This window comes from Thamnophis elegans, chromosome 9 (genome assembly GCF_009769535.1).
Source record: "Thamnophis elegans isolate rThaEle1 chromosome 9, rThaEle1.pri, whole genome shotgun sequence".
NCBI lineage: Eukaryota > Metazoa > Chordata > Lepidosauria > Squamata > Colubridae > Thamnophis > Thamnophis elegans.
This window is the reverse complement of record NC_045549.1, coordinates 17,985,854-18,057,942: the sequence shown is the minus strand read 5'-3', so window position 1 is coordinate 18,057,942 and position 72,089 is coordinate 17,985,854. Positions and strand designations below refer to the sequence as shown.

The following is a 72,089-nucleotide window of genomic DNA, read 5'->3' as shown; positions in this document are numbered from 1 at the left end:
TTTAACCTACATGATCTGGACAGATTTAAGACTCTTAAACTATTTTCAAGCTATTTTCAAAGCACCTGGAGGCCAATAATGGATGGAAACTGAAGAAGAAGAGATTCAACCGGGAAATAAGGAGAAATTTTCTGACAATGAGAATAGTCAACCAATAGAAGAGCTTTGCCTTCAGAAGTTGTGGGAGTTCATCACTCAAAGCTTTCAAAAAGAGACTGGACTGCCATCTGTCAGAAACCGTGTAGGATCTCCTGCTTGGGTGGGGGTTTGGACTAGATGACCTACAAGGTCCCTTCCAACTCTGTTAATCTGTTAATCTGAATTGCCTTTCTCCTAAAATATGGTTGGCCTGTCCAGATCCAATTGTTTCCCCAGGTCATTGGGTTGTGAGGTGTTGGAGCCCTGATTAATTGTGGTGTTATTGTTGTTAGGATTGCTTATATACAAAATAAATATGGGACTAAGAAATTCCAGATAGCCTATGATTAAGATCAGGAATGATATAAATTGTTTAAAGCTAGCTTAGCAAGGAGGAGCTAAGTTCAATGTAAAGATCTTATCAATTTTTTATTCTTTTTTCCAATATATTTTAGACTGTTTTTGTTAAAGACTTATACCATGTATGGGTTCTGGGAAGTCGGGAGGGGGGGAAGGTTGGGGGGGGTTAGGGTGGGAGGGTGGGAAAGAGGGATATATATTAGGTTTGACGAGAGGTGTTAGATTTTAATGTAAATTGACTCCACATGTATACTGTCTTCTCTTATTTTTTCTTTAAAACTAGGATATGTTAAGTATATTGATATGGAAGCGGAAATACACCAAGGAGGGGAGGAGTGGGAAATAGAAGGGAGAAGAAAGATGGGAAGAGAGGGATAGGAGAGAGGGTAAGGGGGGAAGATGAGGAGGATAAGGAGGAGTGGAATGTAGAGAGAGGAGGAGTAAGGAAGGAGAAGTAGAGTAGGAAAGGATGATGAAGGGAAGATAGGAGGTAGGAGAGAGGTAGAAGAAAGATGTGTATGGAGAGCAGAAGAGCTAACAATGGGTTTTTTATTTTGGGGGGGCGTTGATGAAAAGAAGAACTGTTGTGATTACTATTTAATACTATAGGATACTGGCTATGTATAGTATACATGTGATTGTATGTTATGAAAATGAAAAAAAAAAGGATTGCTATTTTATTGGGTGAGTCCAATAAATTCCAACCAGCCCAAAAGAGAACAAAAAATTTCCAGCACCTCTCCACCAGTAATCAGCATACATATCAGCACACTTTAACTCCAAGGTCGAGGTTTTGGTAATGAGTGAATGGACCCCAGACTAACATTGACCACATCGAGATACATTGGCCCAAAGCTTTACTGTTTTATGGGAACAGGAGATGGCAAAGGAAAAACACTACTTTCTCTTTGATCTACCTGTATCAATGATGGCAAAACTATTCGTCACCAAGTGCCCAAACCAGAATGCACGTGTATGGACATTGCGCCGAAGCACCGCAAACCTGAAGACCAGCTGACTGGTGAGCGCATGCCTGTTTTTTGGCCATTTTTGGAGCCTGGTTTTTTTGGCTTTTTTTCAGGACGTTTCCAGGATGTTTTTCAGGACATTGACAGGGCACATTGACTATATCTTGTATCCTGTTGTTAGTGAATGAGTAGTGATATAATGTGCCCATATTTCAAACAACAAGAGGTTCATAGTAAAATCCCAGAAAGCTTATGAAACAACATAATAAAAAAAAGAAATGTTCGGGGAAGAAAATCCAAATAACTACCTGGAAAAAATAATTTAATGAAATGTTGGAAGAAATATCCTTCTGGGTTCAGTTCCAAGTGTGGAAAAAGATACAATGGTGGTTGTTCGGAAAGATGGTTTTAATGATGGACAGGACCACATGGCTTGAAGTCCTGGGGGAAAAGGGATCACATGCCTTGAAGATCTTGAAGGAAAAAAAGGGAAGAAATGCTGAGAGAGCCTGAGTTTTGGGCTCTGCTTTGAAGCTTCCTGTTCCTGTGTAAGAAATGTATTCTGATTGGTGGTCAGACTCCCAGGGGGTGGGTGTCTTAGCTAATTGTAGATTGTCTGTCCCCCCAACCTTGCTAGATGATGTAATCTTCCCAGGTGCCAAGTGGTGAGATGGGCAATTCCTACTATGACTCTTGCCTGAAGGAGGTAGATCTTTGTTATGTACAATAGACTGGATCAGGCCTTAATGGTCCATTGACAAAGGTGGGGGAGGATGAGTTTCTCACTCCCCTTTAGGTGAAACATTCAGTCCTTTTAATATTTCCTAAAATATCTCATTTTTCTAAGAGTGGGGTGGCTACTGACTTCCTACAATATTAAACAGAACTCTTACCCGAATGAACAAAAGAACAAGGAATTTCATAACTGGGTCATTATTCTAGTTCACTCTTTGACAACAATTTGAAACATGTTGAAAATGCATGATTCACACACACACACCCTCCCCAGTCTTGCATTCCTTGCCTTGCAGATACTAGGAATTATAATTGGAGCTTGCAGGAACTTTCCTCTCTGTCAATTTAATGAAATCGGTTGGAGGTTCAGTCTACAATTGTAAGAATCCTTAAACCATACTTCAGGACTCATCTTTCTCAGATTAACTCTCCCAGAGAGCTCAGTGGTGCTATTCACACAGCACATTTAATTGGGTCTGATGGGGGAAATTAGCACATCATATGAACAGCAAATCAACTGACTGGAGGATTATTAACCCTCTTACCCAGCCGTCCAAAGCAAATCCAGAGTTATAGATTGTCCTCCCAAATAAAACAGCAAGGCTTCCCTAGATACTTCATTGGGTCTCGGTTGTCTTCTTGTTTCTCCTACATCCATAGAAAGGATATGAGAGACGGCGAAGGTGAGGTAGATGATTTTTCCAGTCTACAATGGCGCTAATCCCCATGGGGTGACTGCAGGTTTTTAACTTCCTTTTTAAAAATGAAAGTAAAGGACCTTGGAAGAGTTTCACAGGACTCTTTTACAGTGAATGAAAGAATAATGAAAATAATTCACCACAAGAATATTTGATTTAGAGAGACACGAGATCACCCATATTGTAACCAGGGGAATTACTGAGGTAATCAGTATTGGTTCCTGCAAATGGAGACCGGGTCTTACTTGAGTGCACAGGAGGAAGATTGACTCCGTGGGGGAGATGGGCCATTTCTAAATTTGATGTAAAAAAAAAAAATCAAACATGTTGTAGGATATTTTAGGAAACATTCAAAGGGCAGAATATTTCCACCTAAAAGGGAGGCAGAAATTCACCCTCTCCCCTCTTTGTCAATGGGACATTAAGGCCTGAGCCAGTCTATTCTATATAACAAAGATATATAGCCTATTATGGTTCTCCTTCAGGAAGAGCCATAATAGGAATCCCAAAGCCCTTTCACCCAGCAACAGCTCGACCAAACTTGGGACTCAAAAGACAACCTACAGAGTTGCCCTTGCAGGGCACCATGGGAGTCTGACAAGCAATCAGAATACAAGCTCAAATTCAATAGCCCAGAGAGGGCATAAAACCCAGAGACTCTCAGCATCTCTTTTTTCTTCAAGATCTTCAAGGTATGTAATCCCCCTTTTCTCCCAGGACCTCAAACCATGTCGTCCTGTCCACCGTTACAAACCACCTTTCCAATCAGCCTCCATGATCCCAGTGTCTTTTCCCCCACTTGAAACTGAACCCAGATGGACATTTCTTCCAACAGCCTTCTCTCAGATTCTGTGTATGAGACCACCATACCCTGTGCCTGACCTATATTTTTGTATTTATTTTTCCTCTCCCCCTCCCTCCTTCAAAAGGGGAGTGATTGCTTAAACCAGCTATTACTTCCAGCAAACAGCTTTCCTAAAAGGAGCTAATGCAGGTTAACAAGCTCAGAGGTAGCCTTGATTAAGTTAATTAACTCCTTACCTGAAATTGGCTAGTCTCTAATCAGTCTCTCCTTTAAGATTTTCATTTGCTTTTTAAGCAGCTGGGAGCCATGCTAACCAAACAGTGGGTGCAACATGTATTCCCATTATGTACTTGCTGACTCCTGTAATAAGATAACTGCCTTTCCCCAGTTTTCTTCTGAGTTGTGTTCCCCAAACACCTGCTCTGTTTGGGTTTACCTGGCTGTTTGGGGAATCCTATCTTTCTGATGCTGTAAGTATGTTCAGGGGTGATTTCTTTATAAACTCCCCCCCCCCAATATTTATGATTGTCCTGGCTTCTCTCTTGATGTTCTTGTTCATTGGTATCTGTCCTACAATTTTGAATTAAGCATCAAATTAAAGACAATTCAGAAGCATTTGGATTGCTTTGCCTGCCAACATTGGCGGAATGGCCCAAGTTAAAGAAACTTAAAACATGCGGACATTTTTAAGGGCCAAGGTTGGTGATCTCAGGAGACAGCAATCATTTGGGTACCATTGCTTTACTGCTACTGGATACTGTACAGAATCTTAAAAGTATACCAAACCAATTCTCCTGATCAACTTTTATGTAGTTTAATTAAGGAGTTACTCTAAGTCTCTTGTGCTCCATGGACTAAGGCATATTTTCTGTAATAAGAGAGTTCTCTTCTCTCCTGTAGTGGTCACATTTCCTGCTCTGTGTTTCCAGGTTTAGGAAGTCAGCACCCACCCTTCTCTTAGGAAAATGAGATATTTTAGGAAATATTAAAAGGGCAGAATATTTCCCCTAAAAGGGAGGCAGAAACTCATCCTCCCCCACCTTTGTCAATGGACCATTAAGGCCTAGGCCAGTCTATTCTACATAACAAAGATCTACCTCCTTCAGGCAGAGCCGTAGGAGGAATTGCCCAAAGCTTCTTCATTACATCATCACCCAGCAAGGCTCAACCAAGCCCAGGACACAGCACAACCTACAAAGTTACCCCTGCATGGCCCCATGGAAATCTGACAACCAATCAGAATACAAGCTCAAATTCAAAGCCCAACAGAGGGTCTATATCTCTCACCCATGTGCCTTTTTGCCCAGGACCGCAAACCATGTGATCCGGTCCATCATTATACCATCTTTCCAAGCAGCCTCCATGTTTCCAGTGTCCTTTTCCCCACTTGGAACTGAACCCAGATGGACATTTCTTCCAATGCAGGCTTTGCTAGATATTCTACCAGAGTGAGGTAGGTTAGCATTAGACAAATGACTAGACTGAAATCACCCAGACCAGTCTTCCATCGTTGAGACTGGATTAGAATCTGTCTTTCTAATACCTATCAAACACCATAACTACTGCATCACCTATTATAAGAGCAAATGGTCAATTACTTTGTTCACTTGAATCAAAGTATCAAGCAGATAGTTTATACTGCTCAATTTAAAGCCTTGGTGGAATCATTTCTACCTACAGCAGCTTAGAAAAAATATTAGTCAGTGATGGGATTCAAATAATTTAACAACCAGTTCTCTGCCCTAATGACCAGCTGGGTAGGTGGGGCTGGGTAATCATGTGATGGTGGGGGTGGGAGTGACTCAACGTCACTCATGTCGATGGATGTTAAACAACTATCGTCCTGTCTCCAACCTCCCCTTTATTGGGAAGGTTGTGGAGAAGGTGGTGGCCTTCCAGCTTCAACGGGCCTTGGAGGAAGCTAGTTATCTTGACCCCTTCCAGTCTGGCTTCAGACCTGGTTACAGCACAGAAACCGCTTTGGTCGCATTGACTGATGATCTCTGGAGGGCCAGAGATGGAGGCCATGCGTCCATCCTGGTTCTCCTTGACCTCTCAGCGGCTTTCGATACCATCGACCATGGTATCCTTCTGCGACGACTGCGGGAGGTGGGGGTGGGAGGCACTGTTTTGCAGTGGTTCTCCTCCTACCTCTCGGACAGGTCGCAGTCGGTGTTGGTCGGGGGGCAGAGATCGTCCCTGAGGCCCCTAACATGCGGGCTGCCGCAGGGTTCGGTCTTATACCCCCTACTATTTAACATATACATGAAACCGCTGGGCGAGATCATTCGGAGGCACGGGATAAAATACCACCAATATGCGGACGATACGCAACTGTATCTGTCCGCCCCGTGCCAACTCAATGAAGCGGTGGACGTGATGAACCAGGGTCTTGAGGCCGTTAAGAACTGGATGAGCGCTAACAAACTGGTACTCAACCCGGACAAGACCGAGTGGCTGTTGTGTTTCCCTCCCAACAATTTGGCCAATGTTCCAACACTTAGGCTGGGGGGTCAAATTTTATACCCCTCAGATAGGGTCCGCAACCTAGGAGTCCTCCTGGATCCACAGCTGACTTTTGACCACCAGTTGTCGGCTGTGACCAGGGGGGCATTTGCCCAGGTTCGCCTGGTCCGTCAGTTGCGGCCCTACCTAAACCGGGAGGCTCTCGCAACAGTCACTCGAGCCCTTGTGATCTCTAGGCTGGAATACTGCAATGGGCTCTACATGGGGTTGCCCTTGAAGTGCATCCGGCGACTGCAGTTAGTCCAGAATGCAGCGGCGCGAGTGATAGTGGGCGCACCGTGGTTCGCCCACGTTACACCCATCCTCCGCAAGCTGCACTGGCTACCTGTCGATCTCCGGGTGCACTTCAGGGTACTGATGACCACCTTTAAAGCACTCCATGGTAGTGGATCTGGGTACTTGAGAGACCGCCTTCTGCCGATCACCTCCCTCCGACCGATTAGATCGCACAGACTGGGCCTCCTCCGAATCCCATCCGCCAGTCAATGTCGACTGGCGACTACACGGAGGAGAGCCTTTTCTGTTGCAACTCCGACCCTGTGGAACGACCTCCCCGTTGAGATCCGTACCCTCACCACCATCCAGACCTTCCGCGCAGCCCTCAAGATCTGGCTCTCCCATCAGGCCTGGGGATAGGTTCCCAATTTACCCGCCCGAGTGTTGACTGTTGAATGAAAGTTGTGTTTTATTATTTTCTTTTGTTCACACATTGTTTGTCTTTTGATATTGCACCCCCTTCCCTGTGATTGTAAGCTGCCCTGAGTCCCCTCAGGGAAAAGGGCGGCCTATAAATCCTAATAAAATGTTAAAAAAATGTTAAAAAATGTCGCTTTACCTGTTACAATGTAATAAGGGTTAACTGGAGGGACAGTTTCTGTAAGCAGGGCAATAAAGATTAGGCTAGAAGCATCACCAGAATGTTTCCTTGCCTTCCTTACAGGATTAGCCCTGTAAAGTGGAAAAAAACAAAATGAGATTTCTTCCAACAACTGGTTCTCCAAACTGCTTAGAAAGTTAACAACCAGTTCTCCCGAATAGGTGCGAACTGGCTAAATCCCACCACTGGTATTAGTGCTTATTAAAAAGTATCACTTTCAAATATGGTATATTCATATAACACAAAGGAAAAAAACAATAAAGGGGAAAGTGTAAAGGAGTAAGGAAAACAAAATAGAGAAAGGCTAACTCTAACTTACTTTGACATAGTTAGATACATATCCATATATACATATTTGTAGAAACAAAGCTAGACAAAATCATCTACTATGAATTGATACCATCCTTAAAAATTACTTTTTAAAATATCATTCCGATATAATTATTCCTGATTTTAAATCTATTCATCCCATATCCCTTATATCTGCTTCTTCCTTTATGAATTATTTCACATCAGTTTACTTATTAATTTTTCAGTCATATGCAGCACTGTGAACAGATTTTGATGTTTCCATAATTTCTACCTGGTTAATTGTAATATGGAATTGCCAAGTAAAGTTATTAAAAAAAAATTCATCATAATCTTTCCTTCCCTTGCTAGCTAGCTGATTCCCCATCCTTCAGTTAGCAAAAATGCTTATATTTGGTGCCTCTCCTGTTCTCACATTCTGAAATCATCTTTTTCTTTCCTGAGGGCATCACTAAAATATGCTTTTTCATCTTACTAAATAGACTTCTGAAGTCTTGTCCCTATTCTTGTGCTTTCTCAACTTTTTTATTTAGCAAACTATCATCTTATTTGATTGTTTCTATTAGGACTCATAGGGGAAAAAACTACCATTAGATCTCAGCTGAGGATAGTAACCCAACTATACTATACTATTAGTAAAGTAAAACTTACAGACCTTGTATTGTTGCTTTGTGTTCTTTAATAAATTCTTCACAGTATTTAGAATAACGAACAGACATATTGTGTGTTTATGAAACATCTGTGGAAGAACCTTGCATTGTCTTATCAGCGATATGCATAGATATATGACTGTATACATTTGACTACAAAAACAGAGGCAATCAAAGAATGCCCAATTTACATAAGTCAAAAGAACTTAAGTTTCTACCTGGAATTTAATAACACAATCCACACCAGCCATTTCTACTTAGTGCCATGTTTCCCGGGGTCTGATTTTCCTTTTTTTAATTATAAAGTTGTTTATTAGATTAACATTAAAAACATTGGACATAGTGCGACATTTCTGGCATAAACATTTCCATACAGCAATTAGATCTTATGACTATTACATTTTGTATCCATTACATAGTTGTATGTAGTCAGTCAGATTATCTGTCTGTTGATCCTTTCTTTTATATAATTACTAATCATACAAATACATATCCAATTTATACATATCACGAAACAATATCACGAAATCTGAGACAAATGGTCCCGATGGTTAGAAAAGAGGGGAAAAGGCCGGGATAGAAAAAAGCAGACAAATTAAGAATTGGAAAATAAAGTATTAAGAATGTGTGATATGTAGAAATTAGGATTTATTTTTGTTTGACCCCCAAAATAAGCACTTGGCCTTATTTTTGGGGAGGTCTTATTATTTTTGAGGTGCAGGAGGCGGCGAGCGTGGTCACCTCATGGCTGCTGCTGTGTTGCAATATTTTCAGGGAGGGCTTATTTTTTGGGGAGGGCTTATTTTAGTGCATGCGCTCAAAAGCCCAATTGGGCTTATTATCTGGGGAGGGCTTAGTTTAGGGGAAACAGGGTATTTACACATTGTGGCTCCTAAAATAGCACAGTCCCAATGGCTCCTCGAGAAATATTTAAAAATGAAAGTAAGGAAACAGAGGCAATGTCTCTTGGAACCACGGTAGACTGTCTAGAGATAAGCCAACACAAAGGCAGTTATATATCAGGCAAGTGGATCCCTAGGGAAATGAAAAGGGTTATAACATATTTCTTGGTGAAAGCAATATGGGCCTCTCCTGAGGAAATGAAGGAGACCTGCATCCTCTGAGGTGAATGCTATTCATAGCTTTTGGTTTATCTGTCAGCAAGGCCATAAGAGAAAATAAGAACTTTCTGATCAAGCTGATTCCCAATCATTCTATTTTTTTTTAAAGGATCCAAGGCTTGTTTTGTTGAGAGGCTTGGGCTATAAATGCTTATCACAGGAGTCCTCAAACTATGGCCCGCGAAGCCATTAATCCGACCTGCATGGGACAATGAGGCTGCCCTGCCCACATCACCACACCTATCCGCCTTCTGGAGGCCGAAGAAGCTGAACATGGGATGCGTAGAAGTCTTGGGAGGCCAAAAACTGGCCTGGCTTTGGCCTCCCCGGCCTCCAGAGAGGGGGAGTAGGAAGAGAGAGAAAGACACACACACACACACACATGGGGAAGTCCCTCATCCCCCCCCAGCAGCCAAATTCCATCACTAACCTGCTTTCCACCCCCAGGAGCATAACAAATTAAAGTTTAATTTGTGTGTATTGTTTAATGGGCAGCTAAATTGGCCACCCCTACCCAGTCACATGACCACCTAGCCACTCCCACCCAGCTGGCCTGGCATCCCAACAGTCTGAGGGACTGTGAATTGGCCCCATTTAAAAAGGTTGAGGACCCCTGGCTTATTACAGGGCGCTTAGATCTGGCCCACGGGGCCACCCTGAAAACAGTTAAGGTCCAACCCATGGTGCCTCTGCCAGTGAAAATGGAGCTCACGTAGCCCTCCCAAGCTCCGTTTTCAGCTACGACAGCCTCCTGCAGCCCTCAGCCAGCAAAAACGGGGTTGGGAGAGGTTCTATTTTTACTGGCTGAGGGTTGCAGGAGGCCATTGGGGCTGAAAACAGAGCTCGTGAGGGCTGCATGTGGTCCTCCTGAGCTCCTTTTTTGCTGGCTGCAGGAGGCCATCACAGTCAAAAACAGAGCTCGTGGCTCTGTTTTCACTGGCAGAGGGCTGCAGGAGGCCATTATAGCTGAAAATGCAGCTCGGGAGCCCATTTTTGCTAGCAGAATGATTGGGCCACAGGCACCCTCCCCCCTGACATGAGTGACATCAAGCTGGCCACGCCCATGCCCCCTGAGATCAAACAATGCTGATGGGGCCCTCAATGAAATTTAGTTTGACACCCTTGGCTTATAGATATTTTCTGGAAATGCGGACAACCACAGGTATGCTAGACTGGAAACAAATTGTGGAGAACAAGAGTTTTGCTGGATTATTTTTCACATTTACAAAAAAAAAAGGGGTGGGTGGGAAGGAAAGATAAATAAGGATAGCATGGTTTCTTGAATTCTTTCTAAGCTCCATAATAATTCTGTTATGGTTTGCATGACCAGGAGAGGAGAAGCTTACAGCAGAGGGACCCTAACCCTAACATTTTTAGTCAAATATTTACTGCCTCTCCTATAGGCATTATTAGATCTACTTGCCCACGACTTAGAAACAAATGAAATTGGGACTGTCCCTGTTTCTGTTGCAGAAAATAGATGGCCCATTTTTCATTTATGCAATACGAAATATTATGACCATCTGAAGAAAATGTAGCAGAACCCAGAGATCAATAATTTAATATGGCTCTCCACAGGCTATTCCCCTTGTTATGTTCTCAAAGCGACCTCTCAACCATTACAGAACTTCTACCATAATGGCCTACTTTATGGTATACATTGAAGACAGGCATGGAATTGGTTGAAAAGACAGTGGCGTGGTGACAACACATCCTGAGCACACGAAAGATACCAAATTCACTCTGTGGCATCAGGAAAAAGGGATGAAAAAGAGCTATTGCTAATCAATGAAGATAATATCGTGATCTGCATGGCTTGATTCAGCATAAGTCTACTTCCTTTGATACACAACAAAAGGAACCATTGATTGATTACGTTTAGGAGTAAATTTTTACTAAAGGGCTAAATGTTGTATTATCTCCTTTTTTGAGGCAGGGAGGGGGAAGAGAATATGCATTTCTTTTGTGTACAAATGGCCAACCAGAAGAGAGAGCATAAGGAAGCCAAAACCCTGTATCTAGACTCATCTTCGATACTTGATATATTTCAAGATTGAAGATTGTAGAAAATGCTTCTGCTTAAAACTCTAGAATTATTTCCCCAATAGTGTATTAACTGTCCCCAACCTTTTGGGCACCAGTAACCAGTTCAATGGAAAAAGGTGTTCTGACCCAGGCTTCCTTAAAAAGCAAGAAGCAGAGTCTTGGCCCTGGCAAAACCCCTTTTATTTACACGACTGTGAATTCCTTTCATTCAAAGTCAGCAAGGCTTAGCAAACAGTCTTTCAATGGAATGTTTTTCAACAGGAACCTTATCTCGTTTGGAGAGCTGCCAAATAATTAGTTTCCAAACTCAGGGCAAGGCAAAACTTGGCACAGAGTCCCTTACAGTCACAAACAGAACTTTCCACTCTTGAAACAACCAAATGAACAAATTATTTCCTGCAAAAGCCCACTCCCCATTCATTCCTCTTTTGTTTCCTACGGGAGGGACCAATCATCTCCAAGGTGTGGCTTTACTCCTAAGTCGACCCTTCTTTCTTAGTTGTTCTTGTCTTCTGGTAGCTCTGCGCATGCGCACACTGGGAACAGCTATTCCAGCTGTTCCTCTGCCTCACTGCTGTCTAACTCCCTCTGCCTCCGACGCAGAGCCCTCGCCTGAGCTTTCCTCAGCCCCCAGGACTGGCCCAAGTTCCTCCCCAACCTCTTCACTGTCCGACTCTGCTGCCAGCTCTGCCACAACAAAAGGTTTTCCATCCCAAATGGGATGTGGATGGGGCTTTGCTTGTGTGCACGGACTGGTTGCTGGTATGCCAGAGACGGGTGCTGGTCCACGGATCGGGGGTTGAGGACCCCTGCATTTGTGGGATGTAAACAGTGCATTCTCCGTAAATGTAACAAAACCTACTTAAGAGCTTTGTAGAAATCCTTATTATAAAGGGTTACAATATTAGATATACATACAGGTTGTTTCTATTTATGGTAATGTCTTATTTTTCACTACTGAACACACAGCATCAAACAAACTAAAATTGGTACTCCTCGGTGACCTTTCAGCATACGTACACAGGGGAGTAATAATTGTTTAGAAACACAGTTTCTTTCCCGGGTTTTGGTCTGGTGGGATTGCAACATTGGTGACTAAGGCTCTGAGAGCTCAGCTGAGTGCTTTGTCACTGGCACAACCTTAGCTTCCTTATGTAGTTTAATTTTCACTTCCACTGTGGAGCAACTTTAATATGGATGTGACAAGCACAGCCATTCATGCCAGGAAGAAGGCAAGTCAGAATTATTCACTGAGATATCAAGGGTTCCCATAGGATAGAATGGAATGGAACAGTGATGGTGAACCTTTTCGGCACCAAGTGCCCAAACCAAAACATGTGTGCATGTTCATGCGCCAGAGCACTGGAAACACAAAGACCAGCTGACTGGTGCATGCATGCCTGTTTATGACCATTATGGGGGTTGTTTTCAGGCCATTTTCTGGCACTCCGGTGCCTGTGAAGACCAGTTGGCTGTGCTGGAAATCAGAAGAGCAGCTGGCGACAGCCCGTGTGCCCACAGAGGGCTCTGTGTGCCACTTCTGGCACGCGTGCCACCGGTTTGACATCATGGGAATAGAATAATAGAGTTGGAAGGGACCTTGGAGGTCTTCTAGTCCAACCCGCTGCTTAGGCAGGAAACCCTATAGCATTTCAGACAAATAGTTATCCAAGCTCCACCCTTTATACAATCTGGAAATTAAATTGGACTAAATGAAATTAAGTAGCCCAGGGTAATTCAGCAAACATTTTGTACAGGTAGTCCTTGTTTTGGGCCTACAATTGGTACCGGTAGCTCTGCCATTAAGTGATGCAGTTGTTAAGTGAGAAATCATGTGACTGCGTTTTCCTTCTCAGTACCTCCTAAAGCTGGCTAAAAACTGACAAAACTAATCAGTTTCACCCTTCCACTTTTGTTGTCCTCACAATCAGTCACCCAACTTTTGGAATATTTATTCAAGTGTTTGGCTATTTAGCAAGAAGCAAGTTTATGCTTGTATTTTCATGCACATTGAAAGCAATATGCTACACAAACAGGCTGGTGTCTTCCTGCCTTCTAATTTTTTTTCTCTCCAAGCTCTCTACTCTGCAGGGTTGGAGGTGGATGTATCAGGCACAGGTGATTGCTTACAGAATTTGCTTGCGTTTTTCCCTCACCTTCCCACAAGGCAAAGAGATTGGAGTTGAAGGGACTACAAGAGAGTAAGAAGGTATACCATGGAGAATACAACCAGCTGTTTGATTTGTGCGCTTGTGGCTGCTGATGCACTGCATTTAAAGCTATTCCCCAGTGTATGTCTGTTTACTGTCTTGTAATCCTTTCTCTGATCTCTCAGCTCTGCAGGGAGGTAGGAAATGTATCTCCTTTTATTGCTTTATATCTATTCATAATTGCCAGAAACTTAAGAGGATTAACTCTTTTGTCCAGCCAGCCCAATGTTGTGCTTGACCAAATGCAAAATGCACTGCAGGGCAAACAATACCTTGTCCTCAAAACTAGCCCATCCTTGCTTAATGAAGAACATTCCACATAAATTGTTTTAGCAAAAATACAGAAAGTTAGATCGAAGCATATTTTTTAAAAAATCAAACAACACATTTCCCCAACTTACCTTACTATTTCCTAAGCATCTGAGTTGTGAAGATTTTGTGCTCCTCTATTACACTATTGGATGAAGGCAACACATATCACTCCAGCATCGTGCTAAGATAGATATGAGTGGTGCGGTGGCCTAGAGGTGGAGCTCTCACCTCACAATCTGGAGGCTATGAGTTCGATCCTAGGTAGAGTTAGATATTTGTCTCTCTGGGCATGATGAGACTATATCTGCTGAATATAACTCCGCATTGGTGACAGGAAGGCATCCGGCCAGTAAACACTAAGCTCCATTCAGTTGCCCAGACTCCAACCCGCAAGGGATTATGTGGTCATTAAAAGATGATGATAATCATGATATCACTTTATTAGACTGATAACAGATTGCAATCCGACCAGACACTGCCTATGCCTTGCATGCGTTCTGAACAGCATTAAGAATCTTAAGCACTTCATAGTTACCATCCTGTCTATTCCCATAAATTTAAGAGAACCTTTATCCCCAAACACAGAAATATACCTTAACAGAGATTCATTAATTTAATGAACAATTTAATTAAATAAACATCTTTTAACTAATATGACAAAATGGAATCAAACAAATGCACAATGATATATGATTTAAAAAACAAACCTTAATGGTTTATTTCCGGAGGGGAAAAATAATAAAAGCTTTCTTAAAGGTCACTAAAGTTTGGAGAAAATGTCTAAATCATCACTATTGAGAAGCCTTAATGTAAAAGCTATCATAGATTTAAAAAAAAACAAATATGAGGGATTTTAATTTTTCTTTCCTTTTTTACAGTTAAAAGAATCATATAAAAACAGAATTAAGATTAATATTTTTATTATGTGAACAATCTTGATATAAAACATTACAGTACTTCAAATAAAAACAAACTAAGAGACAAGAAAAATGGGGCATTTCAAATAAGGCACATGTAAAAAAACACACATCCAGTGAAATAGACAAGTTTCTATTTATATATTTATATATATATATATTTATATTTAGAGGTAGAAATAATTACAAAAATATGCAACAACTTTAACCTTTAGCAGTTCTGTTTAAACTGGGGTCCCTATTAAAAACTGCCTTGGTAAGATAGGTACAGATGGCATTTTATGCACTACATTTTCATGGCATCTGTACATTTTAATTTGAGTACCAGTAGTGGGAAAATGCAATTCCATGGCCAATACAACAAGATTTCTTTAAAAAGCTATAAATGTTCATACAAATGTATTTAATAACAAAGATTTATTGAAGCACCACATTTTCCCCCCTCAAATTAAAAAAAAATCTACATCCCCTTTTTTAATATTAGCATTAGAGACCTAATGAGGTTTTTAATAGTGTTGCTATATCTGCTGGAATGGCTCCTTCTTCTCCTGTAGAATTAAAAGAAATACGTCAGATTTTCATGCACAATTTCAAACATTTAATTCAAGTTAATAGTTATGAGTAATGCAACCAAAATATTATTTTTGCAATCTTGCTAACTAAACATGAGTATACTACTGCAATGGAATACTTTTTAAAATAGTGGAACGCAAAATTTGTTTGTATATTTATTTGCAAATCACTGGTTCAATTTAATCTGTTTTACTCTCGGGATTTTGCATAATAGTTACTATTCTGGTTAATCTTCTTGACGTGTCTGAGTTAGCTGTAATCAATATGGTAGCTGGCATAAATTAAATTAAATCTGGAACCCAGGTTCAAATGTTTGAGCAAGCTAACAAGGCCAAAACTACTATTCCAAAAATTATTTTGGGCACATCAAGTACATATGTGTAGCCACTGGTAACTTTTACTTTTATATATACTTTTGTATCCTGTTGTACTAATTGCTTTTCAAAGTTTATTAAATAGTTCTCTAGACAGCATGACAAAGAAATCTATGTAAAAGAAATACTAACTTAGATTATTAAAACATTTACACCATTATTTATATGATAAATAAACAGGTAAAAGTAAAACTGGATTTTGATCAAACAACTGAGTCAAAACTTTCTGTACTTTTTTGGTCCAAAAAAAGAATGAAATTTGATGAAAAACTGTATAAAAGAGTGTCAAATTCAAGGCCTGTGGGCTGTACCCAGCCCACGGGCCCACCCTGGAAACAGTGAAGGACCGGCCTGCGTTGCCTCTGCCAGTACAGCCCCCCTGAGCTCCATTTTCGACCGTGACAGCCTCCTGCCAGCAAAACGGAGCTCAGGGAGGTTGCACGCGACCTCCCAGAGTTCCATTTTCTCTGGCAGAGGTGTGGAGAGCATTGCGGGTGAAAATGAAAACAGTGAGTGACATTGATCTGGCCACGCCCCTCCCCGGCCCCAAGGTCAAACACAACCCTGATATGGCCCTCAATGAAATCAATTTAGATACCCCTGGTATAAAACAAAAAAAAAAGTGAATTCTAGCTTTCCAGTCCATGTGGTCCCTAAATGTCTTTGTTTTTTTAAAAAATAATAATAATGTACATTTAAAAGAATTAATATACATACTTTTATCTATCCAATTTAGGACTCTAGATTCTGAATGTATAACACAACATAGATTGGGCTGACCTTAGATCACTTTCACAAGGTTGAACATTTATTCTAAATAATCATATGCTATGTTGTTTGATTCAGAGACATTTCTCAGACTACTTTTTTGAAAAGAACCTATGTAGGAGAAGCATATGGAGATTTCACCAGGTAAAAGACTTTAGTAGCTATTATATAGTGATTTGTACTGAAAAATAATTGTTTTTCTTGAACACATGAACTTGAACTTATGATTTAATTTTTTTAAAACAATAGATTTGATGACATGCTTATTCCCATATTCCTTCAGTTTTATAAATATTATTTTCTACAAAAGCAATAGTAGATTTGGTGACATGATTATTATTTCTGTATTTCTTTGGTTTTATAAATACTTTTTTTTTCTATCTCAAAAACTTGTGAGCCCTATCTTTTTAGCCTACTAAAAAGTATTCTGCAAGAACTCACCTGTTTCTGTTGCTGTCATATCTTGCTCTAATTTTAATTTCTGCTGACTGATTTTGAGCATGGATTCTTCTATCGTCCCTTTACTTATAAGCCTAATGACCTTCACTTCTCTAAATAAAGTAAAACCAAACAACATCAAACATTTATTCATATAATTATGTAAAACAGTATTTAAAGTTTATTACAAGTATTATTTCCCATCTGGCATAATTTTATAGAAAATTAATCTTATATTTTTTTAGCAATGTATTTGGTGACTAACCATGCAAAGACAAATATATAAAATGACAGCAACTGTGGATTAGAACTGTGATGCATACAAGTATCATACATGCAGTTATGTCATTGGCATATATCATACATGCATAGTATCAGACAAAAATCGCAAAAAAACTTTAATATTGAGAATTCCTATATTCATATATGAATTACTAAAAATATTTTACCAAAAAAGGAGTTATTTTAAGCAGTGACCTAAAGTCTGTCTTTGAATTTGTTCTCGTTTTGCACTAATTCCATAATTTCAATGAAGTGAATCTATGGTTTGGTCTCAAACAGTAAAGGAATAGCAACAAAAAACAAGAGAAATATAAAAACAATTTTAGCTTATATAAGTAAGATAAATGTTGCTAGGCAACAGTGTGAAGATGGATGTACGGAGAGTAATTCTTATCACTGTCTGAGATTCTAAACAGTCTTCTTTAGGCTTAAAAAAGAACAAATGAACCAAAGTTTAAAGTTTTGTCTCCAATCGAGGTATTTACGCCAACACAACAAACTAATCATAATAAAATCAGCACTTTGTAAAATTGGGATAGTTTTCTTATCAATCCATACCTAGTCTGTCCAACTCTGTGGCATCTGTCTTCAGCCTGTTTGTCGTTGTAAGGATTGCAGTCAATATCATGGAGAATGACCACGTTGGCTGAAGTCAAGTTAATCCCAAGGCCTCCAGCTTTAGTTGAAAGCAAGAAAACAAAGATACCCATATCTGAATTGAATTCATCTATCAAATGTATCCTATCCAAAAAGAAAGAAAAAGCAAAGAATTTATTAGCACGCCAAGTCTTTTAAAAAAAATGTCAAACTGGATTTCTTTGAGGGCCGGATCAGCACTGTAGTTCTCCTCCGCAGGCCAGTTTGACACCCCGGCCCTATTGGTTGGTCATATTATAAAAACTGGCATATGTTCCCGTTCATTTGTTGAGCACAGCATCAAAGCATATATATAGAAAAAATCTCATACAGCAGATATGTTCTTACCAGTGGTGGGTTCCGGATCCCATTGCAACCGGTACGGTTGCAACGGGGCCTAGCATCCTCCACATGAACGTGTGCAGCACGCGCATGCGTCTTACCATCCAACGATGCCTCCGTGAGACTCTGCAACACTCCAGCTGCTTGGCAAAGCATTGCGCAGGCACTGTACGTGCCACGGGCAGTAGCGCCGAAAGGTTTAAAGACAGGTAAGGAGCGCGGGCAGGCGGGCCCTCCGGAGCACTGTACCGGAACGGTACCCGGTGTTGCGGGCAGGCTCCGGTATGCCTGTACCGGGGCGTACTGCCTTCAACCCACCACTGGTTCTTACCTATCGGAGATCTGTGTCTTTCCATCCAGTCTCAGATAACGGTGTTGCTCATGTTTCAGGAGAACTTCCAAGATGTCCAGCATCATGGTAAATTGGCTAAACAAAACAACCCTGTCACCCTAATGGACAAAGGAATACAATTAATTTAAGAAAAAAGCTCCTACTTTCAGCAGGAAGTGAAGGATACAAATATTAAAGCTGCTTTAGGCTACAGAGGCTGAATTTAAAACTAAGCAATCCATTTGAAAGCCAATATTTAACATACCTATTAGGTTGAGAACCAAACTAGTCTATTGTTTTCAAGGGACAAAACAGCGAGTGTGATGGCTTCACTTGATCATGAAATGACCAGTGTTATAGCAATAGTGCTTAGACTTATATACTGCTTCATAGTGCTTTTACAGTTTACAGTCAACATATTGCTCCCAACAATCTGGGTCCTCATTTTACCCACCTCAGAAGGATGGAAGGCTAAGTCAACCTTGAATCTGTGAGATTTGAACTGCCGAACTGCAGCTAGCAGTCAGGTGAAGTAGTCTGCAGTATTTCACTCTAACCACTGTGCCACCTCGGCTTTCTATCTCTCTATCTGTCAGCTGTAATCTATGTAGAAGATATGTCTAATAAGAATTAATTATTAAAGAACTGTAACTTTGGACATAAGCAAAACTATGGGGTGCAACAATAATACAGTGCTAATAAGACACAGGAAGAGTTTAATACTTTATGATCAGATTACTTTATTCTAGTTTAAGTAGCAGAAAAATATGTTCTGAACATAAACTTCAGTACCTAGGTATTTTCTAAAGAAGATTTTATGTTTCAATCTCGGATCACTCAGTAGCAAATTACTACAAAAGATATTTCCACTTTTGTCACATATGCAGGCTTATTATTATTTCAAAAGAATACATCTACCTTGTCTTTAAAAAGTAGGAGTTTGGGCTAAAAAACTTCCCATCATGTTATCTTGAAAAATACTTCATACTTTCAATAGATTTCCCCCCACCCCCCACCCAGTAAAGCAGGCTAATTCTACCAACTGGCAGAAGTTTGATTCTGACCAGCTCAAGGGTCACTCAGCCTTCCATCCTTCCGAGGTTCAATAAAATGAGGACCAAGATTGTTGGGAGCAGTCTGCTGACTCTGTAAACCTGTTAAGCACTATGAAGCAGTATGTAAAGTCTAAGTGCTATTGTTATTGCTATTTTGTGAAAGTACAGTCTTCTTCTCTCCACGTTTGAAATAGCTTCAAAACAGCTTCAAAAATTATCCAGTTGGTTTAAGAGTTATTATCCCACCCCTAACGTCGGCCACTAAAAGCAATATTTATGTATTCTCCAAAAAGGTTCTTAGAAAACTAGATTTCCTAGCTCTGAACCTCACTCTTTTTGGCCATCAGTTCTTTTACCAACAATTAGCTGTTACCAAACAATCTCCCTCTCATCTCTCTTGTCTAGTTAAGGCCTATTTTGTTATATTATAAAGTGTTTAATAAAACTCATTTAGGTGTTAATTGCGTTTACACCCTCCCCCCCTCAATATACTATTTTTCACACAAACATTTGAGGAACCTACCTGACGAAGAGTCCCTATGCACATGTTACACTAGCCATGGGTAAATTGTGAGCAGGCAGGATTTTTAGCCATGGTTAATGACAAATCTAGATAAAGGGTATTGAGAGGGCAGATGAGTTCATAATCCTAGAAGCAACTGCTGACCGTTTAGCCCTGGCTAATGTTGTATCTATTTTGTTTTCAAAGACTCTTCAAAGGTGAGGAATTTGAAGAGAGCTGTCCACATTTTAACTAATGCAACTATCATTTTCTAAAATGTGTTCCTGTCTGTTTACAGCTGAAAACAGCTCATTTATTTGTAGTATATCAAAAGGGATAGGTATGAAGGGTGCACCTTTTCTTTAAAATCCGATAAAATGCGTACAAGTGTCCTAAATTTTCCAGAATCCATAATTAGTTCCATTTCAAGTTTGAAGTCATGAATATTTGCATACTGTTTACAAAGCAAATGCAGTTCATAATCAGTCATCACACACATATCTTCAAAAATAAGATCAGGGTTTGCTTCACAGTGTGTAGGCTCCTAAAACAACAACAAACCTTGTTATTTGCAAATGAATAGCATTAACATGCAAAACACACCTACTGTCCTGTAATTTATTTTATCCCATAGTCCTGTTTTTTTAGAGAAGACTCTTTGGTGCTCTCTGAGCTTGCTTGCTTTCTTGCAGACGTTTCATTACCCAAACTAGGTAATATCATCATTGCTAGTCATGGGGACAAAGTATTTGAGGGATCACCTTCTCCATCAGATTGGACATGCTTTGGTTCCACCTATTACAGATTGGTTTTCCCAGCTGCAATGTATGGCTGTGAACGTTGGACCATAAGAAAGGCTGGGCGCCAAATAAATGAGGCCTTTGAATTATGGGGCTGGAGAAGACTCCTGCGAGTCCCTTGGACTGCAAGGCAATGAAACCGGTCAGTCCTAGAGGGGATCAACCCTGACTGCGCTTTAGAAGGCCAGATCCTGAAGATGAAACTCCAATACTTTGGCAACCTGAGAAGGAAAGACTCATGGGAGAAAAGCCTAATGCTGGGAACGACTGAGGGCAAAAGAAGAAAGGGATGACAGAGAATGAGGTGGCTGGATGGAGTCACTGAAGCAGTAGTTGTGAATGTGAATGGACTCCAAAAGATGGTAGAGGACAGGAAGGCCTGGAGGAACATTGTCCATGGGGTCGCAATGGGTCAGACATGACTTCGCAACTAACAACAACTACAGATTGTCATCTAGTAGGTCTCAGGAAACATGCCTTTTCCTTACCTATGCCTATGTTCTAGAAGACTGAGGTTCAGTTGCTTTAACTCTGTTCTCCTTACACCTGACTTAGTTCATAAGTATGAAGGCCAGAAGAGCAATTGAGCCAATGCTATTGATGAATGCTTCATTTGGCTGTCACTTTATTTTAGTATGGTGGGAGCACTGTTTTCTTTTATTTTAAAAAAAATAAACTTTGTATTTATATTATAGTTTAATCTGTTATCTCCCAGACTTACATTGGGGAAATTGGTGACCATATAAAATGAAATAAATAAATGCAGAACCTTCTGAATTTGTCTTGATCGTGCAGGGAGAGGTGCATTACCTATTACCTACTGCACTAAAGCCAGATCTCAAATTGTGAGAAAACAGGACAAATGTACCTTGTGTGATCATTTTCCTGTTGTTGTTTTTTAATCCATTCATAACTTTGGGCAAATTACAAAATTAAAACACTTTTATTTATTTTGTCATATAAAACCATTTTTCATTCTAGAACTTATTCCCAATCTTTTTCAATTTTTAATGGTTGATTTTCAATTCTTAATGTTAGTTTCTCCCAAAATATAAAATTACTCTTGACAAGATAGTCAGATTGGTATAATGGATAATGTACCAGGATAGAAACAGGCAGATTGTAAGTTTTAGTCCTGCCTGAGGCACAAAGTCAGCTGGGGAATTTTGAGTCAGTCATTCCCTCCACCCTAAAAAAAATAGGCAATGGCAACCCACTTCTGAAAAACCTTGCCAAGAAAACTTCAAGGAATCATTAGGAGCCAAGGTGGCGCAGTGGTTAAATGCAGCACTGCAGGCTACTGCTAGATCAGCAGGTCAGCGGTTCAAATCTCACCGGCTCAGGGTTGACTCAGCCTTCCATCCTTCCGAGGTGGGTAAAATGAGGACCCAGATTGTTGGGGGCAATATGCTGACTCTCTGTAAACCGCTTAGAGAGGCCTGAAAGGCCTATGAAGCGGTATATAAGTCTACTGCTATCATTTACAGGTAGTCCTCCACTTATGACCACAATTGAGCCCCAAATATCTGTTGTTAAGTGAGATATTTGTTAAGTGAATTTTGCCCCAATTTACCTCAGTTGCCAAATGAATCACTGCAGTGGATAAGTTGGCAACCTGGTTGTGAACTGAACCTGAAGGTTGTGAAGTGAAGGTTGCATAAGGTGACCACGTGACCTTGGGACACAGCAATGGTCATATGTATGAACCCGTTGCCAAGCATCTGAATTGTGATCACATGGTCATGAGGATGTTGGAAATGTCGTAACTGTGAGAAACGGCCATACGTCACTTTTTTCAGTGCTGTTGTAACTTTGAATGGTCACTAAGGAAACTGTTGTTAAGTTGAGGACTAGCTTGTATTTATTTATTTAATATATCACCCATTTTGGGGGCAAATGCTTTTTATGACAAAACTAAAATGCATCTATTTCTTACCTTGAGCATGAGTTTGGACATGATTCTAAGTTTTTCAGAGGTATAATACTGGCGGTGGAGGAGAGGATGATTAGCCATTTTTCTTAGCTGCATCATGACATTACGCATTTCTGAATTTTTTTCTACAAACAGAAACAGGCATCAGGGAAATATATCCACATACTTCAAAAGCATGTTAATTAAAAATATTTTTTTTTTACTAAAAAAAAAAAACATCCCAGTAGAGCTCAGTGTTTTTGCTCCCTCGTGCAAAAGAAAAATCGCTGAGTATTAATATGCATTTATACCTTGACCATCAATAGATTTCTTTAGGCAGCTAAAAAGATCTTGGTATAGTTTTTCCTGTTTCTCAGACATCTCACACCACTCAACAATGTCTTTTTTGGGAGGTAGTTGCTGCAGCACCTGGCAGACCAAGACCGAAATTCTATGTATTAGGACAACAAACTTAGATCCACAGATACAAATCTGGAAGTTCCACTTATTTATGGCAACCTGATATCAAATAATTATTTATCACGGCAGAATAAAAGCATACCTCTTCTTTTACTCTTCTCAAAATGAATGGTTTTATTATCTGCTTTGCATGTGTAATTCTCTCCTTTTCATAAATGCTATGCTCCTCAGATGCTTTCTAATAAAAAAAAATATTTCATACTGTCAATGAAAGCATGAACAGAAATCACATGTATTTATCCTTAACATGAATATCTTGATTCTAAATAAAGCTTGGTTCAAATTCCACGCTAAGCAATAATGTACCCTGTTTTAGTTTAATACAATGTTTGAACCCAATCATTTTTGGTTATTAAACAAACCACTGTTAAATCACAGTATGTCCACGAGCAGGTACATTGTGGTTATGACAATGACTAAAACATTTCCTATTGTACAGAATAATATCCACAATTGCAAATTTGAAGATTGCATTATGATTTTTCTGAACTATGTTGTAAAATTATCTTTAAATTCACAATGCAAAATTAACAATAATCATATAACTTTTATCTCCATTGCAAAAGAAAAAAAAACACACAAAATACACTTACTGTTTTAGAAGAAAATATCCTCCGAATTTCACTGGTGCTACTGCTAAACATGTGTGGCATTACAAAATTCAGAAGGGACATAAGTTCTAAAAGATTATTTTGAACAGGAGTTCCAGTTAGCAGCAAACGGCTTTTTGCCTGTTTTGATAAAAATAAGCAGTGAATAGAAGATGAAACATTAAATCACCAACATTTTGCAAAAACATCGAATTATGAGGTTCACCTCACTCTTGAGAAGTGTAATACTATCATAGCTACATATTTTAAAAATGGCCTATTTAAAATGTTCAGGAACAGTCTTAAATGTCACCAAAGTGAAACAATTGTCAGGGTTCCAAGTAACACCCCTAACAAAAGAAGACTCTGAGGCTTGAGTTTTTTCATTTTCATTTTATTAGCGATGTCCTATTGGCACATCTGGAAAAACCTGAATCTGAAAGTTTCCAGGTTTTCCCACCCAGTTGAAAGTTCAAGTCCCTGCCCAGCACTCACATGTCCATCACATGATCCAATCAGGCACCATCCAAAACTGGAGATGCCTCCCCAGTCACCTCATCACAGCTGCAGGGCAAGGTGTCCTTGACTTTCTGAGAAATAATGTTATTTTGACTATATATCACCCACACTCTGAATAATCACCCTCCCATTTTCCACAGTAGAAAATGTGGCAGGCCTGAAGGCCCAACTGTAAAAGATGGCTTCCAGGTTTCACAACAATAGAGTAAAAATCTCAACCATTTTTGTAACCTGACAGATAATAGCTATTATGGTTGGCTATGCTGTTATTCACAACAGTATGCATGCGGGTTTATTTAAAAAATGGATAAAGCCACCTCACTCATAATTTGTAGCTTTGTAACACGCAAAAGAGAAAATAGTGCAAAATAAACAAACACCAAGAAAATAAAAAAATAATATTCAATACACAACAGCAGATGGTGGTAAAACATGGAGACACAATACTGGAAGGGCTTATTCCAAAGAGGAGGTACAGCAACAGAGAAGGCATGCCTCTTAGATGGCATTGTTAGGTGGCATTATTTCAAAAATGGGTTTGTCAACTCTACGCAACCTTGTGGGACCAGAAGAGATGATAAGAAGAGATGGTCATGCAAGAGATGTGACACCTATGGCTTTAAATAGCTTCTATATTTAGACCTAAGGCTTATTGTATATTTACAGAATTCAATTAGCTAACTCTTTACATGACTGCAATTTAATGTTGTAAAATGAGAAACAGATTATGTATTAAAATATTTTATTTATAATGTAACATTTAGTAATCCTTGAACATGTAAATCAAATACTGACAAAAAAAACTCCAAGAGTAAAGAAACAATCAGTGCCTTACATTGATTGTCATTAGATGTTGATAGCGTACAGAACCCATATTTTTAAGCATATGGCCTTCATCAAAAATTGCATAATTAAGTTTCATCTTGCGAAACAGGTTACGATCTTCTGGACTACTAATTGCACAGTTATACCTATCAAAAGAACAAACTATGAGTATATGTTGCTTTGCAAATATGCATACATTTATTGATTACATACACATACATACATACTAATTATAGCATTCATTTAGTCAGTTCTGATAGTATAATAATGCATGTTTCTTGTTTAAAAACTTGCATATTTAAATGAAAGACCAATTTAACTCCGGCAAGAGTTTAAAGAACCATTACCAGAAAAAATACAACTGCTGGAAGTATTTGAACTATAGCATTAGAATATTATATTATTATATTATAATAATATATTTGCCTTTGGTTGTACGTAACACTCTGGCACAATAGGCACAACTATTTTTCCATTACATATACTCCTTGTTTAGCAATTGCCTCGGACAGCAACTATTCTAGTTACAATGGTGATGAAATGCAACTTTGTGACCAATGCTTACATTTATGACCTTCTCGATGTCTCAATCATGTAACTTAGTCAGTTAGTATGCATTATCTTGTGTAAAATCATAAGCGCAACCATAGTCATGTGGTTTTTCACTCAGTGAACACATTGCTTAAGGACCGAGTTGCTAGTCCCACTTGGATCATTAAATAAGACTACCTGTAATATATTTAGAGAACAAAATCTCTAAATATAATCTTTTACTGGGAAAGTATAACTAGCAATTCATCTTGGATTATGCCACATCTATTACATTTGGTGTGTTTACAAGAATATTCATTTATATCTCCCTACAATCAACGGGAATAACACAATTTATTGAAAAATATATTTATTCCAATAAAAAGTCCTATACTGATAATTATTCAGCCCTACAAATAATCAATTGTTATGATTTATAGCTGACTGAATTATAGAGAAGACTTTTTTATTCTATACAAATCTTTTTCGGGGAGAAGGTTGGGAATAGCAATAGCACTAGCACTTAGATTTATATACTGCTTCATGGTGCTTTTACAGCCATTTTTAAGCGGTTTAGAGTCAGCCTATTGCCCCCAACAATCTGGGTCCTCATTTTACCCACCTCGGGGAGATGGAAGGCTGAGTCAAACTTGAGCCAGTGAGATTTGAACTCCCGAACTGCAGCTAGCAGTCAACTGAAGTAGCCTGCAGTACTGCATTCTAACCTCTGCGCCACCTCTAACAATTGTTTGCTCCAAATATGCTGACACACTAGAAGGCCACAAAATTATTGTAATATATTTATTCACTTCCTGTTACAAAAGCAGTTTCTTTCCACTGTAGGTATCGTCCCAAAAGTATTTTCTTTGTGCATATAATGAGTAATAATAATAATGGGAGAAAAGAAAGAACGTACTCTCTCTCCTCAGTCTAAGTACTGAGCATTAATATATTTTTATTTGTGCAAATCAACTCTGGATTTTACAAAATGTTTGAAATATTACTGTAGGTGAAATTGTACATCTCTTTTTGAAATTATTAAATAAAATTATTATACTAAATAAAAATGTCACGCTCAATTGAAACACTTGAAAAGAAGTACTTTGTTAGATTATATGTAACTACATTTTTAATGGATTTCTACTTACGTTGTCACTATCACATTGAAATCTGTTACTTTATTATGGATATCCATTCTGAGATGCCTCCTGTCTTCTTGAGATCCTAGGCAAAAATGCAAAGTGAGTTAGACTTTTCATTAATTCCAGATAATTTATTAAATCATTCTTATGAATTTAATTGCAATTCACATGTTCAGTTTGCTACATTATGGCATAAAAACATAGAACTATATTTTGGTTATAGTTATTTTATCTTGAAACACAATTTCTTACCGTAATAAAATAAAATCTGGAGTTCTGGGCACCACAAGTTAACTTCCCTTATCCAGTTATCTATTGTTAAAAAAAATACATGAAACTGTTAAAGAAGCATTTTATTAATCTACCCACAGGCAAATATTAGTCCTAACTTGGCTCACACTAACGTACACAACTATAACACAGCTGTGACTGGGATTCTTCTCACTATGAGGACATCTGGGATCCTTCGTCAGGTTTCCTTGGAGTGAATGTATGCAGGATTGCACGATTAGTGGAAAGAGCCCTACGCTCTTTGGAGGAAGGGTTCAACAGATACATACTTTTAAACATAGTGAAACTGGGGTTGAGAGTGGGCAGTTATTTGCACTGCAGTCTTAAAATGTTTTATGTAATCTCTTATTGTATTTTCCTCAAAACACAAAAGGATGTTTCCATAATAAATCTGTTGGAGACTCTCCTAATTAAAACGTTAGACCAGGGGTATCAAACTCACTTCGTCACATCGTCGTATTGCGACTTTCCCCAACTTTGAGTGTCTGCTGAATGACTGTGCCAGTTAGCAAGGACTACCTGAGGCAGTTTATTGACTCAAAGATAAATGAGCATAGGAATGAATCTAGATGCTCCTAAGCCATCTTGTAGTTTTTCCACTTTCAGAAATTTGCAATGTCTTTGGCCTTCTTTCTGAGCTAATTCCTGGGAAATGGCTGTTTCAGTACTTTTGAGGAATACTGTCAGCCTCTGCTTTGCTGCTGCTTCGGCTGCCATTGAAACGGGGAGGGGGGGGCATGGTATTTGGGAGGGGACTACTAATTGTGCTGGAGGAAGATTCTGGAGTTCTGCTGCCTGTCTTACTGCGCATGCGGAGGAGGTTTCCCACCAAGGCCAGCAGCACCGACATTCCATCTTGGTGATGCCTTTTGAAGTTATCTCGCACCTGACACTTGGGAGAATTATGATTAGACTATGACTGGGATGCCAAGGGGTGGGGAATGGGTTATTCTATATATCATTTGCTTTCGCGCCTAAATAATCAGTCTTCGCTTTGCTACGCTTTTGTTCATTTATAATTAGTAAAAGTACACTTGATTTCTATCAATGGAGTCTTGTGGTTTTCTTTCCTGATTATCCAATGAAGGAGTGCTGACAAATACAGGTAGTCCTCAACTTACAACAATTCATTTAATGACTGTTCAAAGATTATAACTGCACTAAAACAAGAAACTTTTTTTTCACAGTTACGACCTTTGCAACATCTGCATGATCATGTGAACAAAATTCAGATGCTTGGCAACTGGTTCATATTTGTGACTGTTGTTGTGTCCCAAGGTCATGTGATCAGTCCTTGTGACCTGACCAGCAAAGTCAATGGGGAAGACAGATTCACTTAACAACGAAGGGTTACTAACATATCAACTGCAGTGCTTCACTTAACAACTGTGGCAAGAAAAGTTGTAAAATGGGGCGAAGCTCACTTAACAAATCTCACTTAACAACAGAGATTTTGGGCTCAAAATAAGTCAAGGAGTGCCTGTACTTCAGTGACTTCTAGGATTATCATACGATGCTGTAAACATACCAGGTAGCTCTAAATATGTAGGGGCTCTAAGAGTATGCTAGATTTCATCCTGTAGAGGCATAAAGAATGGCGTTAAAGGACCTTGAAAGATATGTTACCAAGACAATGATTGGACAAGTACAACTAAAATCAATTCCACGGAATATGGAGAAAAATGTTTCAAACATGCCTCTTCCTAGGTGACGGAAGTACATTCTGACTTGCAAGATTCTGTTTAACAATATCTACCCTGTTTCTCTGAAAATAAGCCCTCCCCAGATAACAAGCCCAGTTGGGCTTTTGAGTGCATGCACTAAAATAAGTCCTCCCTGAAAATATTGCAATACAATAGCAGCCATGAGGTGACCATGCTCGCCGCCTCCTGTATCTCAAAAATAATAAGACCTTCCCGAAAATAAGGCCAAGCGCTTATTTTTTAAATAAGAAAATAAGACCCTGTCCTATTTTCGGGGAAACACGGTATCTAATAAAAGTACCATATTTTTCGTAGTATAAGATGCACCAGAGTATAAGAAGCACCAAGATTTTGAAGAGGCAATGTTTTTAAAAAAGTGTTTGCACTCTGCAGACCTCCCAAAAACGGGCCGTTTTTGGGAGGTCTGCAGAGCATGCATAGCCTTTAGGAGGCTTGTAGAGTGCTCCGGGGAGGTGGGGGAAACACACATAAAACGGCCCATTTTTCACTCATTTTTGCCCTCCCCAGCCCCCAGGAGCACTCTGGAAGCCTCCTAAAGGCTACGCATGGCCATTTTTGCAAAGGGGGCGGAGTTTCAGGAGGCAAAAAATGCTGTATTCAGCATACAAGACACACCCAGATTTTCACCCTTTTTTTTGAGAGAAAAAGGTGTGTCTTATACTCTGAAAAATACGGTAGTTTTTATGCATATAATATATGGTATTGGATTCTTAGGCTGGTCTGTTCTATAGGGCTGATAACATTCCTAGATTTAAACACAATTGAAAACAGATATTCAATGTTCAATTACCTACTCTGAAATCTGTTGTTGTCTGTGAGGCTTTTTCTTAGCTGTAATAAATCCATTTTTTCAAAATTTGTAAGGAAAAAAAATAAATATTTAAATTCCCTTGGTGTTTTTCCGAATCCAGGATCCAAGGGTTTACCTACCTAATGTTGATGCTGGCACAACGATCAAATGTGGACCTACATCATCCAGTTCATAAAGATATGCCAGAAAAGCAATTGCTTGAATGGTTTTTCCTAAACCCTAGGTAAAAAGTAATTTAAAATATAATTATTTTTATAGCATGGTGCTATTGTTAAATCTAAACTATAGAAACATATTGAGAAGTAAATGATAAACTTTTTTAAATGTCATAGATAATATTTCCTCCTTCAAATCATTGTAATATCTCTAATCTACACAGTACAACTGCTAAACTTTTTCTTCATTCTTCACTAATATAGTAAGTCTAGACTTATAAGAAAGAGCCAGGTCCTTCTTAGCGACTACTGCTTCTTCCATATATATAAAAACGGATGTGTGTTTGTATGTTCCAGCATAACTTTGGAACGCCTCGAGCAATTTCAACAAAACTTGGTACACAGATGATTTACTCTCTGGAAACAAATACTTTGGGGGTAAGACATCCCTAACACCACTCGGTGTGTGTGTTCTGTTAACATACAGCCTGTTGTGCCTTAAAATGGCTTCTACTGTACTGCCGTAAAATGACTTCTACCGTATAGCATGGTGGAGTTGCCCTAGCAATGGGTTCACAGTACTCCACAAGTGGGCTCCCTCTGGTAAGGGAGAATATCCAACTTTAGAAATTACGTTTGGTCCAGACATTTCCCCACTATAAATAAATACCTGGGCAATGCCGGGTTATTGGCTAGTTATCCATAAAACTCAGTCTCAAGGTTTTTTTTAGCTTTTGATATTTTGCACTCTCATAGTTGATTCTATTAGTGGCACCTTTCTGAAGTTGCAAAACAGCCAAATTACTTTTTTCCAGAACTTATCTGGAATGCCACAGTCAACACACTCACAGTATGATTTAGTCCCAGGTCTTTATGTTAACCCATTCAGATGTGTCACTTTCTCTCTTGCATAGAAGCATAAGATTGTATTAGCTAATGTGAGGCAATGGTTAAGGAGTTAGGTTAAGGCTGGAAAAGACCCATGTTTAAGTCCTTTCTCATTCATGGAAATTTATTGGTGACTTTGGGCCAGCTACATGTGTTATAAATTATTTCAGTGCAAATTAAAGCCACAGTGTTTTCAACTTACCATTTCATCAGCTAAAATACCATTCAGTGAGTGCTTATGCAAAAGTGCTAGCCAATTTAAACCAATCGTCTGATATGGCTTAAGTTCCATGCTGACAATAGAAAAAGAAAAGTAGAAGTTACTGTTGTGTGAATTTACATCCCCTGGCCTGTACAATTTTCCAAGCATGTAGCATAATAGCTAAAAGACACAAGTTCCTTAATCAAAACCTGCCCTTGTATTACAATCATTTGGCTCTCAACTATCCCACTATTATACGGGAAATAATACTAAATTATATTACAGTTTTGGGATGAATTAGGACATGTAAATATGTTAAATGCTTCAAAGCATTTACAATAATTATAACAAGTTTCAATGTACAAAGCTCACAGCTTGCTCTGTCAACAAATTAGTCCTTTTAATTTTAATGGAAGACATTTAAACATTGCTGCAATTATCTGTAAACAGTCTGTGCAAGTGAGTGAGCGCACAGGAACACAAAGCTCCATTTGTGCAAGCATGAAACCAGCACACACGCCCCCGCTGCCAATCCACAAAGCCAGAAGGGTTGGGGATCGCTACACTAGAATGTGAGTTTCTCTGCTCTTAATCTAGCATCTCAACCATCATACTATATCACAATCTTTCTTTTCTGTTTATGTTGTTGTGTTTATGAATAAGCAAACTTGCTTACCATGGATTTAGGATGGCTGGCTGGGCAATGTTCCATCCACCACCTCCCTCTCCAGTTATTTTTGTTACTTGTTTGGTCAGTTTATTTGAGATCTCTTCACATTTGTTCATAAGTCTTAGCACAACATCTCTCTCTCTTAGTAGAGTTTTGCAATTCCAAATAATATCTTCTGACAAGCCATTAGTCCTACACATTTTTGTGAACTGAGAGGGAGGGAGGGAGGGAGGGAGGGAGAGAGAGAGAGAGAGAAGAGGGGGGGAGTCACTAGGTTTAAATACAAAATCAAAATAAATTGAACATAGAGAATCCATCAGTTTTATTCCTCAGACTTTTTGGTTATCCTATTTTTTTCTCAATACGTTTTCATTTTTGATTGAAAACATTAAAATACAAACTATAAAAAGGAAAATAAAAGTTCAAAAACCAAGCAAAACTGGTCAAAACTTAATTAACTTAATTATTACAATAATTTAATGAATTGTTATCTTATTCATTAAATATTGGAGTAGCATACGATCACAGTTTTTTGGCTTGCCCATAGTAACACATATTAAGTAATTAATATTCTTGTGCTATTTTTAGAATGAATTCATGGACACCACGAACCCAAAATAGGATTTTTCAAACTGCTTCAGCACACAGTATAAAAACTGTAAAATCGTGTTGCAACAAGAGGGCACTATTAATATGGAGCTGAAAATTTGTTAGAATCTTTATATCAATCCTTAATTTATTTGATGTGCTTTTATTTATTAGCTGGTCCAAACCAAAGCTAACAAAGTGATTTTTTAAAAAAATAAATCAAAAATAAAGAGCTGCAAAGCATTCATAGGACTTATTTGAGAACTGCTGAGGCTATGTCCATGGCTTACAGTGATAAATTACTTTGGCAGAAGGTTTCTATATACAAACCATTATTTCTAAAAAGAGAAAGAACAGCTAAAGTCTGCTTTAAAGTTTTCAAAGCTATTCACCACCCACCTGGAAAAGATGGAATGTCCTTTTAAAGCCAAGATAATCAACCTGGACAATACCTGTCAAAACTCTATCTGCAATGTTATGATTGCCTCCAGCACTAAGAAATAATCTCTGTGCTTGTTTAAACAGGGAAATAACTTGTTATATACAACAGAATGCAAAGTAAGATTTATTTTCCTAATCCTAAAGCTATAAAGATCTTTTGTTAAATCCATGATTGTACATCAGTAAAAAAATAGCATCTATTCTCTGCTTCTAAAAGAGGTAATCTCCTTCACAGTGTGCAGACTAAATAGGCATCCTTTTATTTTTATCTTGGTATTGTACAGATTCATAATAAAAACGTAAGTTAAATGCATCTTACAAAAACATCAAGAATTTATAAAAAGTCCATCTGTTTCCAACACCATGGTTGGAAATAAATCTGATGCTACAGGTTATTAGTTTGCAACATGCCTGTTTCCTACTTTTTAAAATTAAAACATTTGATTAAAAAATCAGGTAGAACAGAAAGCTTGTAAGGTCATATGGAAAGTTTAGGGAAGCACATACATACTTTCTTCTAATCTTGAAACTTGTTTAAAAATTAAAACCGATTAATATTAATTCTAATTCAGCAGTAATGTTATGGTAAGGAACAAGAGCCATAGCAACAATGGGAATCCCAAAGCTAAGGAATTATAGCAAAGAACCTTATTTTATGGACTGTTGTAGCAAAATAACAGAATAATTGGATTTACATCATTTAATCTTGTAAAATATTAATTATTTAAATTATACCAGCAATATTCATTAAGTAACCTATTGTAAAACGCATATCATCTCTTCCTTAGACAGTTGTGGCTTTTATTTGGCAATTCTGATGAACTCTCTTAAATTGTTACGAAATATGCTTGACTTTAAGTAGGACTGAACCTCTAAAAGTGAATTTATCTTACCTGTAAAAATAGTTTAATAGGTTAATTAACATTTTCAATAATTATTTTAAGTGCTGGAAGGCCACATTGATGTTGTGAAGACTTGCAATTTTTAAATATTACACCTTAAGTGAAACCATCTGTTTAAAAAAACCACCCAGTTTGTTTCACGTTGCATTATCTCCATCTGTTTCCAAGTCTTGAGTAAAAACAACACCTTCAGCCACTCTCCAAAATAAATCTTATGAATTATTGAAGCATTCACCTTGTACAAATTTAAGTCAGATTAAACAAATTCCACTTAAGTACGCACACAACCCAAGTCAAAATTATGCATTCCAACCTTCCTCTGACTACAATGAAAGTGGCAATATATTGATAAATAAAAGTTTCTATATAGAAGCACCTGAAGATACAACAAAGTCAGTTTCTGAGATTTCATCTAGCGCAATATAACAATATACATAGTCAACTGATGGACAGTAGAGTCCTGAATTGGAAACTGAACATTTATATAGCCAAAGGTTGTGTTCTAGTTACCTAAAGGATCAGATTTATTTATCCCTTTAGGGCATGCCTGCCAAACTGATAGCCCGCGGGCCGGATGCATTACGTGCAGGCCACACCAATCTCAGCTCTGCAAAGGCAAAAAACCCGTCGTGATATGTCTCATGACGTGATCGAGTTTGACACCGGTGCTTTAGATATGCCTAAGTAGCCTTATTTTTAGGTTGGGCCAGGGAAATTTTTAAGTCCAATTTCTTCAATCAACTACACACCAACTGATGAATATCTTTCTAATAGACTTGTACATAGACTACTTTGATTCAACCACTCAATCAGCCCTTTAAAAATTATTTCAAGTTGCTTTTTCATTTCTAGTTCTGTTGACCTTTTAACAACATATTATCTTAACCTATAGTTTCTTAACCTATTATTTTTTAAGACAATGTTTGTTTTGTTATGAAATATTTTGTTAGATATGGTTTTAAATTATACTAACTAAAACAATATCAATGGCTATAAAAGCCAACACAGTTCTTGGCTGCATTAACACAGGAACAGAATTAGGGGACTGTTGGCTAAAAGATATGAAGAATGGTTGTAGGAATTGGATATGTCTAGTTTAATGAAAATAAGAACTAAGGGTGACATGATAGCAGTTTTCCAATATCTAAGGGGCTGCCACAAAGAAGAGGGGATCAACCTATTCTTCAAAGTATCAACCAAAGTACTACAAGGCAAAACAAGAAGCAATGGATGGAAATTAATCAAGGACAGAACCAATCTAGAACTAAGGAGAAATTTCCAATTAATCAGTGGAGTGATTTATCTCCACAAGTTGTGGTTGGTTCAACAGGTAAGGTTTTTAAGAAGAGCTTGGGTAACCATTTGTCTGAAATGGTATAGGGCAGCGATGGCGAACCTTTTTTGGCTCACATGCCATAAGTGGGAGGAGCTCAGGGGGGGGGTCGTGCGGGGGCCTGCCACACCCATAATGCAATGCGTGACACACACTCCGCACGCATGGGCGCATAACAGGTGTTCCCCATTTTTTGCATGCTTTTTTTGCCCTCCCCAGACTCCAGAGGCTTTATAGGAACCTGGGGAGGGCGAAAACAGCCTCCCCCGCTCCCCCGAGGCCCTCCGGAGTCTTCAGGAGCTTCCCTGAAGGCTCTGGAGGACAAAAAACAGCCCTACGAGCAAATGGAAGTCACCTCCAGTTTGCCTGTAGGGCTGGAAGCTCCTGAAGCCTCCGGAGGGCCTCGGGGGGGGGGCAGGGGAGGCTGTTTTCGTCCTCCCCAGGCTCCTATAAAACCTTTGGAACCTGGGAGGGCAAAAAATGGCTTTAAAAAAGGCTGAACACAGTTTGCCAGCGCGTGCATGCGCGCTGGCCAGCTAACAGGGCAAGCCTTGCATGCCCTGACAAATGGCTCCGTGTGCCACCTGTGGCACGCGTGCCATAAGTTCGCCATCCCAGGTATAGGGTTTCTTGCCTGAGTTAGGGGTTGGATTAGAACACCTCCAAGGTCCCTTCCAACTCTGTATCTGTTATTCTGGTGTAATGGACATACATATTCATCATGGCATTACTTTTCAAGATAAGAAATGCTTTGCTATGTGCAAGATAGGAATATGATATACTATAAAAGATATTAAAATATGAGGTAGGAAAAATAACAATCTACTTTTCACCATTCACCTCACCACTCCAAATATCTCTAATTACCCCCACATTCTCCAATTCCATATGCTACTTGACATGTTGTGTTTTGTTCATGGTCTGAAACATATATTAATATCCATTCCAAACTTTAAAAAATGATTAATTACTTGAATATTCCTATTATTGAAAAGATAGCTGTGTCCAATTGAAATAATTAATACAGAAACTTTCTAAAAATGTATTTTCCATATCCAAAACTAACCTATGGTTTACATCTGATTAAACTTGCATACAATAACCATTCACTAACCTATACAATTCAAAATTCCTGCTGTGCCATAAACTCACTGTGATTCTTTTATTAGATTTTTTAAAAATATTGCAGGCCGTTATGCTTGATAGCTGAACAATTTATAAGTTGTTTTAACGTCTTTGTTAAAAAGAAACTGGAGTACTTTCATTTTTTATTTATATTTTGCTTCAAAGTATGACACCCCCCCCCCCCAACACTGCCTTAATGCATAGTAACAAAAAATACTGGACAGCTGAATAGTCTGCTGTCAGCATTTTCAGAAATTATTTCTTCTTGAAAAGTCCCAAGTATATAATTTGCTGAATTTCATTAATATTAGGGTATGTTGTTACAAAAGCTAAGTAAATATTTTGGTACTGACAAATGAATCCTTTATGAAAGAGGTTTGAATTAAAACAGGCCTACACAATTTAATTTTGTGGAACCATTTCAAAGAATGGCAGCCCTTTAGCAATTTTTATTGCAAAGAAGCTGTTTAGACAAAACTCAACATGTTTCTAGAGGACAGATGTTCTGTTCAAAGTATAAGACTTCAGGCAAAACAACTTCACAGGCAGGGCTGCTGTAAAGATATCTTCATGTATTTTCCATGTATGCACTTTAAAATATGCAAGAAATAGTATTTTTTTTCCATTCAAAAACCTGACCCAAACAATTTAGGGTCCAATATGCTTAAAATGCCTAATTCGGAACAATGCAGCATGTATAGAGGTCGGGTTTAAAAAGTGCTTAAATGCTGTGGTCTCAACTCCTAGAAATAATGTTTTAAGGAACAAACATCAGAAGTATTAGATAAAGTAGCTTACTTCCAATCATTTATCTAAAACAATGACAAATAAAACTCACAGGGACAAAATTCCATAATTTTCCCTTTGAGAAATTAACAGACAAATCACAAAGTCACACCTCTAAAAACTAAAGATTGTTCATTTTGGTGGAACAGCATGAAATAAAGTTACTGAAAACATTTTTTTTTCATTATGTTTGCAATAGCATAAAAAGTACTCACCAACAGGTATTCTTTCCTTCTTTCATTTCCATGTCAAGACTTCTAATTTGTTTTTGAAGGTTAAAAAAACACCTTTATAGTACTCAAGAAAATTACCAAAATTGCCTAATACTAAGATTAAAAAAAGTCAGTGATGAGTTAAAATGAAGGAATCAAAAGAAATAACAAAAGTTTCTTCATCAACTGCTTAACACACTTAATTATCCTGGCATCTCAATCATGGAGAAACTCTGCAAGTTGGTTACCGATTCTCTGAGCAAAGTTGCAGTTAAAAAAAATTGCCACGTTCTTCATTTCTGTTTGGTTTTTCAACGACAGGAGATCAGAAAACCCAAGCAAACAGCAGCTTCACAAATGAAAGCTCCAAATTCTTCTTCTGCAGTAAAGTGAACCAAGTTTCCGAGCTCAAGAATTAATGACAGTGTTGCCAGCCAATCAGCTTCTATTTTTCAAGAAAATCATCCCTTAATGCATTCAAAGTGAGGTCATCTGACACTGTTTGAAATGCTACTGGCTTAGAAGAAGCAAAGTGTTTTAGCTTGGTTAGCTAAAGCGACACATGTATGCCTTCTTAGTAGGAAGACATCCCATGAATATATTCTATGCTGTTGATATTTTTTTTAAAAAAATAAGAATACAGACTTACCAAGGTTTCCCAGTTATTAAAGGGACGGAGCTCCATTATTCTTTGAGCCTTTTTCTGAGAACACTGTGGAATCAAAGTGAGTTCACCAAGAGAAGCACCTTGAAGAAAACTAAGAATTTTAGCCCGATAACCGTCTTCCATCACTTCATCACCACTGCTATAGTCCTCATCAAGGGAGCTACCGGCTTCCGAAGCAGATTCGTATTGCACCTCCTGGGAGTCCCTTTTAGTACTCCAAATTTTCTTCTTTTTTTTCTTTCTCCTGAAGCCATTCTCAGAAGTTTTGGATGATTTCTCTTTCGGCTTTGTATTGGTATCTTTCTTGTGGTGAGCGGCATTATTAACCGAGACGCTCTCTCCGTTTGAAACTTCACTCTTTGAAGGTGCATCTGTAGATATAACATAAAAGGATGGAGACAATTTGAAAAGCGAGGACAATAGCAAGCCCACTGAATCTAGCAGGAGTCCACAAAAGTATCATGAAGTTGCTTCTGCACAAATTTAGTAACTTTTTAAGACTCAGTGCAGCTGTCTTGCCCCATGGCACTGCTATCAAAATGACCGAAAGCAATCAAGAGAACATTTCAGAGATTATCTGGCAAAGCACTGCAAGAAGCAGTGAAAACCCTCCTTGCATTGTGACTATCACACTACCAATGAATGGATATTGGGAGGACATGGTGTTTTTCTACTCTGCAGCACGAAGTATTTTTACTTCACCACATTAAATAATTGCTTATCATAGATCATGGAAGAGTTTCAACCCTAGCAAAAGAACATGGGCAGAATACATGGAGAGGTCTGAGTTTCCAGGCATAAAAATTCAAGTTTCTTCTTGAAAAGGCCTCCTCAGTTAAATATGAATCACAAATGTCTACTTTTAACAGGGGGGGTGCCTTTGGGGGACTCACAAAGCATTATTTCATTTGCCATACTTTTTACTATCTATACAAAGCTGTGAAGCCCTTTAATACGCATTCTACCATTATGGTGAAAATATTTATCTTTCTTCATTATCATATTCAAGCAAAGCTTTGCAGCTGTCATTCTAGTGCCTGGAGTCAGTATTGGGCTATAGAATAAACATAAGTTGAATTCAAAAAGCTGGAAAACATAGGTGGTCCTCATATCTAGGAATTAGATGAATATTCTCTTCTAGATAACTTACCACATTTCTTAAAAAGCATATTAAGTACATACCTTCTCAATTAAGGCCTCGCTGAACTTGAGAAGAAAGAACCCCAAGATAAGAAAGGGTTCAAAATATATGTATACGGTAAAGGTTCCCCTTGCACATATGTGCTAGTTGTTCCCGACTCTAGGGGGCGGTGCTCATCTCCGTTTTAAAGCCGAAGAGCCAGCGCTGTCTGAAGACGTCTCCATGGTCATGTGGCCAGCATGACTAAACGCCAAAGGCACACGGACCGCTGTTAACTTCCTACCAAAGGTGGATCCTATTTTTCTACTTGCATTTTTACATGCTTTCGAACTGCTAGATTGGCAGAAGCTGGGACAAGTAACAGGAGCTCACTCGGTTACGCGGCGCTAGGGATTCGAACCGCTGAACTGCCAACCTTTCTGAACAACAAGCTCAGCATCTTAGCCACTGAGCCACCGCATCCCACTAAAATATATGTATAGTATGCAATATTGGCGAATAGCTGTAGTTTGGGTATAGGATGAGGGTAAAGGTTTGTTCTCTGAGCTTGTGGGTTGGTTTCCAAATGTTCTGTTCCCAGGCTAGGTGACATCTCCAGCGGAGTGTAGGGGATGCCAGTGTCCTTATAAGGGCCCTTATAAGCAGAAGAACACTGACACTGACATCCCCTACACTCCGCTGAAGATGTTACCTAGCTTGGTAATGAAATGTTTGGAAACCAACCCACAAGCTCTCTTCAACTGGAGGAGAACATATTAAAGTGATAAAACAGCAATATATTTGCTTACAAGCTTACTTCAAGATGCTGGAGCTTACCTTTAAAGTTCTAATTGGCTTGGGACACAGCACCTAAAATACCAATTCTTCTTACTCTAAGTCACTCATGTTTAAAGATTACCAGAATATGCATTGCCACCAATTCTTTTAGCTCATTTGTAAGAATGAGACAGAGAGCTTCTTCCATAATGACACTCAGTCTCACTTAACAGGTCATGAAATGGTGCTTATTCTCTTATTTTAATTCTGATTAAAACTTGCATGAAGATTTTGCTTTCTTCATTTGTTAGGTTTGTATTTTTACTATGTCGTCTTACATTTTCATCATATTACTGTAATTTCTTTTGCTTCTTTTATGTTAAGTCCTGCTTCACTAAATTAAACAGAATCCGTACAGAATAATTTTTAAACCTCTTTAAAACCTTTTATTAGAAACAGATTATGGATCTCTCTAAATATGTGGGCAATAAGAAAGATGCATGCTCAGTTAATGATATATACCAATTAAAGTAAAAGTATCTTTACCCTCTTGATCTTCCATAAATGCTTTTAAAGAATCCAAAGCTTCTTGATATATCCAGTTATGTTCCTGAAGTACATCTCTCAGTTCCTAATTCACAAAATAAATAAATCCTGCATGATCACAGGATTAATAAACCATATAAAACACATACAGAGACCTTGCTATCAAAACTGCACATATGTATATAGTCTCATCTAAAAAGCAGTTCAAGAAAGAATCCTGGTATTGAGAACTACAATGTACAGCTTGCTAAATCTACAAAAGTCTTTATATTTTATCTAATAATTAAGGCTGAGATGCTATAGCAGTACAAAAGAAGTCTCAATTTCAGTGAAAATTTCAATCCTTCAGCCTTTATGTCAGACTGAAAACATGGTTAGGGATGGTTGGAATATTCCTATTTACAGTTTAAAGTGCTCCAAGCTCCTAAAGGTATATGGGATAGACAGATATACAATCTTTGGTGGTGCTACATATCTATTTCTAATATTGGCCTAAAACATATACTGTCAAGTAAAACCATACCTCTTTATCTAAACTTGGAAATTCTTTGTGCAATTTGCTTACTAGATGTTCATGCTTTCCCCCCTCGTTTTCAGGATCTTGCAACTATGGTTGGAAAAAAAGAAGATCCAATTTTAGTTTGCAATTCAGCTCTACCATTTAAATACATATACATTAATTAAAACAATCCTAAAATATGTATTATACAAATACATCATAATTTAATGGGGGGGGGGAATCAGTGACCAGAAAACCCATTTAGGTAAACTAGCAGTGCTTAATGGTTGGATCAATACAGTGGGACCTCTGATCCCAAATGGCTCAGACGACGAACAACTCGGGTGCCGACCGAATGCTAAATGCTTCACTCACGTCACAAACACATCCTCGGGTGTCAAATAAACACAGCTGCAGTGATTTTCCCTGCCTCAGCGATTTCCCCTTCCGTGCCATTTTTTGTGTGTGCACACATGTGCAGTTTGTCTTGCTTCTGGTCACAATCACAAATTGGGTGCTGATTGAAGTCCTGGAAGGGATTACGTTCGGCACCCGAGGTCCCACTGTACATTATTTTTCATAAAATTAAACTAAACATTTCAGATACTACGGTGAAATTTTGATATTCAATATTCTCACACAAGAGAGAGTGAGGAGAGATAGACAGACATCTGTAACTATACACAAAAGCTGTAGCTTAATCAGAATTAAGACTGTATATATTTTTCTCTCTCTACTTTCCACTAATTCAGTAAACAAAGATTTTAATCAAAGACAGGTGTAGATAGTCTAGTGACAGACTGATATGCAATCTTTAGTGGCGCTACATAACTCTAGGGTCCCAGGACTTTTGGAACTCTTCAGAAAACTGCAATGTGCTCTACATGGGGCTGCCCTTGAAGAGCACCCGGAGACTTCAGCTAGTACAGAACGCGGCCGCGCGAGTGATCGTGGGCGCACCTCGGTTCGCCCACATAACACCTATCCTCCGCGAGCTGCGCTGGCTGCCTGTGGATCTCCGGGTGCAATTCAAGGTCTTACTTACCACCCATATAGCGCTCCATGGTAGTGGATCTGACTATCTGAGAGACCGCCTTCTGCCAATAACCTCCCTGCGTCCCATCAGATCGCATAGAGCGGGCCTCCTCCGTATTCCATCCGCCAGTCAGTGCCGACTGGCGACCACCCGGAGGAGAGCCTTCTCAGTTGCTGCTCCGACGCTATGGAACAATCTCCCCGTGGAGATTCGTACCCTGACCACAGTCCAGGCCTTCCGTACAGCACTCAAGATCTGGCTAGCCCGTCAGGCCTGGGGATAAATTTTATTGCCCCTCCCGAATGCTGAGTGAATGTTGTGTTTTAGTACTTTTTAGTTATCTCACATTTTTTTTTCTCTGTAATTTGTCTTTCACCCCCTTTCCCTTACTATTGTAAGCCGCCCTGAGTCCCCTCAGGGAAAAGGGCGGCCTATAAATGCTAAATAAATACGAAATACGAAATAATAAAACTCTCAAAGTTGATGTCAAATTATATTTTAGAATGTAACAGGACAAAATTCTAAAATAGGGCCAGAGTAATCATATTACTTCCAGTTATTTAATTAAATTAATTTTAATTCAGTTTTTTGTCCTGGCTCCACCTACTGCTTTATCCAGCCATTGTATTCCATGCCTATCACTATCAATAGCAATAGCAGCAGTAGACTTATATACCGCTTCATAGGCCTTTCAGGCCTCTCTAAGCGGTTTACAGAGAGTCAGCATATTGCCCCCAACAATCTGGGTCCTCATTTTACCCACCTCGGAAGGATGGAAGGCTGAGTCAACCCTGAGCCGGTGAGATTTGAACCGCTGACCTGCTGATCTAGCAGTAGCCTGCAGTGCTGCATTTAACCACTGCGCCACCTTGGCTCAGTGGCCATGGTACAGAGAAATTGTGCAAACAGGCTCAAGGCCATGTTTAGGATTTAATGGCATAATCCAAGCGGCTATATCGCCATTAACTGAAGACATGAAATACCGTATTTTTCAGAGTATAAGACGTATCCAGGTTTTGAAGAGGCAATTTTTTTAAAAAAAAGTAGGCAGGTAGATAGAAGGATAGAGAGGGAGAGAAAGAGAGAGAAATACAGTAGATAGGTAGGGAGAGGGAGACAGTAGTTAGGTAGGTAGATAAAGGGATAGAGAGAGAGAGAGAAATAGAGAGAGAGAAATACAGTAGGTAGGGATAGTGAGAGAGTATGTAGATAGGTAGGTAGAGAGATAGAGAGAGATAGAGAAATACAGTAGATAGGGAGAGAGTAGGTTGGTTGGTTGGTTGGTAGAGGGATAGAGAGAAAAATAGAGAGAAATACAGTAGATAGGTGGGGGGGAGAGAGAGTAGGTAGATAGAGTGAGGGGGGGAGAGAAATAAAGTGGATAGGGAGAGAGATAGGGAGAGAGAGAGAGAGTGAGAGAGAGTAGGCAGGTAGGTAGATGTTTCCAGGTGTATTTATCCATGTGCTGGAGAAGGAAATTGCTGACCTGTAGCACCTAAAACTTTGTTTCTGCTGGCACAGTACTTGATCAATGTAATTCTCATCAATCCCTCCAACTAAAGAGCTTTCTGAAAGGAAAAAAAAAGTTTTTGAACTCTGCAAACCTCCCCAAAACGGCCTGTATTTTGCGAAAATGGGCCCATTTTTTAAAAAAAGGCATGAATACTGGGGGGGAGGGGGGGCTTGCAGAGTGCTCCTGGGGAAAAATGAGCAAAAATAGGCCGTTTTTCATGAAAATGGGCCATTTTTTGTCAAACTTTTTTGCATGCATAGCCTTATGGAGGCTTTTAGAATGCTCCTGGGGGCTACGGAGACAAAATTGAGCAAAAAATGCCCCATTTTTCACTCATTTCTGCCCTCCCCAGCCTCAAGGAGCTATCTGAAAGTCTCCATAAAGGTATATATGACCATTTTGGTGAAGGGGGAGGGCTTCGGGAGGCCAAAAATACTGTAGTCAGTGTATAAGACACACCCTGAATTTCACACTTTTTTAAAGAGAAAAAAAGGTGTGTCTTATACTCCGAAAAATACGGTAGATGAAAAATGTATTTAGGAGTACAGGAAGCAGAGCAAGATCCTTATATATTAAGCAGGTATCATCAACAAAGACTACTGGAATTTTTCCACTTCTTGAATAGAGTTAGCAAAAGTTTAGTGAAGTTTGTGATCTTCTGCTTTTGCTACTGAGTTCCACACTTAGCTTAGGTTTTGGTATTTATTGAAAATATGACCAAATGCTCACAGGTTCAAGTCTTTTCTTTTTTGCACTTTGGTCATCCTTATCTTCAGAATTGTTCATTTCACCATCTTCAAGCTTTCTCTTTCGAGATCCTCCTTTTATAAGTAAAAAAGTACATTAAATTAATAATTTGAAAAGGACTTTCAGTCTAATATCTATGTGATTATGGTTATTTGTATTATTTCAGGAACAGTAAAATACTTTAATAAAATTATGTTGGGCTGTCTTATTTAAAAACATAAACTAAACTCACAATCATAATTCTCTCTTTAAAATAGTACTGTAGAACGATTAAGATTAGCCTCCCACCTACATGTTTTGAAACACTTATTTCTTATACAAGTTCCAGACAGTATTTTAGTATTGTTTATGCACATGCAATATAGTTTACTTTACAGTGTGAAAAATGTATATCATTTAATGGCAAATCTATTGCCATTATTGCAACAAACACACTTTTTGTCTTCTCTTCTCACAAACTACAATTCGGATGAGTGTGTGAGCTCAGTATCTTCAATATATATCAGTGTCTATTCAGTGGTTCCACCACAAAATCGCGGAGGACAAAATCGCGCTCGACGAAATCGCGCATTTGACGTCATCACAGCGCGACGAAAACATCGCGCTGTGATCGAAAAATGTAAAAAAAAAGCGAAAACCTTACCCTAACCCCCCAAACCTAACCCTAACCCTAACCCTAAACCTAACCCTAAATCTAACCCTAAACCTAACCGTTAACGTAACGCTAAACCTAACGCTAACCCTTAACCTAACGCTAAACGTAACCCTAACGCTCTAAACCTAACCCTAACCCTTAACCTAACCCTTACCTTTATGTGAATCGGCTTGCTTTAATTTTAATTTTATTTCAATTTTTAATTTTTTTCGTCGCGCTGTGATGATGTCACATGCGCGCTTTCGTCGAGCGCGATTTTGTCCTCCGCGCTTTTGACGGGTCACGTATTCATTAACACACACACCCTCTTGATTTTATGTTAGTTTGCGGTGGTGATCCTAACCCATAAATTACAATTATAATTTTATAAATTCTAGAATGTATAAACACATTTGCTCAAATTCAGTCGCAGTCCAATATGCAGTAAAAACATTAGGCTGCTTCATTCACTTGAACACCATTTAGCATTGACAAAATCACCATTAGTCACTTGCAAACTACATCTTTACTTAGAATAACTCACATCCTGCAATGATACAGGCAATATTATTAAACAGTATCTGCCTATCCCTAGTCTTTGGGAAGGACATGGTAAGTAGATAAAAATGCCACATGTATGTCGCAGACTGTGTGATCAATTGTCACACAAATTCTAAATCTCAGTTAATATGATAATTAACATGGGAAATATTACATGGCAATAGTAGCATTAGTTCAAATTAATCACACGAATTAATTACATTTATTTTACATTGTTTCGTTTTCACAACGTAATCAGCTGTCGCCTTTCAGAAGAAATGATTAATCTCTCCCTCTTCGACAAACAGGTGTTCAATAATGGAACTTAAAACTAGGCCATTGTTTACAGACTTGTTTATTCTTCCATGATTCTTTGTACACAAATACCCACTATTGTGTCTTTGTCAGTTACTATAAAAAAGATCTGAAATTTTACTGTTATGTGAAAACACTGTTAAAAAAAAAGAAGAAGCTGAGGGCAATGGGGAAACAAGGAACCAGATCAAAACAAAACATCTTTGTGAAGTATTTAAACACTGTAAAACTGGAACAGCATTTTGTTTAAAGTGCATCTACAAGGTCTCAACTTAAGCAATTTTAACAGATTTCTGTACATGCAGTATGTTATAACATATATTTTAGTTTAAGGATAAGTTTATATGCATAAAATGATGGTTTAAATGTTTGGTTTCTGAAAAAAGTTACTTGCACAGTAGGAATTAACCACCTATTTGTCCGTATTTAGCAATGAGTGACACTTAGTGACTTCTCATAACTTTGGGAAAAAGAATTTAAGAACATGTGACATTAGGTACGTAACAGAGTTGTTGCTCTTTTGACTCTCCTTGTGTACAAGTTTCAGTATTTTATGTAAGTTTTTTGTTAGTATTTATGTCAGCAAGTCTATATAATATTTGAACAATAATAAATAAGGTGGGATGATATAGTAGTTATATCAAACATGTCAATTACAAAAAAATCATAAAAATAAATAAAAAATAGCCGTATACCTTCATCAAACAATTTTAGACCAGCAGCTATAGCTTCATCCATAGTATTTGTTGATTCTATGAGCTACAAGAAGAAGATGAGAAAAAATTTCTTTTCTAGATTAAAATTATTATTACTTTAAAATTTTGCTATGAAATCCTATGCATTTTTATTCGGAAGTGCAATATACAGTATATGTGTGTGTGAGACACAGAGGCTGAATACATCATTGTTATCCTCTTTCTAATACAGGCAGTCCTCGGTTTACAAACACTCATTTAGTGACTACCTATATTCTGATTAAGGCTGTTGAAATACAGGGAAAGAGAAAACAAGAAATCTTTTGACAGAGATTTATCTTCAGACATTCATGGTATCAGAGGTGGGTTCAGGCAGGCTCTACTGCTGGTTCGCTGGTGCACGCTGAATGCGCGCATGCGCAATGCAATAAAAATGCTTCTGCACATGTGCAGAGAACCAGTTTGGGGGCATGGCAGGCCTGGGTCGCTGCTGGTTCCAGTGACCTAGGCCCCCAAACCACTACCGGTTCGGCTGAACCGGTCTGAACCGGAAAGAATCCACAACTGTAAGGTATGTCTATGATATTTCCTGATAATTATAATACTGTACCTTTAATAATGCTTGGTCACTTTTTTGTGGGAAAAGTTCTTTTAATGTTTGGAGTTTACAGTAATTCAGATCCTCTTCCTCCTCCTCTTCCTCTGTGGCATCTGACATTTCAGCTGGACTATTTTTATGGAGAGATTGTGATGATTCATTCTCACTTTCGTCATCAGAAGGTTCAGAACTAAATGTGGAGATAAAATATTATGACAATTTTTACTGTAGAATTAAAAAATACATCACAAAATACATACATACATTAGGTAACAGTGGTTAGACATTAGAATGATAATAGAAAATTTCCTGGAAATCAAAAATTATAGACCTATTAAAAAATCTTACGAAAAACAGGAAATTTTTATTTTCTTTAATCTAGAAGATTTTTTTGCATTCTTTTTACAATGATGTAGTTTTTTTTTTAGCTCCTAGGATTTTAGGTCCCCAACCCCCGGCCCACAGCCCATTCTGGGGCGTGGCCTGTTTGGAACAGGCCACCCAAAAATACTCATACACAAAGCTTCATTTGGGTAGGTGCTCACACGTGAAGCTCCATTTTGGAATATTTTATTCTAGTTATTTATTTTTTCTGATTTCATTTATGATTCTGATTCAGTATACTATGTTCAACCTAACACTTTAGAAAAACAAGCAAAAAATAAAAAGGACGTTGGTCTTACCTGAACGTCTATTTTCTGATGGGAGGAGGGAATGGTCACACGTGGGTTTTATCACAGCCTGATTGGTCCAAGGCTGAGAGGAAATCTATAAATACCGGTGCCTGTCCATTGCTAGCCCAGATTCTCGAACATGAACGGTACAACTGAAAAACAAGAAACAACACAACCCCGGGAAACACCCCCAGGGCCCTCCCCTTGGCCCCAACAGACAGAACTCAGGGCGGGTTGTGACCATTCCCTCCTCCCATCAGAAAATAGACGTTCAGGTAAGACCAACGTTCTTTTTCCAGAATGGGAGGAGGGAATGGTCACACGTGGGACATACCCAAGCTAAAGTCCCAGGGAGGGAGAACAGGAACTCTAGGAACCAAGGGGAGCCTCAGCTGCCACCCCCTGTAGGACCCTACGACCGAAAGATGCGTCCGCTGACGCGAAAGCATCCAGACGATAATGCCGGATGAACGAGGTTGGAGTGGCCCAGGTAGCCGCCCGGCAGATGTCTTCAAACGGGGCCCTGGTGGCCCACGCTGCCGAGGTTGCCGCGCTCCTTGTAGAGTGCGCCGTGACGCCTGATGGAACTGGCCGCCCTGAGGCCACGTAGGCCTCCGAGATGGTCTGACGCAGCCAACGGCCGATGGTAGCCGAGGACACCCTCGAACCCAGAGCTCCAGGTAGGAAGGAGACGAACAAGGCCTCCGACTTGCGGAAATCCTTGGTCCGCCGGAGGTAGATCCGCAAGGCACGGCGGACATCCAGACGATGCCAAAGACGCTCCCTGTCAGTGGACGGACTCGGGCAGAAGTCAGGCAGGACGATCTCCTGAGCCCTGTGAAAGGGGGTATTTATTTTGGGGACGAATGCCGGGTCAAGGCGAAGGACCACTCTGTCCTGGTGAAAATGACAGAGGTCGTCCTTACAAGACAGGGCGCCCAGCTCGGATATACGCCGGGCGGAAGTGATGGCCACCAGGAAGACCACCTTCAGTGATAAGAAGCGCAAGTGCACCGAGCGGAGAGGTTCAAACGGAGCTCCCGTTAAGGCCTTGAGGACAAGCGGAAGATCCCACGTGGGGAATCTATGAACGGGGGGAGGCCTGAGATTTGCCGCCCCCTTGAGGAACAGCTTGACCAGAGGAGACTGGGAAAGAGAAGAAGATCCCGCCCCCCCCCCAAGACCGAGGACAGAGCCGCCACCTGGCGACGCAAGGTGTTTTGCGAGAGCCCGTCCTCCAGGCCCTTCTGAAGAAAATCCAAGACGTTGGGGATGGTGGCTCTGCCGGGAGAGATGCCCTTGGAGGAGCACCAGCGGACGAACGCCGCCCAGGTGGAGTTATAAATGCGGGTCGTTGAGGGACGACGGGCCGCCTCGATGGTGCGAATGACCCCGGAAGACAGATGAGCCCCCCTTAGAAGCCGCCGTTCAAGAGCCAAACGGTCAGCTGAAGCCACTGAGGCTCTGGGTGAATCAGGGCCCCCTGCCGTAAGACCACCTCCCCCTGCGGAATCCTCCACGGGGAAGTCACTGACAGCTGAACCAGGTCCGCAAACCAGGGTCTCCTGGGCCAAAACGGGGCCACCAGAATGACCAGGGCCCTTTCCGTCACCACCTTCCTGACGGTCCCCGGGATGAGTGGAATGGGGGGAAAGGCATAGAGAAGGCCCGGGGGCCACCGGCTCCTGAGGGCATCCGTGCCCTCCGCCGAGCTGGATTGGAAACGGGTGAAGAAACGCGGGAGTTGTGTGTTCTCGGGAGACGCAAACAGGTCCACCCGGGGGGACCCGAACCGACGACAGATCTCCCGGAACAGCGACGGGTGGAGTTGCCACTCGCCGTTGTCCAGAGTTGCTCGACTGAGCCAGTCCGCCTGGACGTTGGAGAATCCCGAGATGTGCTCCGCCACCAGGGACTGTAAGTGTTTCTCCGCCCACGACCCCAATCGCAGAGCCTCCAGCCAGAGGGCTCTCGAGTGGGTCCCGCCCTGACGATTGATGTGCGCCTTGGTGGCCACATTGTCCGTCAGGAGGAGAACGTGGCTCCCTTCCACCGAGGAGCGAAAGTGACTCAGAGCCAGACGCGCGGCCTTCAGTTCCAGCCAATTGATGTTGTGACGGAGGTCCGAGGCCGTCCATCTGCCCTGAGCCATCCGAGAGCCCACCAGGGCCCCCCACCCGAACAGACTCGCGTCCGTGGTGACCGTCACCCTGTTCGGCTCCCAGAACAGACACCCCCGCTGGATGGCCGGGGAGAGCCACCACACCAGGGATGCACGGACCCCCGTCGAGATGCGGAGAGTCCGAAGGGAATTGCTCATTCGTCCCTTCTGATAGGGGATAAGCTCCCATTGAAGGGGCCGAAGATGGAGTCTGGCCCACGGGACAATCCCTATGCAAGAGACCATCTTGCCCAATAACTGCGACAGAGAGAGGATGGAAACGGAGCGCTTTGTGCGAACGCTCTCCGCCAGCCGACGGAGGCTGACCTGCCTCTCCTGAGACAGACGCACCTCCCCCAACTTGGAATCTATGAGTGTCCCCAGATGCAGAATGCGAGTGGAGGGAGTGAGATGGCTCTTTTCGAAGTTTACCGAGAACCCCAGGGCCTGGAGGCTTCGAATGGTAATCTGAAGATCTGAAACGGCCTGAGACAGGGAGCCCGCCTGAAGCAAGACATCGTCTAAATAACATTGGAGGCGGACCGGGACCGATCTCAGATGGGCCGCCAGAGCCGCCAGGACCTTTGTGAAGGTCCTCGGGGCCGAGGCCAGGCCGAAGGGAAGAGCCCTGTACTGGTAATGGTGGGGCCCGTGGGAGAACCTCAAGAACCGGCGATGAGCGGGCAGGATGGGAATATGAAGATAGGCCTCCGTGAGATCCACGGAGGCCAGGAAATCGCCTTCCCTGATGCCCTGAAGGATGGACTTGAGCGATGACATTTTGAACCGTCTGTAGACCAGAAACCTGTTCAGGCGCTTGAGGTCTAGAATTGCTCTCCAACCCCCCGTGCTCTTCGGGACCACGAAGAGATTTGAGTAGTGGCCCCGGCCCCGTTCCCCTGCGGGAACCGCCTCCACCGCATGGATTTCGAGGAGGTGGGCGATCGCCTGACTCATCAGGCGGCGGCGCTCTCGACTCCGGGATGGAGGGAACGACCGAAAGAGATTTGGAGGAGTGGAGAGAAATTCTAACCTGAGCCCGTAACGAACCGTGGCTCGAACCCAGGCGTCCTACGTGATGTCGTCCCACCGGTCCGCATAAAGAGCGAGGCGGCCGCCGATGGGATGACTCGGGTTCGAGTCACTTCCCCCTGCGGAAGGGACGGCCGCCTCCCCCCCCGAAAGGGCCGCCGAGCCTGGCCCTGGAAACGGCTCCTGTCCTGGAAGGGCTGCCCCAAGAAATGCCTGTCAGAAGAGAAAGAAGAGAAGCGCTGGTTATAGCCGAAGTTAGGGGCCCTATACCGTTGCCTACGGAAGGGACGTGACTTGTTCTCGGCCTTCTTAGCCGTGGAGGGTAGGACCTTCTTCTTGTCCTTATCCTCCACGAGGATGCGAGCAAGGGCCTCCCCGAAGAGATCGGGCCCCTTGAAGGGGGCAGCCGCCAAATCCCATTTGGCTTTGTTGTCCATTTGCCAATGGCGCAACCACAGGAGCCTACGGGAGGTGACCGAGGTGGCCAGGGCGCTAGAAGCAAACTTGACCGTGTCCAAGGTCGCGTCAGCTGAGAACTGACACGCCGCCAGAATCTTGACCAGATCCTGATGGATCCGGTCCTCCTGTATGGGAATGCGTGCCTGCAGCTTCTTGAGCCACATGACCGTGGCACGATTAAAGTAGGAAGCCGAGGCCGCCGCCTTAATGGCCCACGCTGTGGCGTTGAAGTTCTTCCGCAAAGTAAGCTCTGCGCGCTTATCCTCCGGCTTCATCTTATCTGCCGCATCGCCCGACACCACTGGGGAGGAGGACACCAATGCGGCCACAGGGGTGTCAACCGTCGGGAGCTGAATGGCCTGAGCAAAGGTTTGCTCCATGTTATAATGCCGACGGTCGGTACTACCTGGAGAAGAGAAAGTGGAAGGTTTAGCCCACTGGTCGGTCAGAACCTCTAGGAACAAGGGAGGGGCAGGGATCTCTTCCTTGTTGGTGGCCGTGGCAGAGAACATGACCATGTCGGGATCCCTTGGGGGGGGCACAGAGGGATCCCCAGTTCCGACCTTGGTGGTGTGCCTCGCCTTATCCAAGAGAACTTTAAACAAGGCGGGCATAAATAGGACCTTAGAAGAAGGTTCCTCCGAAACAGTGGTATTCTCATCATCTGAGAATCCCATCTCCTGGGGTAACTCCCCCCCACCCAGGAAGGAAGCCTCACTGATCATGGAAGGGGAGGAAGCCCGAAACTGAGCCCTGTTCAGCCCCCCATGCCTAGAGTAAAGGGAGCCTTTGTCCCGCTGGGCAATGCCCCGAGTGATGGCTGCAGAAATAAGCCTCTTAATCCCTTCAGGGAGATTATCCAGATCCTCCACATCCCCAAAAGTGGAAGCCGGGCCCTGAGGGGCCAACCTTTGGGGGGAACAGGGGCCTCTGGACGTGCCCTCCAGAGGATCATTTATGGGAGATGGAGAACGCCCCCTCCTGGAGAAGGCCTGCGACCTACCAGGGGAGCTGCATGAAGAAGCCGGGCTAAAACCTCTAAGTAGAGACCTTTCTGAAATGGGCCTAACAGGGGACCTGGATCTGTCCCTAGACAAAGGCTTGGAGGACTGGGCCTGCCTTTCTGCCCTGGCAAAGGTCCTTTCCAGCGCCCTATGGCGAGCTGCCTCATCCCTAGAGACAGAACTGGAGGGGCGTCTAGAAGAAAGGGATCTCTGAGGGGGAGCCCTCCCCCCCCACCTCCTGATCCAGGGCCTCCTCACTCCCAGTAGGGCCTGCCCCTTGTCCCTGGGGAATCTCCGCTCCCTCGTCCATGCCCCACTCACGTGTCCGATGAAAGGAGCAGGAATCGGCCTCCAAAGTCCCACCTGAGACCAGGGCCTGAAGCCTGTGGGGAGACCTAGGCTCAAGGCCTCTCACTAGGCCGCACTAGGCCCGTCGATAAGGGCCAGGCCTCACGCACGTGGCAGCCTCCAAGATGGCCGCGGGAACTCCGTGCGCGGGAGAAAAGGGCTGGAAATAATCACCAGCAGCCCAGCCAGGCTTTTCTAGCCGGCTTCACTTTAAAATGAGCAGGGAGAGCCGCTCTCCCCCCCTGCTCTGTCTCCCCGGCAACACAAACAAAGGAAGCCTGCAGCGAGGGGCCCCCTCCGGAGCGATCTGCTCGCTGGAGCCTCGAAGCTTAAAGTTTCTCTTTCACTTTCCTGCTGCAAAAAACAGCCTCTTCAAGTAGTTTGAACGAAGCAGTTTGAATGGAACCGCACCCCCGCACCCGGGGACGGGCAAAGGTTCCTGGCCTGCAGGGGGGAGACTAGTGCCCCACTGGGCTCTCCCCCAGCCGCCTGAGGCAGAGATCTGTCCCTTGGGGCCGCAGCAGATCAATTTAGAATTTAAATTTAAAGTGCCCAATTAGCCAAATAGGAATCAGACTGAATAGAACTCACCCAAAAGGAGAAAACAAACAGAACCTATCCAACTACTCTACAGCTTGGACCAGGCTGAGAGAGAATCTGGGCTAGCAATGGACAGGCACCGGTATTTATAGATTTCCTCTCAGCCTTGGACCAATCAGGCTGTGATAAAACCCACGTGTGACCATTCCCTCCTCCCATTCTGGAAAACAGTAAATATTCAAGACCAATATATCAGAAAGGCATATTGGGAAGAACATTCAAACTTAAATAAGAGAAACCTTTCTGGAAATATCTGATATGGATTAATTATAGTATTTGACATAATGTATCTTATCATTTAGCATCTACTTGACAACTTTCATAATGTTACTAATTAAAAGCAATTTTATGGTGAATGTCTGTATTTTATTCAGAATTATATCCATTAAGTTCACTAAAATTCGTGGTTTACCATCTTATTATGTTTATGCTGAAAATTTTATATGTGATGTCTCCATCGGAGCCTGAATCTGTGGGGGAAGACGAGCTGGAACTGGAGCCGTCAGAGATTGAGGGGGCAGCTTCATTGGCTTTGGAGGAAAATGGAAAGCAGCAAGGTCAGTCGGGCCAGGGCTTTTCAGGATTAGGACGGCTTGTAGGCAGGGAGGAACCAGGGCTGGATGACCAAGAGAGGCTAAGCAGTGAACATGAAAGACAGAGCTCAGGCAATGAGCAAGGACCACCCCGTCCTGATCCGTGAGCACGGAGAGTAGAGAGAAGGCAAGAACAGCACAGACTGAGCCGGCTCCACCCCGCCTCACAAAGCACACTTGGGGACAAAGATTTAAGGAGACTCTTTGTGCGCCCTTGCTTACTGGACTCTTCAACTTGCTGGATTTATTGCTGTGCAGCTCTGCTATTTCCAGTGTTGGGTTGCACTATATGCAGCCAGAGGTTGCAATATATATGCTCTATCATCATTTTGATCTGGGACTTGCCAGAAACGTGGGAGTGTTTGGAGAAATTTGGGGCAATTTGAATTGCCAGCTTCAAGTGTTATCTCTGTGCCATGCCCCAGGTCACCCCAGGAAACCTGAACATCAAATCCTGAAGATTCCAGATTGATTTTTAATTTTAAACTAAGCAATTAATCTGAAAGAAGTTATAAAACTTACATTATAATAACATCTCTTCTAGAAACCGAGGATTGCTTTTTATTTTTGCATGTCCCTCGTACTTCTTCATCTTCACTCTCAGATGACAATTCAATAACATCTTTCTTATATTTAAAATACTTGGATTGTACTGTCCTCTTAGCTTCAGGAGTTTCTGGGATACTGGAATCATCTTTGGAAGCAGAATGAACGATACAAAATATACATTATTCATAAACAGAATTAAAATGCCTTTTGTAACCAAGATGTATTTGGTGATACAATGATAAATAAAAAATTGTTCTTAACTCTGAATTCTTAACACAGAGAATTCTTAACTGATGGCAGAGACAAATGAAAACACACACATAAAGTGGCATATTTGATATGCCCCCCTGAAGCATAGTGAAAGTTTGACAAGCTGTAATAGTACCATATGGCTAGAAAGATGTACTGATATAGCAAGATGGAAATTTAGAAAAAAACTTGCAACTTGAAATCCATTGGACTCAATAAAACATAGTTTACATATAAATGCTCTATTTGATAATAGTTCCAATTAAATATGTAGTTTCCCAAAATTTTCTGATTTATATCACCAACTCTGAGTTCAAGAATATTTTATTCTCAAGTTTAGAATATGTGCACCAAAGCATTGAATAAATTCAGAATGGATTAGACATAGATATCTCAATTGAACAAGAGCAAAAAAAATATGTTTTTAAAGATTAACATTAATACACAAAACTAATTGTTTTATGATTTTGTAATGTAATCTATGGGGCCAAGGAAATGGAAAATTTTGTTTTTAAAAAAATCAATATACACAACAAGCTCCATTTAGAAGAGATTGAATGCCACTTAATTGGCAACATCGCCTACTAACAAAATAATCTTCTAATAAAAACTTCATCTTACATGAATTGAGATTTATCTAATATTTAGGTTACTTACCATATTTTTGGGACTATAAGACGCACTAAGCTTTTGGGGAGGAAAACAAGAAAAAAAAATCTGCCTCTGCCTCCCAGCAATTTGCCTCCTTGCAGCAAACAGTCCGGTCAGCTTCAGCACAGCCTGATTTATCATCAGCAAGTGATTGGCAGTTGGATCAGCCTCCCGGAATACCACCTATCAGCTGTTCCAGGCTGCATGGATCGCCACTGCCTATCGCCGCCTCCGCAAGCCCAATTTTTGCTCATTTCTAGCCCGTTCCAGGCGGTGGGGATTGCCACCACCGCCTATTCCCGCCTCCTGGAACAGGCCAAAAATGGGTCATGTGGAGGCCAAAAATGAGGTGCGCAGAGGTGGCAATAGGCAGCAGTAGCGATGGGCAGCGACTGAGGTAATCCCTGTGGCCTGAAACAGCTGATAGGTGGTATTCTGGAAAGCAGATCCAACTGCCAATCAGCTGCTGGTGCTAAATCAGGCTGTGCTGAGGCTGATGAGGCTGTTTGCTGCAAGAAGGCAAACTGCTGGGAGGCAGAAGCTGAAGGGTGGGGGCTAGCGGGTGGGCGGGGCTTCGGCAACATTCGCTCTAGAAGATGCACAGACATTTCCACACTCTTTTGGTGGTGGGGTGCATCTTATACACCGAAAAATACGGTATATATGTACAACATTCATAAGGAATTAACTAGCAGACATGTTCAATAATTTATATTATTTATATCACAGGCTACATCGAACATGTTCTGATATCAGAGACAGGCAATCTGATGTCCATCAGTCATTTTGCACTAAATTTCCCTATCAGTGTGGCACAGAAAGATGGAACTGGGGAAATTTTAGTTCCACATATCTGGAGACTCTAAATGACACAAAGCATATAAAATAAAGCTGGGCCTATTCTTAATCTAACTGTAATATCAGAACTGTATGTGGTTCTAACTGTATTAGTTTAAGAAAGTGCTTATCAATATAAGCTAGTTTTTCTCATACTTGAGATTTGTCAATGGACTTAAAGGCAGAGGTAAAGTTCCCAAAAACAACACAGAGTTGCTTTGTATGCGTATTGATGTATTTCTCAATAAGGACCTTTAAAGTTCTCTGTGTGGTATTTATATGGTGCCTGTTGTATGTGGCTTTTTAGATGCTGATTGGGGTGTGTTGATGGCTATATTTTAAGTATTTAGCTGTTGTTTGCTTGTGCTGCCCAGCCCTCACCTTCCAAGTACTTGATAGGCTGGTTGTAAATCAGTACTCCTGTTGATTGACAAGGGGCCTGTTTCCCAGGTTTCAATCACTTCCCTGGCTGTTTTGTGCCTGCTTGTCCAACAATCTTAGTAGCTGCAAAATTGAATGTGTGTCCTTGTTCATTGCAGTATAAGGCTACTAATGAGTTTGGTGCTCCGTGTCTGAAAGCTTGCTTCTATTTTGCAATCTGATGCTTAGCTTCCTCCTCTGTTCTACAGTCACAGGGGCAATCCATGCAGAGGATTCGAGAGAAGTTCCTTAAAGATGGGCTCCAGCATGAGTCTGAAGCAGTGGTGGGTTCCGGATTCCATTCCAACCGGTACGGTTGGAACAGCCCCGGCATCACCTACATGCACGTGTGTGGCACATGCATGCATTGTACTTGCCTGCGACACTTTCACAAGTCTCCATGATGCTCCAGCTGCTTGGCGGAGCACTGTGCAGGTGCTATATGCACCGTGCGTGTAAGCGCCAAAAGCTTAAAGCACAGGTAAGAAGTGAGGGCAGGTGGGACCTCCGGAGCACCGTACTGGAACGGTATCCGGTGCTCCAGGCTGGCTCCGGTATGCCCATACCGGGGCGTACTGCCTGCAACCCACCACTGATCTGAAGGCTCAGAAAAAAAAACCTCTGGTCCCGGTGACCAACCCAGATTGAATCTTGTAATTTAATAAGTAACTAACTAGTTTTCTAGAGAATACCAGCATTTTTGTTTTGGAGTAATATTTTAAAGTGTTCCTTAGAGCAGTGAAGTGATGTTCATAGGATCTTGATTAATTTATAAATGGGGGGGAGGGGAACCCAGGGTTTACCGGTTTCCTCAGACACATCAGATGCTGGAGAGGTTGGTCCAATAGTATGATCATCATCATCTTCTCCACCAACAGTAGTAGCATGATCTTCTGAAGGAGAGGGAACTGTAGAATCCTTCCTTACAGTACTGAAAACAGTGGGCTCTTTCTGATCTTCAGGAGAATCTGAAGACGGAGCATTTTGTCCTTCAACGTTGGCCCTCTTCTCAAAGCGAAAGCGGTCCAGATTAAACAAACTCATGATCTTCGTTCTTCACGTTTGCCAGTTTATAATGTTCGGTTTCAAAATTGCTGGGAATTATAATAGCCACACATAAATGGAGTGCAACTGGAGAAAAAATAAGGCAAGTTATTAATGAAGATAATCAACGATGCAATGTAGTCTAAGGTGTGTATTTTACCAAGCGCCAGCTGTGGGTTATCAGTCAGCGCTGCTCTATTGTTGTCTTAGTTTATTCAGATATTTCTTTCCAAACTGTTTTAATGCTGTACATTTTAAGACAAACTCCTGCATCGCAAGATGCTACCAAAACTCTTAACGTTTACTTATTCTCTTCATACATTCCTTAGATGTATTAGATTGGATAATTCTTAATTCTAAGATTAAATTAATTAGTTAATTACTTATTAATATACTTGTTTAATTATTTAATCACTGAAATAATTTTAGTGATTTTTATACCATAGGATCCTATTTTTTATAAGATCCTTTAAAGCATGAGTCCTGAAAAAGCAGTACAGATGTATTTTAGATAAATATGGAGCCGCCATGAATCAATATTAGCTTTTTCTTCCCACTCCTACTATTCTTGGGTGCACATGTCATGCTAAGCCAAGATAAAACATCTGTTTATTGACGAAGGTAGAATTTACTTAGTTAATGTATCACACTAGGCCATTAGGCATAATTTATAAAGCCTAATCATGATTCCAAAGACCACTCTAAAACAAAAACAAATAAACCCATCCCCTTGGGCATTTTTACAGACAAAAATATAAGCACAATGCATTCCACTGCAGACATTTAAGATTTCAAACAGGGTAAAACTTAGACAAATATTGTGAAATCTGATATTTGGGTCATTGGATAGCCATTCTACCAATAATCCTGTACATACATACTTATCATATTCCCATACCCAGACAGGAGAATATGATACCACTCGAATCTGAGAGAAGAAGCTTTAAAAAAAAATCTCTACAAGTCTAGAGAAAGCCGTGGCTACTTTTGTGATTCAGAGAGAAAAGTATATGTTCTTACATATTATTAAAAAAAACTTCATTTGAAGAATCTGCACAGCTCTTTATCTCAAGCAGTTATTTGGCAGCTAGAACAGACTGGATAATTAACCGGATACAGAATACCATTGTACTATTGGCCTATTGTCTTGATGCAATCCCAGTCTGTTCAGTCAACAATGTCATGGAGTCAAAATATTTACATTAGTCAAAAGGTTTCAGTTTGAGATGCAGACAACACAAACTCATCCTCAACAGCCGGCAACTGTCTTCAACAGTGAAGGGACTCAGGGAAGAAAACATCTTGCAGCCAAGAAGGCTCCACACCCATTTGCACTATTTGGATGACCCTGAGGAGGGAGAGAAACCTTCTAGTGACCTCAAGGACTCTCTAAAAGAATGCAAATGTTCAGCTATCTGCAAAGAATATAAATCCTTCCATTCACCACCATCCAGTCAGAAGCTTCTTGAATGAGAAACAAAATGTCTTAAAAAAAACAAACCCCCCCCCCCAAGAAAGTCCAGTTGCCTCCCGAAAAAGCACCATTGGGACACCATGACCTGGATGACTGAGAATCTCCAGAGGCTTAGTCAAAAGGGTGTCCACATGATATAAAGACAGAAACTAACATTCAGAAACCACTACAGGGAAATTTCCTTATGCTGATGGTCCATGAATTATGACAATTGGGACCAGAATTTCTATTGCTAAGCAAGGCGGTTGTTAAATGAGTCACACTCAATTTTACCACCTTTGTTACCACAATTGTTAAACAAATCGCTATAGGTTTTAAATGAATCATGCAGTCATTAAGTGAATCCTGCTTCCCCCATTGATTTTGCTTGTTGCAAGCCAGCTGGGAAAGTTGCAAATGATCATTCTAAAGGCTAGAAAGATGGTGTTCACTTTTCAGCCTTCCTATTGGACACTATCAAAGATCTGACAAAACCATTCATTTGTACCTATAAATCCACAATTAATTTCACCCTTTTCCATCTGTGTAGCACAGGAGTATATAAGCAAATGTTCTAACTCTGAAAGCTGCTGCCTATAAATAAAATTAAGATCCACTCACAAAGTTTTTATTTTGAAACTCTGACCCAGACTATAAAGGTTGTGGCACAATGTAGTACAATGTCCAAACGTTTAAAAACATTCACCTTCTGCATAACACAAAGACGTTTATGGGTTTGTATAAGTTCACTATCTCCCTTCACAAAACTGTTAGTCTCAACCCTTGAGGCCCTTTAAATAGAATAGTTATGTTGCTAATCTGCGTAGCCTTCATGGCACTAGAAAGAGCAATGGTGGGTATATTATATTATGGAAATATGTACAAAGAACTTCCCTTTATAATTTGTATGCCTAGAAAACACCTGGGAATTTGAGGTTGAAGAGATTCATTTATCCTCTATCATTCCAGCAATCGTTTTCTTTCATCTTGCTGAGGTTCTGAGATGCCAAGAAGAGCAGTTTAATAGCATCATGAGCTTTCTTCCCATATTCAAGATCTGCAGTTAAAGAACAGGGGTGTCAAACTCACGGCCTTTGGGCCAGATGTGTCACGCGCTGGCCACCCCCACCCCCATTTTAATGAGGGGGGGAGTCGCGATGCACCACATGATGTATCTTGACAAGTTTGACATTTCTGTTATAGAAGCTCTATGCAGAAAAACAAAATGCACAGGTACAGTATATGTGGTACCTTGCTCAATAGTAGTAACTTTGAGAGGGATCTTGGAATCCTAGTGGACAACTATTTAAATATGAGCCAGCAGTGTTTGGCAGCAGTGAGCCACCTGCCAAAAAAGCCAACACAATTCTAGGCTGAATAAATAGAGGGATAGAATCAAGATCACATGAAGTGTTAATACCATTTTATAATGCCTTGGTAAGGCCACACTTGGAATGCTGCATTCAGTTTTGGTTTCCACGATGTAGAAAAGATGTGGAGACTCTAGAAAGGAGTGCAGGGAAGACCAACAAAGATGATTAGGGGACTGGAGGCTAAAACATATGAAGAACGGTTGCAGGAACTGGGTATGTCTAGTTTAATGAAAAGAAGGACACGGGGAGACATGATAGCAGTGTTCCAATATTTCAGGGGAGGGAGTCAAGCTATTTTCCAAAGTACCTGAGGGTAGGACAAGAAGCAATGGGTGGAAACTAATCCAGAAGAGAAGCAACTTGGAACTGAGGAGAAATTTCTTGACAGTTAGAACTATTAATCAGTGGAACAACTTGCCTCCAGAAGTTGTGAATACTCCAACACTGCAAGTTTTTAAGAAGATGTTGGATAATCATTTGTCTGAAGTGGTGTAGGGTTTCCTGCCTGAGCAGGGAGTTGGACCAGAAGACCTCCAAGGTCCCATCCAACTCTGTTATTCTATTCTAGAATGTGCTTTGACTGAGAATATAGCCTTTTGCAAATGTACATTTTTGCAGAGTGGCCTTGCAACATGAGTCTTTACAGACTATTGTCATGCTTTAAGTTATCCTTTCACAGTAGAGCAAGTCAATGAGAAATAGTGAACAAAGGAAATTAACCACAGAAAATAAAATGCTATTTAAGTAAATCTAATTTACGTATGCCACCATTAACTGTTCTATTCAATACCTTTTTATCCTTTCAAACCCTTTTCCCCTACATATATACATTGCCTTCCACGTTTTAAACTTTCCGTCTTCTCTCTTTAAGGATGTCAACACCTCCATCTGATCACCATTCTCAATCTCCCTATAGAACCATTCTCTCAGTATGACTAAACAATTTCAAGGTATTTTTCTATTGTGGTCACTCACTTTTCAATCTAGTGATTCAACTCCCATTCATTCTTGACTCTCTTTACTTGTTTTATCACATTCATATTAAGAACAGGTAGTCTTTGACTTCCGACCACAATTAAATCCAATATTTATGTTAAGTGAGTATTGCTCCATCTTACGATGCCACCGTTGTTAATTAAATCACTGCACTTGTTAAGTTAGTAGCATGGTTCTTAAGTGAATCTGGTTTCCCCATTGACTTTGTCAAAAGATTGCAAAAGCTGTTGACATGACCCCAGGGCACTGTAACCATCATAACTATGAACCAATTGCCAAGCATCCAAATTTTGATCACCTGACCACAGGGATGCTGGTTGTAAGAGTGAAAATTGTCATAAATTATTTTTTTCAGTGCCATTGTAACTTTGTAACTTTGAATGGTCACTAAATGAACTCTTGTAAGTCGAAGACTACCTGTAGTACATCCACACTACATTAGTTACTTTTATATTTTTCATGACTTAACCAATTCTTATTTACATATAACAAAGTAGACGGAAGCATGATTTTGTATGCATTTTAAATTCTTTTAATAAATGTTCATCCCCTGCTACAGACCATAAACTACCTACCTATTGTTATCAACATTTGTATTTAAAATTCCACCATTTTTCTATTTTCAGGGAACAGTCTACCATGATTCACATAGTCATTTATTTGCTGTAGGTTTTGCCATTAACATTTACTTTATAACATTTTGTTCCATTTTTTCCCTGTCTGACACAACTCCCTCAATCTTTGATACATTAATTTGCAGTTCCATATTCCCTTAACATTTTCATATGCTAACATTTTTTGAAAATAATTATTGCCTCTTATCCAACACAGCATCCTCTGAATGTACATGCATATTCATGTCTCTAACCAACAGACAACCAACTTCACCCCAAGAAAAGGTTTATCTAAAAAAATACATATTAAAAAATCAAGGGGAATTGGCCCAACTCAGTGATGGCGAACCTTTTCAGCGCTGAGTGCTGAAACCAGAATGTGCATGCATGCACATGCACCGGAAACCCAAAGACCAGCTGGCCGGCGCGCACATGCCTGTTTTTTGACTGGTTTTGGGGGCTGTTTTCAGGCCATTTTCAGGCTGTTTTTTGTTCTTCCGCCAGAGCTCCCAAAAACAGCCTAAAATGGCCTGAAAAACAGTCAAAACCGGCCTGGTTTTGGGGCGTCTTTGACTGTTTTCATGCCGTTTCCAGCACCTGGTGCTGGCGCGCATGCCACCTCTGGCACCTGTGCCATAGGTTCACCATCACGGGCTTAACTGCTCTCAATATTGAATCATTGGTTAAGCACTGAATATATTCTCACATACTTTATTTCTACTATAACACAATCTGCAACCAACCTTCAACTCTGCATGTATATATAAAAATACCCCATAATTCAAAACCACTGATTTTTACAAATACAGTCATTAATACATCAAAATATTTCAAATCATCTCTACGACTAAACCAAGACTGAACATACCATTACGGCAGAAAATCAAGATCATTATATTGTATAAATGTAATGGTAGTCCTCATTTAGTAATGATCACAAATGGGATCAGCAATTCAGGCCGCCAATCCAAGTGGGCGCTAAACGAAACTGTCACTGTGCTTCATTCAGCTTTCCTTTGCTTTACAACCAGTAAAGATCCTAACTGCAAGGATCAGTTGCAAAAGTTTTCATCACCACCTCTAACTCTCTAGATGGGGCAGTTGTAAAGAGGACTTCCTATATTCATCAAAAAAGTGGCAACTCCAAATCTCAACCAACACATGCTCTGTTCTACACAACAGTAAGAAAAATCAGAACACCAAATACAAGCTAGGCGGATACAACTTCATAGATGACCCTCACTCTGTCAAGGACCTAGGAGTACTCATATCAAACAATTTAAATTCTAGAGCTCACTATAACAGCATCGCCAAAAAGGCACTAAGAGTTGTTAACCTAATGTTACAAAGCTTCTTTTCCGGTAATATTGTATTGCTAACTAGGACATACAAAACCTTTGCTAGACAAGTTCTCGAATACAGCTCATCTGTCTGGAATCCACACTGTATATCGGACATTAATACAATTGAGCGGGTCCAGAAGTATTTCACGAGAAGAGTACTCCACTCCTCTGCTTGCAACAGACTATCCCACACCACCAGGGTTGAAAGTTTGGGCTTGGACAACCTAGAACTACGCCACCTTCAGTCTGACCTAAGCGTAGCACATAAAATTATCTGCTACAATGTGCTACCTGTCAATGACTACTTCAGCCTCAACCACAACAATGCCCAAGCACACAATAAATACAAACTGAAGGTAACCACTCCAAACTTGATTGCAGAAAATACGACTTTAGCAACCGAGTGGTCAATGCCTGGAATGCTCTACCTGACTCTGTTATTACATCTTCAAATCCCCAAAACTTTAACCTTAGACTGTCTACTGTGGCCCTCAGCCAATTCCTAAGTGGTCTGTAAGGGGCGTGCACATGCACACCACCGTGCCTATTGTCCCCATTTATTTGTCCCCATTTCATTCATACTCATGTTGATTCTTATATCTTGTAAACAACTGACAAATCAAATAAATAAAATACAAGATGCTACAAGGCTTGCATTCCTATCCACGACCACAGATCATTATTTCACTAGTCAGCAATTCTCCTTTTGTTTTGTCTTTGTTTTTTTAACGCATGCCTAATAGCTACAGAATTTTTTTTTTATGCGTTAGATAAGATTTATTTCTTCTAGCTCGCCTGGTGAAAAGGCGGGATATCTTCCACCCATTCAAGGGCATCTCTCTTCATCAGAAAGGCGCTCTTCCTCCCAAGGCAGATCATTCGTCTTCCCCTCCCTTCTGGCATGATTTTACTTTTCCTTCTGCTCAGCATTGATTGGAAACGAGATTCCTACCGCACATCCCTCTTAACAGCAGATTCTTCCCTCCCCCCCCCACATTATTGTTCTCCTCCATCGCCCCCCTCGCCCCGATGCAGCAACATTTCTCTCCAGAATCGAGCAGGCCTTAATCGTGTCCCCACCTCATCTCGAGGGTCCCCCCTCACAGCTTTTCCTCCCCCACACCTCAATTCCCTATTTTATTCGGGTCCCCCCCCAAAAAAATTTCCCTTATCTCTTCCAGCCTCCCCAATCCGCCTTTCCTTGGGGTCGCTTGCCTGCCCCCCCCCCCCAATCCGGGTCTCTAGTCCACCACGATCATGAGACTCAGGGAGCACCTGGGCAGCCCGTCCACGCCACGTCTCCTCCGGGCCTGATTTTTTTTCCCCCCGTGGCTGAGCCGAGAAAGAGATGGAGACAAAAGACGGGAAGGGGGAGGGGAGGGAGGAGAGAGAAAGCCGGGCGGGCCGGGGAGCGAGCATCCTTCCAGCTCAGGCCGGCTATTTCCCGCGCTTTCCTTACCGCGGGCCCACCCCGACCGGGCAGGCAAGGAGCGGCTGCAGAGCGGCGGCGGCGGCAGAACGAGCGGCGGGGTGAGAAGCGGGGGCAGAAAGAACCCGGCGGCGGCGGCGGCAGCGATGACGCGACAACAGCGACCGTAATGACGACGGAAGGACGCGCCGAGCGCTTTGCCAGGAGCCGGGCGGCCCTGGGTTTTTCAGAAAGCCCGCTACTCTCAAAAAGACGCCTACTGATGACCTCATAGGTGTGGTTCCCTCCCCTCCGCCGCCCGTTCCTTCTGCCCAGCATCCCGTTGGTCCAGGTTTCTTTTTTTCACCTCAGTAGCCGAGGAGGTTTTTTTTCTTTACATGGAATGGCGAAGATGATGTCCACGCGCGCGGAACGGCCGGAACGCAATGGAGTGCGCAGGCGCAGTTTTCCTCGAGAAGCGATTGGAAGTACTTCATCAGCTTTCTTGTGTAGAGTTATGAATAGAATAGAATAGAATAGAATAGAATAACAGAGTTGGAAGGGACCTTGGAGGTCTTCTGGTCCAACTCCCTGCTCAGGCAGGAAACCCTACACCACTTCAGACAAATGATTATCCAACCTCTTCTTAAAGACTTCCAGTGTTGGGGCATTCACAACTTCTGGAGGCAAGTTGTTCCACTGATTAATTGTTCTAACTGTCAGGAAATTTCTCCTCAGTTCTAAGTTGTTTCTCTCCTTTGATGAAAGAAATGTCCTTCTGGGTTCGGCTCCAAGTGGGGAAAAAGACATTGGAGACATGGAGGCTGCTTGGAAAGATGGTTTAATGGTGGACAGGGCCACATGGCTTGAGTCCTGAACAGAAAAGGTGATCACATGCTTCAATGTTGGTGGAGAAAAGAGAAGACTGAGATGCTGACTCTCTGGTTTTATCCCCTCTCTGACCTTTGATCTTGATCTTGTATTCTGATTGGTTGTCAGACTCCCATGGGGCCATGCAGGGGCAACTCTCTAGGCTACGTTTTGAATCCAGGTTTGGTTGAGTTCTCAGGTGCCATGTGGTGAGTTGGGTAAAGGGCCAATATTATCATGCCTTAATCCCATCACTCTGGAGCTGAGAGGGAGAACCCTTTATTATGTAAAGTGGACTAGTTTAGGCTTTAATGGCTCATTGACAAAGGGGGATGGGCAGGAAGCTGCAGGCAGCTATTCTGTCTTTTAAAACATGTTTCTTTCTTTTCACATCCAGAGAAATATTCTGCCTTTTCAATATTTCCTAGGATATTTCATTTTTCTGGGAGAGGGCTGGGTGATAACTTCCTACACCTTGATTTGTTTCCACCCATTGCTTCTTGTCCTACCCTCAGGTGCCTTGGAGAATAATTTGACTCCCACTTCTTTGTGGCAACACCTGAAATATTGGAACACTGCTATCATGTCTCCTCTAGTCCTTATTTTCATTAAACTAGACATACCGTATTTTTCGGAATATAAGACACACCAAGGTTTTGAAGAGGCAATTATTTTTTTAAATCTGTAGGTAGATAAATAGAGGGAGAGAAAGAGAGAGAAATACAGTATGTAGGTAGGGAGAGAGAGTAGGTAGGTAGGTAGGTAGGTAGAGGGATAGAGAGACATAGAGATAAGAGAGAAATACAGTAGATAGGTAGGGAAAGAGAGAGTAGGTAGGTTGGTAGGTAGAAGGATAGAGAGAGAGAAATAGAGAGAGAAATATAGTAGGTAGGGCGAGAGACAGTAGTTAGGTAGGTAGGTAGATAAAGGGAGAGAGAGAGAAATAGAGAGAGAGAAATACAATAGGTTGGTAGGGAGAGAGAGTGTAGATAGGTAGATAGAGGGATAGAGAGAGAAAAAGATTAAGAGAAATATAGTAGATAGGTAGGGAGAGAGAGTAATTAGGTAGGTAGATAGATAGATAAAGGGATAGAGAGAAAGAGAAATATAGATAGAAATACAATAGGTAGGGAGAGAGAGTGTGTAGGTAGGTAGGTAGGTAGGTAGGTAGGTAGGTAGGTAGGTAGGAAGGAAGGAAGGTAGAGGTATAGAGAGAGAAATAGAGATAGAGAGAAATACACTTGATCAATGTAATTCTCATCAATCAGTTAAAGAGCTTTCCAAAAGGGAAAAAAAGTTTTTGCACTCTGCAAACCTCCCCAAAATAGCCCGTTTTTCACAAAAACGGGTCTGGTTTTTTTTCAAAAAAAGGCATGAATAGCCTTGGGGGGACTTGCAAAAACGAGCAAAAAGTGGCCTATTTATCACGAAAACAGGCCTTTTTTTGTCAAAAAAATTGCATGCATAGCCTTATGGAAGTTTATAGAGTGCTGCTGGAGGCTGGAAGTGGGACAAAAACGGCCTGGTTTTTTGCTCATTTCTGCCCTCCCCAGCCCCCAGGAGCTCTGTGAAAGCCTCCATAAGGGTATGCATGGCCATTTTGGTGAAGAGGCGGTGCTTCGGGAGGCAAAAAATTCAGTGTATAAGACGCACCCAGATTTTCAGCCTGTTTTTTGAGGAAAAAAGGTGCGTCTTATACTCCGAAAAATACGGTACCCAGTTCCTGCAACTGTTCTTCATATGTTTTAGCCTCCAGTCCCCTAATCATCTTTGTTGCTCTTCTCTGCACTCTTTCTAGAGTCTCCACATCTTTTTTACATCGTGGCGACCAAAACTTGATGCAGTATTCCAAATGTGGCTTACCAAGGCTTTATATAGTGGTATTAACACTTCACATGATATTGATTCTATCCCTCTGTTTTCACTGATTTGGAGAATAGCCTGAATAGTCTCAACATATTTTTTACATTGTGGCGACCTATAGGAAATAATAATAAAGATACACTAAATAATACCAGAATATAATGTACTGGAATACTAGATTATGCCTTTGTACTTGCATATGTAAATATTTGTTTCCTGTAACACACATATATATATTATGCCTTTGTATTTGTAACTAAATGATACATTATATCTTTATTTCATGTAACTGCCTGTGAGGAAGGCTTTTATCTTTTAGCAGGGCAATAAAGAATACACAAAACCAAAGCAAGAAGCCGGAATGGGGGATTTTAACTTACAATTTCTAACAGTATAAAAGGAGTTATAGTTCTCTGAAGTGTGTGGCATTTCCAGTTTCCACTTGAAAAAACACCTTTGGGATAACCATGACCTGAATGACTGAGAATCTTCATAGACAACAAAATAGTGTTGAGTGCCTCATGTGGAATTGCCAATCTTTCTAGAAATGTTTTGAGCTGAAACCAACTCTCGAGCTTCATTTTGAGTTTGTTTCACAGAAAATAATAATCATTCCCAACCATTAATTCCTTCCCCAATTAACCAGACAAAGCTAGGAAAACAACCAATACAGGTAGTCCTCAACTTACGACCTCAACTGAGCCCAAAATTTCTGCGGATAAGTGAAACATTTGTAAAGTGAGTTTTCCCATTTTACAGATTTTTTTTGCTACTGTTGTTAAGTGCAGCACTGTAACATGCTTAAGTGAATCTGGCTTCCCCATTGACTTTGCTTGTCAGAAGGTCATATAAGTGAACACTTGACCCCGGGACACTGCAGCTGTCATAAGTATGAGTCAATTGTGAAGCATCTGAATTTTGATCACATGACCATGGGGATGCTGCAATTGTTGTAAATGTGAAAAATGGTTGTAAGTCACTTTTTCCAAAGACATAACTTTGAACAGTCACTAAATGAACTGTTGAAAGGCAAGGACTATCTGTATTTTATGCTGCAATTGCAAAATAAAGATTCACTCACCAGCAGAACTAAACTTTTATACTAAAAAACATGCCAATGTAACTGCACCCTGGTTTCAATGATGAAATCAGTTTAACTCCAGAAGTAACGTTTTTTATCCATAACGTTCAGGTTTCAGGTTTGTCACTGACTGTCATAAATTTCCCTAATGTTTTTTTTTATTTAGAGATTGCTTATTTAATGCCAACTTCAAATTCTTTAATAATTTTGAAACTGGTCTTTTGAAGCCAAGCACATGTGGACATTTCGGATAGAACTGGAAATTAAGTTCAACATATTTTCATATGTCTTGTATTCTGCCTGTTAACTTCATACACATTTTTCTGTTACCAGCACATCTAATTTACATTGTTTGGGAGGTTCAGGAACAGAAGGAAGTTGAAAGGTTGAGACAAAAGATACTGCTCTTACAATCCCTAGATTGTTTGTAATGGTGTCCTGCATTTTGATCTTCTCTAGATGTGTTAGTCTTTGACTTTGGTGATTTCCAGCTAATATGTCCCAAAGGGATGTGAAGCTGAAACTCCAAGGATCAATTGTAGCTACTATTCATTCAGCATCATCTTAAGTTTGAACAGTTGTTGAATGAGTGGTCATTAAAAAATTACTCCCTCCACCCATCCATTCTGATTTCTGGTACTAAAATCAACTTTTGGCATATCTGAGGGCACATACCTGCAAATAACGAAATTCTGTTGTGGTATATTTTGCATATGTTCAACCAGAAAATGGCAGTGAAACATAATGAAACAATCAAGAAATGTGAAAGACTGCTGAAAAATTAAAATCTTATAACATATTGAGAAACTGAAGGTTATACTAAAATCAGATGAAGAACAATGGAACAATAAAGCGAGGAAGAATAAAATACAAACTGAAATACTGTACTGGAAAGGATTATTAGTCACTCTGCTCTAAAGGTAAACTGTCAAACAGTAGAAAATGTAAAGCGCAAGCCAGGACATATATCCTATTCCTTGAACAAAATGTATATTTTAATGTGTCTTTTACTATGAAAATAAACCTAAAGAAGCAAAAACAAACAATGAAAGACTTGAGAAAAGATGGGTAATAATTTGTTAATTATAATCTGTTCTAGAGTATTAGTGACCAATCCTATGTTAACTGCTGATTTGATAAGCATTTTCTCTCCTTCCTCACTTATGTCATTACTAAAAATGTTCAGAAATCCATGACTTTGTGGCAGCCCAGTTGATAGTCAATTTGATGAGGAACTGTTGATTACACTTTCAATAAAATGTTCAGGTTAGCTGTATATCTGTTTGCCCTGCTATTCACCCTTAATATCCTTGCATAACAAAATGTCATGGATACTTTGTCCGAAACTTTTATAAGCAAGATACATTACAGCTACAACTTTACCACAATCTGCTAAGAAAATTATGAATGATTTTGTTAGTCTTCCAAACATGGCAAAGTAGTTAGAGAATGCTATGTTAGAGTGTAAGATAATGCCAACATCAAAACACCGTTGAGATTTCACAGTTGGGTTTCTTTAAAAATACCTTCATTGAGTGTTCTGTGAAAAATACATCTGATTTTACAAAGTCATTTCTCATATTCTTAACTGATATTACAAAATCAGTAGGGATAAAGAAATTTCCTTTGAAGACATTGCTCCAGAAGATTATTTTTACTTACTTTACAATTTGTAGCAAGAATAGTCACTTGTTAAATAATGGAATTAGTCCAGAAACAGCAATAAATGCTTTTCTCCCACTAAAAGTTAGAGTTAAGGTTTCAAATAACAACAAGCACTCAGTGCTTGCTTTTAATCTAACCAGTGAACCACACTTTGTGATAATAACTTTCTTTTTATTTATTAAATGCTCTATAAAACAAATGTTTACTAGCCTGAAGTAGTCCAAAGTGATTGATGAAATGCTTATCTTCTTAAAATTCACCTTTAGCCAGCCAAAGGATTTAATAATTATATTTATCATAAAAATATCTCCAGGTCTATTTTTTAACAAAACTCCTTTAGCAGATGAAACATCTGCTGGTGTTTCAGTTAGCAGAAGCACAACATATCGGCACATTTTCTGTGGGGGGATTAGTACTGTATATGAATATATAGGATCAATTCAGAAATTCTGTCTAGGCCTTTAGAGAGTTTATTTTAAGAGATCTAGAAGTCAATAGACAACTGGTTCATACAGGCAGTCCTCAACTTATAACCATTTGTTTAGCAATCATTCACAGTTACAGAGGTGCTAAAAAAAGTGACACTTGGTTGGTCCTCACACTTCTGATCATTGCAGTATCCCCCATGGTCACAAGATCAGAAATCAGTCTCTTGGCAACTGGCATGTATTTAAGATAGCTGCAGTGTCCCAGGGCATGGGATTGCCCTTTGCAATCTGTCCAGCCGTCTTCCGACAAGCAAAATCAATGGGACCACATGAGTCCCATAACAACTGCAATGATTTGCTTAAGTTTTTCATTTCAAATTTGAATATTCATTGAAATTGTTATGTTAAATCTTAGATTTCTGTTGGGTTCTTGATATGCCTTAAGCTTGGTTGTCTTTTTGTGCACGTGCTGATTTATTTACATACAGTAGTTTGCCCTGCCAATCTGGGTTGGGGGTATAGTATCTTTGATGGTTCCTTGACTAGGCTATTGTTTCTTCCCTTGCCTGCCAGCCAAGCCACTGCTCCATGCACTTATCATTACCATAGCCTGGTAATGAGACAGCTTCAGAAAACAATACCTGAGCTCAAAGAACACCAAGAACCTAACATGCCATCCCTGAGCCACATACATTCTGTACTATTGGAACCTTAATCTTTTTTTCCTAATAAATGTTGCTGGTCAGAGCTCTGAGAAACCTGCTGTTTGGATTAAATGTTTCCAGTGCAGATTGCTACGACATAATCTGACAAGTTGTAACTCAACTCATTTGAAGGATGTCTGGTTGGAAAAACTGTTATGATCTGAAGATGCCTGGTGCAACACTACTGATCTGGTTACTGTGTTCCTTGATAGAAAAAAAAATGCAGTATATAAACATAAGAGACACTTAGTTCTACAGATTATTTATTTAAAAGATTTGTATGTCTGCCATTCTTAGAACACAATTCTGGGTAGTTCCTGATAATGAAAACAGGGAACAATCAAAACTGTAAAACAAACTTGGCACCTCTGCCATTCTCCTTGGATGACTCCAACAAAACCATGTACAGGCTCCCATCTTACTCAATTCTAGCTCCTGGGGGAAGATCCATCATTTTACAGTCTTTTGGGGGAGTTAAAAAGATTGGAAGCCCGCTGGATCACTCTATAAAGGATGTACCACAGGACAGGGGCCATTATAGCAATAGCAGTTAGACTTATATACCGCTTCATAGGGCTTTCAGCCCTCTCTAAGCAGTTTACAGAGTCAGCATATTGCCCCCAACAACAATCCGGGTCCTCATTTTACCCACCTCGGAAGGATGGAAGGCTGAGTCAACCCTGAGCCGGTGAGATTTGAACAACCCAACTGCAGAACTGCAGTCAGCTGAAGTAGCCTGCAGTGCTGCATTTAACCACTGCACCACCTCGGCTCATTATGTGAATGATGCCCTTTCTAGATCCCACTAAACGTTGACGTTTAATAGAAGGGACCTAGAGGATACTCGCATGTATCTGACATGATGGGCAGGCAGATAACCTCAAGGAGAGGGAGCCCCACAAATAACCTGCCTCCATCAATGTGGGGCTTTAAACATGATATTCAGCATCTGTAAATTGTAACACACACTGATTCCATAGTAAGCAAGACCAAAATCCATTCTGAATATTTCCAGGGACCCCTAAAATTTATATTTTTGGAAGGACAGTATTTTCCCCCCCCCCATCTACTTACTTAAATGAA

The 72,089-nt window shown here is 40.7% G+C and overlaps 1 protein-coding gene across 4 annotated transcripts; it reads right to left on the bottom strand.

The window, feature by feature from the left end:
* Positions 1 to 14,163: 14,163 nt before the first annotated feature.
* On the bottom strand, positions 14,164 to 64,843 carry SMARCAD1 (SWI/SNF-related, matrix-associated actin-dependent regulator of chromatin, subfamily a, containing DEAD/H box 1). 4 transcript variants are annotated; one of them, XM_032224051.1, is made up of 24 exons: positions 64,763 to 64,843; positions 56,968 to 57,295; positions 53,981 to 54,152; positions 46,600 to 46,777; positions 45,990 to 46,053; positions 43,788 to 43,879; positions 40,534 to 40,617; positions 40,011 to 40,095; positions 37,550 to 37,938; positions 31,520 to 31,722; positions 30,844 to 30,934; positions 29,718 to 29,817; positions 27,025 to 27,084; positions 26,779 to 26,854; positions 25,110 to 25,245; positions 23,759 to 23,896; positions 23,248 to 23,343; positions 22,997 to 23,114; positions 22,710 to 22,831; positions 20,329 to 20,517; positions 18,417 to 18,535; positions 17,666 to 17,848; positions 16,829 to 16,938; positions 14,164 to 15,220 (listed from the first exon to the last, which is right to left on the bottom strand). In XM_032224051.1, the coding sequence occupies exons 2-24, from the start codon at positions 57,206 to 57,208 to the stop codon at positions 15,159 to 15,161; spliced, it is 3,108 nt and encodes a 1,035-aa protein (XP_032079942.1). In that variant the 5' UTR covers positions 57,209 to 57,295; positions 64,763 to 64,843; the 3' UTR covers positions 14,164 to 15,158. The 4 variants fall into 4 exon arrangements, with proteins under 4 accessions (XP_032079942.1, XP_032079941.1, XP_032079943.1 ...); XM_032224050.1 differs by lacking the exon at positions 64,763 to 64,843 and adding an exon at positions 64,447 to 64,552; XM_032224052.1 differs by lacking the exon at positions 64,763 to 64,843 and adding an exon at positions 64,447 to 64,552 and having other exon boundaries at positions 56,968 to 57,258.
* Between the last annotated feature and the right edge of the window lie 7,246 nt (positions 64,844 to 72,089).

Bases quoted from the DNA above. Each gene is read 5' to 3' on its own strand.
- SMARCAD1 (XM_032224051.1), bottom strand. From the start codon at position 57,208: ATGAGTTTGTTTAATCTGGACCGCTTTCGCTTTGAGAAGAGGGCCAAC. The intron at 25,246-26,778 runs GTAAGTAGAAAT...TTCTTTTGATAG, and splicing joins TTCAATGTGATAGTGACAAC to GTATAACTGTGCAATTAGTA. The intron at 23,115-23,247 runs GTATGCTTTTAT...TTGGTCTGCCAG, and splicing joins TGAGAAGAGTAAAAGAAGAG to GTGCTGCAGCAACTACCTCC.